This window comes from Suncus etruscus, chromosome X (assembly GCF_024139225.1).
Source record: "Suncus etruscus isolate mSunEtr1 chromosome X, mSunEtr1.pri.cur, whole genome shotgun sequence".
Lineage (NCBI taxonomy): Eukaryota > Metazoa > Chordata > Mammalia > Eulipotyphla > Soricidae > Suncus > Suncus etruscus.
This window is the reverse complement of record NC_064868.1, coordinates 118,513,211-118,585,299: the sequence shown is the minus strand read 5'-3', so window position 1 is coordinate 118,585,299 and position 72,089 is coordinate 118,513,211. Positions and strand designations below refer to the sequence as shown.

Sequence of the window (72,089 nt, the reverse complement as noted above, 5' to 3'; positions counted from 1 at the left end):
ATTTATTGTTCCAAACGAATTTCAAAAGTGCCTGATCCACTTCTTTGAAGAATGTCATGGGTATCTTTAGAGGGATCGCATTAAATCTGTATAATGCCTTAGGTAGTATTGCCATTTTGATTATGTTAATCCTGCCAATCCATGAGCAGTGTATGTGTTTCCATTTTCGCGTGTCCTCTCTTATTTCTTGGAGCAGAGTTTTATAGTTTTCTTTGTATAGATCCTTCACATTTTTAGTCAAGTTGATTCCAAGATATTTGAGTTTGTGTGGCACTATTGTGAATGGGGTTGTTTTCTTAATGTCCATTTCTTCCTTTTTACTATTGGTGTATTGATTTTTGTGTGTTAATTTTGTAGCCTGCCACCTTGCTATATGAGTCTATTGTTTCTAGAAGCTTTTTGGTAGAGTCTTTAGGCTTTTCTACGTAGAGTATCATGTCATCTGCAAACAGTGAGAGCTTGACTTCTTCCTCTCCTATCTGGATTCCCTTGATATCTTTTTCTTGCCTGATCACTATGCAGCAAGTACTTCCAGTGCTATGTTGAATAGGAGTGGTGAGAGAGGACAGCCTTGTCTTGTGCCAGAATTTAGAGAGAAGGCTTTTAGTTTTTTTCCATTGAGGATAATATTTGCCACTGGCTTGTGGTTGATGGCCTTAACTATATTGAGAAAGGTTCCTTCCATTCCCATCTTGCTGAGAGTTTTGATCAAGAATGGGTGTTGGACCTTATCAAATGCTTTCTCTGCATCTATTGATATGATCATGTGATTTTTATTTTCCTGTTGTTGATGTTGTGTATTATGTTGATAGATTTATGTATGTTAAACCATCCTTGCATTCTGGGATGAAACCTACTTGATCGTAGTAAATAATCTTCTTAATGAGGCATTGAATCCTATTTGCCAGGATTTTGTTGAGGATCTTTGCATCTGCATTCATCAGTGATATTGGTCTGTAATTTTCTTTTTTTGTAGTATCTCTGTCTGGTTATGGTATTAAGGTGATGTTGGCTTCATAAAAGCTATTTGGAAGTGTTTCCATTTTTTGAATTTCATGAAAGAGTCTCGCCAGGATTGAGTAGTTCCTCTTGGAAAGTTTGAAAGTATTCATTAGTGAATCTATCTGGGCCTGGGCTTTTGGTTTGGGGCAGACATTTGATTAACATTTTAATTTCATCAATAGTGATGGGGTGTTTAGATATGCTACATCCTCTTCCTTCAACCGTGGAAGATTATAAGAGTCCAAGAATTTATCATTTATTCCAGGTTCTCATTGTTAGTGGCATAGAGTTTCTCAAAGTATTTTCTGATTACCCTTTGAATCTCTGCCATATCAGTAGTGATCTCTCCTTTTTCATTCCTAATACAAGTTATCAAGTTTCTCTCTCTCTTTTTTTTGTTAGTTTTGCCAGTGGTCTATCAATCTTTTTTTTTTTTTTCAAAGAACCAACTTCTGCTTTCGTTGATCTTTCAGATTGTTTTTTGGGTTTCTACTTCGTTGATTTCTGCTCTCAGCTTTGTTATTTCCTTCTGTCTCCCTATTTTTGGGTCCTTTTGTTGAGCACTTTCTAGTTTTATTGCTGTGTCATAAAACTACTCAGGTGAGCTCCTTCTTCCTTCCATGTGTGCTTGCAAAGCTATAAATTTTCCTCTCAGTACTGCTGTTGCTGTGTCCCATAAATTCTGATTGTTTGTGTCTTTATTGTCATTTGTTTTTAGGAACCTTTTGATTTCCTCCTTGATTTTATCTTGGACCCACTGGTTATTGAATATGAGGCTGTTTAACTTCCAGGTGTTAAAGTTTTTCTTCTGTGTTCCTTTGGAATTCACAAATAATTTCAGACCCTTGTGGTCAGCGAAGGTAGCCTGCAAATTTTCTATCCCCTTGATATTATGGAGGTATGTTTTATGTGCCAGCATGTAGTCTATCCTGGAGAATGTCCCATGTACATTGGAGAAGAATGTGTATCCAGGTTTGTGGGGATGGAGTGTCCTATATATATCCACTAGGCCTCTTTCTTCCATTTCTCCTTTCAGGTCTAGTATATTCTTGTTGGGTTTCAGTCTGGTTGACCTATCCAGTGTTGACAAAGCCGTGTTGAGGTCCCCCACAATTATTGTTTTGTTATTGATATTATTTTTTAAGTTTGTCAACAATTGTATTAAATATTTTGCTGGCCCCTCATTTGGTGCATATATGTTTAGGAGAGTTATTTTTTCCTGTTCTACATACCCCTTGATTAATATAAAATGTCCATCTTTGTCCCTTACAACCTTCCTGAGTATAAAGTTTGTATTATCTGATATTAGTATGGCCACTCCAGCTTTTTTATGGGTGTTGTTTGCTTGGATAATTTTTCTCCAGCCTTTTATTTTTAGTCTATGTTTGTTCTAACTATTCAGGTTCATTTCTTGTAGGTAGCAGAAGGTTGGATTGAGTTTTTTTGATCCATTTAACCACTCTGTGTCTCTTAACTGGTGCATTTAGTCCATTGACGTTGAGAGAAAGAGTTGACATGGGATTTAATGCCATCTTTATATCGAAATTTGGTGTGTCTTTTGATTAGTCTTGTCTTAAATTAGGTCTTTAAGTTTTTCTCTTAAGACTGGTTTTTAGTCTGTAAATTTTCTGAGCTGTTTTTTGTCTGTGAAACCATGTATTCTTACGTCAAACCGGAAAGTGAGTTTTGCTGGGTATAGTATTCTAGGTGAAGCATTCATTTCTTTCAGTCTTGTCACAATATCCCACCACTGCTTTCTGGCCTTGAGTGTTTCTGGGGACAGGTCTGCTGTAAATCTCAAGGATGCTCCCTTGAATGTAATTTCCCTTTTTGATCTTGCTATTTTCAGAATTCTGTCTCTATCTGTGGGATTTGCCATTGTGAATAAGATGTGTCTTGGGGTATTTTTTCTGGGTCTCTTTTGGTTGGTATTCTTCGAGTATGCAGGATTTGATCACATATATTCTTTAGCTCTGGAAGTTTCTTTTTAATGATGTTCTTGACCGTTGATTCTTCCTGGAAATTTTCTTCCTGGGTCTCTGGGACTCCTGTGATTCTTAAGTTGTTTCTGTTGAGCTTATCATAGACTTCTATTTTCATCTGTTCTTATTCTGTAACTAATTATTCCACTGTCTGTTCTTTTGCTTTAAGTTTTTTTTCCAATCTCTCCCGCTTATGGAATTGTTACTTATCTTATCTTCCACACTGTGGGAGACTGCTCTTGCCTGCACAAAATGGGTGCTATCAACCTTAGCCTCTATCTCTGTGGATAGTTCCACTGAGCTGCATACGTGACTGTCGGCAGGTTCCTAGCCCATGAGCAAATAGGAAATCTTGCAACAACATAGCCCCTTGTACCAACCACAGGGCGATGAGGCCAGGGATAAGATAATATTTCCTTATATGTCTGATTCTGGTCGAGCTAAAGGTTGCTAGGATCAGTCATTGAGTCATGCCTCTGCCTTTTTTTTTTCCCACCTCCTTTGGGCTGTGCTTAACAAGGCACACTCTATCCTTTTTCCCTTTTTGGCCAAAATACCTGTAGTAAGCATATAATTGGTGAAAAGCTTGTTTGAATTGACCAATGCTTGTTTGCCCCATAAGTTTAATGTTTAGTACCTTTATTCATTTTTGGTTATGTGCCTATGCTTGGAATATAATTGGATAAGAGATGGTTTGAAATGACCAATAGTTTTTGAGACATACTTCCCCTTGTGTAAAAAATATATATAAGTGTTTGTCTGCTTAATAAATTGCCTTTGATCAGATAAAGACTTAGGCCTTCTTTCTAACCTTTACAGATTTTTCTCACAGATATTTCGGATCGGGTCGGCTTCAGTGAACCCACGAATAAGTTGCGGCATTCATCCTCTTCACCCTGTTTGCCGGGGTCCCCAGAAAGCCGCACCACACCACCAAGTTTATTTTCAGCTTCTGATACCCTGTCCCAGAGCTTATCCATTTTGTCATTCACTTCATTTACTGAGTTTTTCAGGCCTGTTAGTTGACATGTTATTTCAGTTTGGAGTTTTGTGATTTCTGTCTTCATATTTTCTTGGTTCTTATTAGTGTTGTGTTCAACTCGATCCATGGTTTCTTTGAGTTCTTTTAGCATCTTCCATATTGCTTGTCTAAAGTCCTTATCTGAGAGGTTGAGTAGTTGGTTGGTCATTATCTGGTCATCAGAATTGTCATCTTCATTCTCTATGTCTGATGCTGGCCTGCGTTGATTCCCCATTGTCACACTTGTGGGTTTTTCTACGTGTTGTGGCGGTATTCATTGGCTAAATGTGCAGGCAGCCACATTCCTCTGGCTAGCCGTTTCTGGATGGGTCGACTTGCCTCCAAGAGAGGGGAGTCCTCCGTGGATGAAGCCTCACACAGGATCAAGTCTTAGGCCCGAGCACGCAGCAAAGAAGACAGTCCAGAGAGAAATGCTGGGCTTCAGTGATCCAGCACAGTTCTTAGTGTGATTTTTTTCTTCTTGTTGTGATGGTGTTCTTTCCTTAGAAAGAGTGCACGGCCATGTAGCGAAGTGGATTTTCTCAGCCTGACGTCACAAACAGGGGACCTGGCTTCTTCAAAGTACTGCTTATAGCCGGTTTTCACATTATGGACCAGTTCCTTGGAGTTCCCACCCTAGAATGGGCCTCTTGGAGAGCGAGTTTTCTGGAGCCTCTTTTTGGCCCACTCCCAAGAGGTTCACTCGACAGGACAGTAGACAGACACACACAGGCAGCACTCACAATTTTTCACAGTCTGGCCCCACTGGCAACTTTTTCCTTTTCTATCTGGATGCTCTTAGTACCTTCATTTTCATAATGGTTATGTCAAATACTTCCTGTACTATATTAGATAGTAGTAGTGAAAGTGGTGAACTTGTCTTGTGTCTGATTTTAGAGAGAAGGGTTTTAGTCCCCCCCCCTTAAGTGTAATGTGTGCCATAGAGTTGTGGTGAATGACTTTGACTATAGTAAGTTAATTTCCTTAAATTCACATTTTCTTGAGATTTTAAAGTTATAAATAAGTTTTGTATCTTATAAAGTTATTTGTCTGGATCTATTGATATGAACATATTTCTATTTTTCCTTTTACTTATATGATGTATTATGTTGATTGATTTGTGTATATTAACTTTTTTGCATGCCTGGGATGACTCCTACTTGGTCATGGTGTATTCTTTTCAATCATTTTTGTATTGTCTTTTCTAGGAATTTTAAGAGTCATTACATCTGTATTCATCAAGTATATCAGCCTGTAATTATTTTTATTGTGGCATCTTTGTTTGCTTTTGGCATCAGGGTGATGCCTTCATTCAAACTATTTTCTAGTGTTTCTGTTTCTTCAATTTCCTGGAAGAGCCCGAAAAGGATCAACAATAGGTCCTTTTTAAAGGTTTTAAAGAATTAACTAGTGAATTCATTTGAGCCTGGGCTTCCTTTGGAGGGTGGGGAAGACTTTTGATTATCATTTGAATTTCCTAAATAGTAAAATGACTGTTCAGGTATTCCAACTCCTCTTGGTTCAAGTTTTGAAGGTTATTGGATCCCAAGAATTTATTCATTTCTTCTAGTTTCTTATTTCATGTCATAGAGGTTCTCAAGGTAATCATTGATGATCCTTTGAATTTCTATGGTGTCTTATGGGATTCACCCCTCTAAATACTTTCTTTAAATTGAATGATATTTGATCTGAGAGCTGTCCCAGGTTTTTATTTCTTCTATTGTATTATATGATTATTTTTTGATCCTTTTACTTTGAATCGTTATTTATGCTGTGAGTTTAAGTGTGTTTTCCTGCTGGCAGGAGATGGGTAGAATTTCTTTGATTCACCCACCTACTCTATATGTTTTATAGGGATTTTTTATCCTTGACATGGTGAGAAATTATATATAATTATACATATAGCTATATATATAGAAATGTGTCTTGTCATTTTGTGTGTTTGTCTGTGTGTAGTCAAACTGCTTTTTGCATTAGTCTATTTGCATTTTATAGGTGGTCTTTCAGTAATTCTTGCAGAATTGGTTGTTTCCAGCTCTTGTTTGTTTGACAAGATTTTTATCCTTCCCTCAAATCTTAATGATATCATTGCAGGGTAGTTAACTGTAAGCTGGAATGTTTTTATTATACAGTGCTTTGACTGTCATTTCACTCTTTCCTGACTTGTAAACTATCAAAAGGGATGTCTACTGCTATTCTTAATTTGTTTATCATATATTTGAGAGTTTTCCTCTCTCTTGCTTCTTCTTACTGTTTTAATCACTATGTCTCTTGGCATTGTGGGTTTTTTTTGACTATTTTGTTTGGTACTTTTTTGGACTTCTTCAATATGTGCCGGTGACTCTCCACAGATCAGGAAAGTTGGTGTTACTAATTTTTCTACCAGTTGTTCTTCCACATTTTCTCCTTATGGTATTCCTGATTCAAGGTTATTCCTCCTGCTATTTTTTATCATACATCTTACATTCTTTTCCATTCGTTTAAATCTCTTTTCTTCTCTTACTTTATTATTAGTGATGGCTAGTATTTTTCTTCACTTTCACTGTTACAGTCCTCCACATGTTGAATTCTGTTGCTGTGGCCTGCTATTGTATTTGCTAACTTCTTTAATTTAATTAATATGGACTCTTGAATACTCGACATCAGTTCATCATTGAGTTGTTTTAATTTTTCTTCCAGTGATTGCTATATTTCCATGGCCATTGTCCTTTTTCATGGCTTGATGCTTTATTTGATTTCGATGATTTGAAAGGTTTAGTGTTCCTAGCTACCAGAATAGGTAAATTCCTTTATTTCCCCATTGTTCTTAAATATTTGTGTATGCTATTTTTAAGCTTCAGATATACAATTATCTGATACCTGATATGTTTTGTTATTTTCAACAAGCTTTTATTTCTTATAATTTGCTACTCGAACGATTTTGTGCCCTTAAGATGTTATTCAGCTGTTATATGGAGGAAAGATATCAAAACCAACAACTTTTAGAGTTGGTATTCAAAGGTTGAAATTATCATATGGACAGAAAAATATCCACACAGTTTTGGGCTTGAAATACAGGCAGGAATAACGTTGTGCACAGGGAGAGATCATGCACAGTGCAAGGGAAACTAGTCATAAAGAGGGTCAGAGTCATTGATACAATTAAATTAGTAATCATTTATCACAAGTTTCTTAACCTCCTTGTATTTTAGTTTTTCAACAATCTCATTTTGATTTAATAATAATAGTAGCTGCAGTAGTAGTGACATCGGAATTATTCATAGTAAAAATAGTAGCCATAGTAGAAGTGGTATGTGTAGTACTTACCTTATGAATGTCATGTAAATATTAAAGACACAAATGCACATGAAATAGTTATATTAGTGCCCAACACAGGATAAACACTAGAAGGTTTTGTTATTTTCCTCTACTTGTCAAATAAAAACTGAACTTTATCTTTGCAACATAGACTCCTAGCACTGAGGTTGTACTTAATACTGTTATTAATACATTTTTGTATAAAATGATTTAGAAATCAAATTATACCCAATTAAAGTTGAATGGCTTCATATATGCACAGTCCATTTTATTACTCACTTATTTAGTCCTTTGTACGACTTCATATAGTGGTTACAAACTAAGGTTTTTGTGATATGGGTGATAGCTCAGAGGTATGAAACAATTGCTTGCATAAAGGTACCTTATATTTGATCCCCAACACTGCATGATCCCCCAAGCATTTCTGAGTATGGTACATTAAAAATAATGAAAATTCTAGAGCTTGATTTCATGTAAGAAGTTAAAGTTATTAAAAAAAAAAGAATAAATGAGGGAACTGGAAAACCTGTCTAGAGTACAGGTGGGGGGGTGGAATGGAAGGAGATTTGGGACATTGGTGGTGGGAATGTTGCACTGGAGATGGGGGGCATTCTTTACATGACTGAAACTTAATCACAATCATTTGTAATCAAGATGTTTAAATAAATAAAAATATTTAAAAAAAGAAGTTAAAGTTACTGAACTTTTAAATATTGAGTATCTTTCTTACTCATTATATATCATTTAAGTTAATTGAATTGTTTATTATTTGAAGCAAATAATTTTACTGAAAAGTTTACGGAAATGTTAGGGGCAGAGAAAAAAATAACTAAGTGTTCAGGAGAAGAAAACAGGCTTCTTCAGTGTGGAAAAAGCTGATGAAAGAGATATATACATGTTCAAGGGAGCATGGATTATTTCAGTTTGGAAAAGTCATTAATTTAATGATTTAATAGACACCTACAAAGTTCTAGAGAATATACTAGGCAATAGGGTTGTAGAGATGAATAAGACTTGGTCCCTGGTCTCAGAAAGCATATAAGTTGTTCATGAAAAATTATGAACAAATTATTGTGCACAGAGCCTGACAGAGGAAGGGAACACTTTAATATGGATAAGGCGTAGGTAGAAAAAAGAGAGAGGACAACTTTGGGAGAAAAGTATTTGGGAGAAAAGGAGAGGTTAGTAAGGTTAATAAAGAAGCCAATATACTGAGTTTTGCATCAGTGGGCTTAGGGCCCTATGATAATAATGCCAAATGGATAATGAGAAACATCTTCTGGCCACACACAGAAGTGCTTAAGGCTCTGAGCTCGGGAATTATTCCTGAGGGGCTCAGATGTAGTGCTGGGGACTGAACATGGATAAACTATGTGCAAGATAAGCACCTACATGCTGTATTACTACTACAGAACTTCACTATTCCTTTTGTGGCTCATTAGAAATGTATTTCACCACTGTTTACATCCATGTAGACTTGACTCCAACCCATTTATTCCTTCACAAAAATCTCTTTTAAATATTTATGTATTTATTTATGTACTGTGGTTACAAATTTGCTCATTACTGAGTGCCAGTCATACAATATACACCACCCTTCACCAGTGCACATTTCCTGCCACCAATGTACCCAGTTTCTCTTTCACCCTCAAACTCCCTGTCTGCCTCAGGGGCAGATATTTTATTCCTCTTTCACACATTCTCCAATTTGTTTTTCCTTTTTGGCATTATGGTTTGCACTATTGTGAATGAAGGGGTACCATGCATTTCACTTTATCCACTTTCAGCAGCCAATTCGTGTCCAGAGTGATCAGTTCCAGCTATTATAGTCACAATGCACCCTTCTCTACTTTACTCTTCACAAGATCTCTCTTTTTTTTTTTTTTTTTGGTTTTTGGGCCACACTCAGTGGTGCTCAGGGGTTACTCCTGGCTGTCTGCTCAGAAATAGCTCCTGGCAGGCACAGGGGACCATATGGGACACCGGGATTCGAACCAACCACCTTTGGTCCTGGATCGGCTGCTTGCAAGGCAAACACCCCTGTGCTATCTCTCCAGGCCCTTCACAAGATCTCTTAATAGCAGTTCACATTGTGCATTTTGGACCACCAAGCATGCATTTTTATGCCTGATCAACTGTACCAAATCCTAGTTTTGAAGCTTTCCTTCAGCAGATCTGCTATTACCCTTCCCAGCTAATCCTGAGAATCCCCACAGGCAGAAGAGAGAAGATTGCTTTTTGATGCTTGCCTCTGGTTCCCTACAGTGAATTTTCTGAAATGTCTGAAATGTTGCGTTTCTTTTCTTACCTCAAAATAAGGTGTAAAAGAAAGGGTGAAATGGCATCTTTTGTAAAAAAAAAATGTGAAGAAGGCTCTATTTTAACTCTCATATTTTTAGAGACCTCTCAGAGAAGTTAGGATGAGAGCTGTACTTAAATTATCAAGATCAAGAACACAGGATGTGAATAAGTGAAAACCGTTCAGTCTTCTTAGAAAATCATTAAAGTTGTTGAAGCTTGTCTATTTCCCCCCAAGTAGTTAATGAGAACAATAGAATTGAGATTTTCTGGTCTTCATTTAAAGCTGATTTTAGCTGCTTGTAAAAGGCCTTATTATTTGAGTAGAGATTTGTCTACCTAAATTTTAAGGTTGATTATGTATTTTGCTGGTTTTATAATTGCAGCATTATGTTAATGCTAAGAAGAGGCCTTCTAGGTCAAAGAGTAAGGACTTCTTTGAAAATCTCCAATAGATTACAGTGCAGAGTTAGGGGCAAATTTACATATACAGTCCAGACATTGGCATTTATATAGCCTTCATGAACTCAGTAGGTCTTGTAATTGGGCCTAAATACATAAATATGCCTATGAACTTCAAGTCCAAGAAAAATGCACCTACTTTCTCAAATTTGTACTTTTTACCTTTGAAAGAACATAATTTTGTCATTTGCTATTCAGTAGAAAGTCATATATGAAATCCCTGTCATTTAGTAAGTAAATACTCTGAAAAGTAGGGCCAAAATAGCACACAAATCATCTCTTATTTGTGAGAGCTCAAACGAAAATTGTCCCCATCCCTCTTGAGTCATGCATTAAAGCACTGTACCTCCTAGTTTCAAGATTCAGACAATTTAGGCAATGAATGAAGAAAGTTCTTTTTACTTCTCTTCTTATTTTGCCAGTGGGGGTGGTTTGAACCACACAAAGGGGTCCTCAGGGCCTATTCAGGCTTTTGCTCAACGATTATTCTTTTTGGTGCTCTGGGGACCATAGATTGTGCTGGGGATCCAACCTCGGTCAGCTTTGTTCAGCCAAGGCATGTAATTTATCCACTATAATATCTCTTTGACTCCTTTCTTCTTCTTCTACACTTTGTATGTGACTCACAGAATTTGATATAAACTTAACAGAGAGAATCCTAGTTTTGTCTTCTGTTTTTCATTTTTCTTTTATTTGTGTATATGGGAATTCTATTTTATAAAGATGCTCTGTTGAGTAAATTTCTATTTCAGCATACATATTCAATGCTGCTAACATTATTGGATGTATCCAGAGACGATGTGGTGAATAGGAGGAATTTTCACAAATTACTGAATGAATTTGGGTTGCTTTATTGTATTCTGAAGAATTATCTTGGGAGAGGTTGTCTTTTCACTTGAAGTTACTGTTTTGGAAAACAAACTCTATAGTCTCCCTCAGAGATTATGCTTTACTAAAAATATTGAGAGCTGTGATTTTCCTAACCAGGTTAATTTATTGCACTGAATTCTCTGGTATTCTAGATGCAAAGCTGTTTTGGCTTTAACAGTAGTCAGAATAAGCTAGAATCTGAAGAAATAGCAAATTAAGCAATAAAGGTTTATTTATTGTTCACATGAATTTTGATGTAGACTATTATCATAATGCTATTTAGAGTGTATGATCTTCGCAGGCATCATGGTAGAGAAGAAAGCAGTTGGATGGCCTCATCCTGAAAGTAATATATATCGCTTCTGTACACATCTCAGAGCTAGGAAATAATAATTTTTCCCCCGCACCCCTGGAAATAATAATTTTATCCCAATCTAACTGCAAGGGAGGTATGATGTGGAGGGAGTGGTATCTGCATGTTTGGTGCCTAGTAGTTTCTGCTACATTCCCTGGGTACTGCACAGGCCATTAACTTTCCACTCTACTTCCAGGGACTGTATAAAGGATGCTTGCTTTGTAATTCTATAACAGAATGGTCTGTAAACACAAAATTTTATGTTCAGTTTTATAGTTCCAGTTTCTTTTGGAGCAAAATTATGTTTTTATTTAGGAATTCTGAGTAAGGGAGAGACAGAGTAATGTGCTCAAGAGAGAACACAGGCTTCACCAAAGGTAAAGAGAATCTCAGCATACATCACAGCATGAAAGTATTAGTAGTACACATCTCAGAGAGGAGATGCAGGTGACATGTGCCTGGGAAATACATGTGTACAGTAGTGACCTTTCGGCCCAGGAAACAGTTCAAGTTTTCTCTGAGGAGACAGGTCAGGCAATGCTTATATATTTGTTACCTAAAATTCCATTCTTCCTTTACTACTCATCATAAAATACACACCCTCCTCTGCATATTGTCTAAAAGTCACATTAGCAACATAAGAATTGTCTGATCTTAATTATCTTATCAACATAAAAATTAATCCTAGGTAAAAATCTTTGAACTATTGTCCCAGGCTCTAGGGCTGATTGATAATGTTGGGGTGTTTGATAAGAAATTGAGATAGGGTCCACAGCAATATCACAATGGGAAGGTCACTTGCCTTGCATGAGATTAACCTAGGTTCAATCTCCAGCACCCCCAGAGCATTCACGAGTGACCTCTGAGAACAGAACCATAGGTTAGCTCTATGCACAGGCTGTTGTACACCTTCCCCAAAAGAAATCTTTAAGAGGGCTAGAATGATAATACAGCAGATAGGTTGTTTGCCTTGCTAGTGGCCTACGCGGGTTTGATCCGCAGCACTGTATATAGTTCCCAGAAGTTAACCCTAAGCACAGAGCCAGAAGTAAGCCTGAAGCATCACAGAAAGTGGTCCAAAAACCAAGCAAAGAACAAGAGAAAGCATAAGAATATATGCAAGTTAATAACTTGTATTGTGGCATGACTGTACCCTGTAAATGGAGAAATAAGCTGTTTGTGTTTTATCTGCAGAAGAAAAAGGTATGAATGCTTTTGTTCTTCAACATTGTGTAAGTTTTGCAAACCTTATGTTACCTCCAAGTTTCATAAATGCTTATTAATTTCAAACCTCATTAACTATGAATTGAACTAGCAGAAATAAAAAAATACACTTAACTTATCTTGGTAAAAATAATAAAAATACAAATTCAGTTCCAGACAAGGCATATATGTCAGAGACCAAATGAACCTACCATTAAAGTTTTGAAACTTAAGAAAAATGAAGAAGTGTGAGAGTTGTTCTTTCTGAGGATGATATCACAAAGTTGGAGAGAGTTCTCTTTGTGGTGTCAGTAATGGCAAACTGAGTGAGCATAATTCTCTAGTGTCCATAAATGTCACAAAGAGGATACTTACCTTCCCATCAAAGCCAAAATTCTGGATAATTAATGTAGTTCTTCTCCCAAGAGGAGAATGGCTAATTGGGCCATTTCCAGATTTCTCATTAGAAGTGAAGACCACCTTCTGAGATGTAACCTGAAGATTAAAAAATGGTTAGCTTCTCTTTATTTGACTGTGTTTAATTGGATTGTACCACAGGAATGCACTAGTATGGACACATGTATACACATGTATTTATGGATGTGGATGGGCAAATGTGAGTATATATATGTATGTATATATATGTATGTATGTATATATATCAGCCTTAGGTACTTTGGTGACTTTAATTCCTGTCCATACAGGAATGCCCATGCACTTTAATTCCATGTCTGTTAAGACTCTCTACTATCATGAGATCCATTCCATAGACCAGTACTTAGTTCTGTTACTCTTGTTCATTTGTTATTCTCTTACTACCGTATATCTGGTATATAAGATGACTTGTGAAATGAAAAAAAGTCAACCAAAAATTTGGGGTCATCTTATACGCCGAGTATATCCCAAAAATGTTTCAATACGCCCCTAAAAGAAAATCGTCTGCATATTGCCACGAAAGGAATATTCCAACTCCATCCTGTATCAATCACTGCGAGACTGCTCGGACCACCTCTCTAACTCAGCCAATCCAAGCAGGTTTTTTATGCATGCAAATTATACAATGTTCTGTACCCGAATCTACACTGTAAAAAGCCTGCTCAGATTGGCCAGCGTCAGAGAGGAAGTCTATACAGTAGAATCTGTGAACCTTTGCTTGTTGTGATTGGCTCACTGTGGTACATACAGTTGCAGCACAGGAGCATTCTCTGTAACCAAAGATGCTGTATCAGGACACATGCATAGTAACTGAATGGACTGTATTAGAGCACCTCTAGGAGCTAAAAGGTACCGTAATAGAACATTCTGTGTGTAGCTGAAGCTACAGTATTGTATAACTGCACATAAAAGATTACCAGAGTGGGTGTACTACAAATGGCTGAGAGAAAAAAACCCATCATGGATCCAGCAATAAGAAGGAAATTTGAAGCCAGTTTCAAACTGAAAGTTGTAAACTTTGCCAAGGAACACAATAACTGTGCTGTGGCAAGACAATATGGAGTAACAGAAAAGATGGTCCAAGACTGTAAAATTAGGGGATCGCCTTATACGCCCGGTCGTCTTATATGCCAGAAAATACGGTATTTTTCTTTAAATCCTAAATATGAGAGATTATTTTGTATCTGGCTCCTACTGACTGACTTCTTTTACCACAAAGCCATTCAGTTCCACCCATGTATTAGCAAATTGCATGATTTAGTTTATTTTTTATAGCTAAACTAATGGTTTCTTATAGCCAAATATATATTTATATATACTACTTTATTTGTCCTGTTATCAGTCCTTGGACACTTAGGTCCTTTCCATATTTTTGCTATTGTGAATAATGCTGCAATGAACATAACAGCATACATGTCTAGTGGTCTCAGAAGACCATTTGTGGTCCCAGATTTTGAACTCTGGTCATCCACATGCAAGGCCAACCCACTGTACTATCTCTTCAATCCACTCTTTAATCTATTTTTGTATTGACTTTTGTGCATGATGTGAGATAGGGGTTTGAATTTATTTTTTTCACCAGTTTTCTCAACACCATTTGTTGAAGAGCCTCCGCTTACTCCATTTCATGATGCCTCATATGTGGGATATAAAGAAGCAATTAAGGAAATAACAAATTACCAAAAGTAACAAAACATAAGAATTGATCTAGGGCATAGAGATGACCACAGGTAGAGAGACTTTGGGAGGGTATAGAGCAAGGTATTGATATAGAAGTTCTAGGATATCCAGGCACAAGGTAGAGGGAAATGAACTTACTGGTAGGAATTAGGTAAACATTGATGATATTGCAAAATTGAAAAGCACAATGACTAAAATAAAATTGTAAAAACTGAAGCAGTGATCATGTACATAATTTAAAAGTTCTAAAATTTTTATTTAAGGAACCATAATTTACAGTTATTGATATCTGGGTTTTTATACATACAATATTCCTTGACCACCAGTGTCAAGTCCCCTCCACCCAGTGTTCCCATGATCTCTTCCGCCCTCTCCCTTGATAGGTCCATTACAAAGTTTGGTGGTTCTAGTTCAGATCTCATGTTTACAGTGTTGTTGAGTCTGTGCTTTCTCTGAGTGTATTTGTATATACACCACTCTCCCACATCATCACCAGTATTCCCAAGACCCCTTACTCTTCTCCCAGTTGCATCTTTTTTATCCCTTCATAATGACATTATGGCATTATATTTTTTATTAAATGATTACTTACCACAAATTAGTGATATCAACCTGGTTTGTCATTTTTATTTCGTTTTGAAGCCACAGCGAACTGGTCTGCTCTCAGAAGTTACTTCTGGCATGCTCAGGGAGGGGGGGACATATGGGATGCAGAAGAAGAAACCTGTTGTACTATCACTTTGCCCCCAATTTTTCTTATTCTGCATTACTTTAAACAATGTCATCTTTTCCAGTTCCAACCAGGTTGAAGCAATTTGCATGATTTCACCATTCTTTGAAGCTGCACAATATTCTAATATATATATATATATATATATATATAAAATATCTTAATTTCTAAATTTCTTAATTTCTAAACTATAGAACACACTGTGATTATCATAGTTACATTGTAACACGTTTGTTGCTTCTCCCACGATTAAATTTATTAAGAGTATTACATTATGGCATAATAATAAGACCCCCAAAGCCCCCTTTATTTATCTCACATCTATCATGAGTACTTATTTTATTTTTGAAAGCATGTAAAATGATCAAAATTATAGACCTGACAGTATAATGGTGGTTACTAGGGGATGAGGTAAAGGAATAGGCATATGGGAAATTGTCCAATGGATCTAAAGTTGCAATTATACAATAAAATGAGTGACTCTCATTGGAGGGACCCACTGAAGCTTCTTTCCTGGATTTTATGAGACTGCTGCTTAGTAAGTGAAGTCTGAACATGGATAATCATCATGTTCTAACCTTGTACTGTAGCAACTTTGAGGCTTCCTATTGAAGTTATTGTAAATATACATCTATTATGCCTACAATTTCTTCAAAATTGACCTAGTCAACTGCCATTTTGTAGCTTCTTTTTTGGGGGGAGTGGGTCACACCCGGCGGTGCTCAGAAGTTACTCCTAACTCCACGCTCAGAAATTGCTCCTGGCAGCCTCGGGGGACCATATGGGATGCCGGGATTCGAACCACCATTCTTCTGCATGCAAGGCAAACACCCTACTTCCATACTATCTCTACAGCTCCATTTTGTAGCTTAATTGACATTAAAAACATCCAGTTGAGAAAATGATTTTCGATTATGAACAATATTCAAAGAATGACTTTAAATGGGTTCCTGTTCTGAACAAAAAATGTGAAAAAAGAACTGATATGAGGTGAAAGTATGCTATAGTTGAAAAGATAAAGTTTATTAACTATATCTTTATTGTATTTACTTGTTTCTTATAATATAATAATTTCTGGCTTTCTCAAAGCAAATATTAATCATTGAGTACTTCTATTTTATGCATTTTCTTTAAGATACTAATAATGATCAGACATAAAAATATTTTAAATCTAATTTTATAAAGAAATATATTATTCTGACCACGTTGAATACCACCTACTGGTATGATTAATTTTGTACTTAAAAGCACTGCCATTTTCTTAGAGATGACTTTCAGAGATCTTATGACTTAAAGCTCTCAGAAAGGGGCTTGGGATGTACCTCAGTAGCAGAACTCTTGCTTTGTATGCATGATACATTGAGTTGAATTCCTAATACTACAAACATTAAAAAAGCAAAAATAGAACTGTAAGGAAAGATGCCAACCAAGCCGTTTAGTACCTTGAGTCAATTTATTTCTACTTGTGCTAGGAATAGTAGTTAAAATGTCTTAACAAATTATCAGATAATTTGCTGACTGTATAGATATCTCTTCCTTATTTTGTTTATTAATAGAACTCATGCAATAGTCATTTCCTTTATTTTTATCAAAGTTTCCTGGAGTAAACATTTATAAAATTTACATTTAAGGAATGCTTGAAGAATAGCTCTTTAGCTATTCTTTGTAATTCATTGTCAAAATCAGGCTTCAAATTTGCAAATATCTGCTGAATAGAACCAGTAGTTGGGTGAAAAGCTAAATTATATCAAAATGAAAAGGTATTCTTGAGAATAAAGAGAAAAGGATGGATATTTCAGTAAAGCAATATCACTTTTTACCATTATACATGGTTTTTTATATATGCAAGTTCTAATTTTCATGTCAGTATTTAATAATGTTCCTATAATAAATTTTAAATCACAAAAATATTTGTGCTGTGTGTTCATGCACTTCTGTTTTTTCTTTCACTCTCTAAGCCTAAGAAATCTTTCTTGTGTGTCTTTTAAAATTTGTACCACACCCAGTAATGCTGGGTATGGAATCTGGAGTTTCTGTATAAAAATATATCTTCCAATCCAGTTACTAGTTCCATCCCTACTGTGAGATCAGATGAGATGATATGGTGTTGGAATTATACACATGAGAAACCATAGTTAATAATATTTTAAATCTTCCGTATTTTTTCAAAATTAAACTAAACTAAAATTTTAAAAAGAATGTGCTTCAATTGTTTGAATTATCTTCTGAACTTGAAAATCATGATTTAATTTTTTCATACTTCACAGTTCTAGGCACCACATAGATGGATTCTTTTATTGGAGGTTAGAACAGATTGTCCAAGGCACTCTGGCCCCTGCTCGTCAGCACTTTGTTTTCTGAAAGAAGTATGTGGCCTAACTTCATATTTCTTTTCAATTATTCTCCCTGATATTTGTCTCTAAAGGTTTTTTTGTTTGTTTTTGGGCCACATGTTACTCCTAGCTCCAGACTCAGTAATCATTCCTGGCACACTTGGGGGACCAGATGGGATACCATGGATTGAACCCAGGTCGGCTACATGTATGGTAAATGCCCTATCTGCTGTGCTATTGCTCTGGCTCCTCAAAGTTGTTTTTTTTTAATGGGGCTTAATTGGCATGCTTAGGGTTTACTCCAGACTCTGTGCTCTGGTAGATTCAGGATCATATTGGATTCCAGGGATAGAATCTGGCTTAGTCACATACAAGGAAAATGTTTTACTTGCTCTACTATCTCTCCAGGCCCTCTCAAAGTTCTTTGAGTAGCAAGTTGGCATGAGAATGGGAGGCTGACTAAAATTTTTTTTATTAATTTATGTTTTTTGATCTATATTACTTTTATTGGTGACTTCCATGCACATAATCCCAAACTACACTGATCATCAGCATATACACCTCCCTATCCCAAGGACACCAGAAACACCCCCCACTTTGAAACCCTACTCTATTTTGTGGATGGTTGGACCTATTTTCTTACTTTTCTGTATATCTTTAAGTTCCATGCATAAGACAAACTTTTATATTTATCCATTTCTGGCTGAATTTACTAAACATGCTATCCTCTAGTTATATTCATGTTGCTGCAAATGACATGAATTTGTTATTCCTTAGAGATGCATAGTTCAGGAGACTAGCTCTGGGTGAAAAGGTCTAAAGCAGGGGTACTACAAGGGTTATATTAATCATGTGAAAGAGTAGTATGGGTATAGATCCAAAGCACAAACTCAACAAAACTGAAAAATTTACACCTAAACTGCAACCACAGAACTTTGTAATATTCCTGTAAGGTGGCAGGTAGGGGTGTGAGGGTGAACTTTGGGGGATGATGAATTATGGGAACACTGGTGATGGGAATTAACACTGGTTGTGGGATTAATATATTTAAATACTATATGCCTAAAACTCAACTATCAGTACCTTTGTAAACAAGGGTTTCTTGATGGATTTTTAAAAAAAGAAAACAAGACAGACATAAGAGAAAAAGCATGGTGTCAGAAGGATTGACTGAGAGCTCTGACTCTATTCCAAGTATAGTATTTATTGTTTAGAACTAGTAAACACTAAAAAAGGGCAAACATTAATATTCATTTGTTTATCTATGTTAGTCTATACATCTTAATGGGTCTGGAGCAGCTAATGCAGGCATCTCTTCTTCTGGAACAGGAATATCTTCTATGGAACAGGAAGCAGAGATAGGAGTTAATATAGTACACCCACTGGAAAGTAAGGGTCCATAAATAAACTGTTCAACTCCTTTCCTTAGACTAATTATCTGACTTTTTACTAAGCCCATTTATTTCACAATGTCTGCAAATCAGATCACATAGTATTCTATTGTGTATATCCTTCTTGATACCTTTATTCATAGTTTGGCAGTTGTTCACATATCCTGGCTATTGTACTAAGTACAGTGATCAAAGTAGATGTGCACATATATTTTTGAATTACTGTTTTTGTATTATCACATATGTTTCTGTGATACAGCTTCTTGGAAATATTTCAAGAAGTAATATGGCTGAATTGTGTAGGAATTATATTATTATTTTTTTAGAGATCTCTACAGTGATTTCCATAGAGGTTGAACTAGAGGACATTACCACCCAAAATAGAGGTAGGCTCCATTCTTATTACAATCCACCAAAAATCTCTGTTTATAGACTTTGAAATGTGTGTGAGATGGTGTGGGGTGATATTTAATATTGTTATGATTTGCATTTACCTAATCATAAGTGACAATGAGTACTTTTTTGTATGCCTGTTAACCATCAGTATATCTTCATTGGGAAAGTGTCTGTTCATTTCCTCAGTAGTAATGAGAAATTTAAGCATAGCAATTCTCTCCAAAAGACCCTCATAGCAGCTTCTATTGTTGTCTGGAGATTTGTCACAGGACTAGAGGAGGAAATAATTGCAAACTCTCTTAAATGCATAGAGAACCCCAAAGCCATAACAAAGTTTATTTTCTAGACTTTTCCTGTTGGCCTTGTTTATAATCCAGCTCAAATAGAGTTTTGTAATCAGGCTCACTAGTTGGACATAATAGGGGTAACAGGAAGATGTATGATATCAAGATTGACATAGGGGGTGAGCAATGGCGAAGAAGCTCAAACTGAAAGAAGTGCCTACCAATGGACAAGTATGCTGGAAAGAAACAAAAGCAAGATAGCCTAATGTCATAAAGTATGTTTCATATGATTGTCCTAATTTAGTTGAAAAAAGATTTGAGGTGGCAAAGAAAATTGGGAAGCATGTCATATTTACCTAAATTTTTTTCTTCAAAAATTCTTTTTGCTATTTATTCAAAAGAACATATGCACAACATTAGTCTTGCTGCACTTAATACAGTAGCTAAGATATAGAATTAACCTAGGTATCCAAACACAGAAGAATGACTTTGAAGTGTGGTATATATACGCAATGGAATCTTATGCAGATGCAAGGACTGATGAAATCAAGTAACTTGCTGCAACCTGATTGTAACTAAAAACTATCACAGTGAGTGAATACAATAATCCAGAATAAGAAAGACAACCACAGGGTGCTTTCATTTATCTGTAGTATATAGCATAGCTGGATGAGGAAATGTAGTAAAGAGGGGGTGCCTAGATCACCTTTAACCACAATGCTTAGGGAGAAGGACAGAGAAGGAAAAGTATCAACCAGGTAGGAAGAAGATGGGAAATGGAAGCAATGAGGGAATATTATATTGAAATATTATATAGCTCTAGGTATATAAAGCTCAACTATCAATACTTTTGTAAATTATTGTTCTTTAAATAAAATAATGAAATGCTGTTTAAAAATCTTGGGTGTTTAAAAGAAAAGATTTTTTAGATCGATATTTTTAATTCCTTTATATGCACTTGAATTGGAATAAAGAGGGGATACCTATAATGGCAACATAAAGCTTTACTTTGTAATAAAGACTGGAAGATCTGCGAGAGATGGAAACAGTCAACTGGTGAAGGTATTTCAGAAAATGAGTTAGAATAATTTTGAACTCATTAATTCTCAGCCTGTTCGGAGAGGTGTCATAATTCAGACTTCAGCAGAAGTTCCTTCAATTGCCTAGGGGTTGAGTTTCTGAACAAAAAGAGAATTTAATCCTCAGAGAAGTCTCTGCCAAGTTGTGGCTTCTGCTAAGAAAGCTAAGGTTCACTCACTGTGTTTAGGAACAGCCCAATTTATTTTCATCACAACCTCTGAGTCAGAATTCTAGGGCAGGGCATGGTAGCTAGTAAGTATATTCTCTACTGGAAGCTGGTTCTTTCCACATGGTCATAAGTATTTGGATCAGCTGCTATGAATTGGCAGGCCTGAGGTGGGAGGGAATACAGATTGTGCCAGAACTTTCTGCTGCTGTCCTATGTGGCTGTAGTTACCTCCCTTCTGTTTCTGGCTTTGCATCTCTGCCATAAGAAAGGTCTGTTTTGTTTTGTTCTAGCCTCTCTTGATGCTCCAGCCCATGCCACAGAGTATTATTGTCTTGGCTCAAAGCAAGGAAGAAATGAGGCTGCAGAGCCCATAAAAGTCAGAAACATGTCCCACTTAGCCTTTGTAATTGTAGTGCTTTGGTGCTGTCTCTTCCTGCCTTACCCTATTCTGTCCCTTAACATGTTTCATCGAGGAATTGTTGCTAATTTGATAACTTACGGCACTCACCTTTTCGAGCTCTGATTTATTTTTGCTTTGGGACCACACACAAAAGAGATTGCTGCTGTTGGTGCTCAGATCACCATGCAGTGCTGATGATAGAATTTGGTCCTCCAGCATACAAGCCAGGTGCTCAGTTTTTGGAGCGATCTCCCATAAACCAATGGATGATTGTTTTTTAGGGAAGAAATTTTGAGCTACACTGGCAGGGCTCAAGGCTAACTCCTGGATCTGTACCCAGCGATTTCTCCTGGCAGACTTGGGGATCCATATGGGATGCCTGAGGGTGAACCAGGGTTGGCTGTGTGCAAATCAAATACCCAAATCACTATACTATTGCCCCACATCAGATGCTTTTTAAAATATGTATTGAACCACCATGAAATATAAAGTTGTTGATGATTGAGAGTTTCAGTTGTACAGCGTTTGAGCATCCATCCCTTCACCAGTGTCCACTTCCCTTCACCAATATTCTAGGGTTCCATCACCCAGTCCAGCCTGCCTCAATGGCAGGCACTGTCCTTTTTTCCTTTAAGACACTGAGTTTTTAAATAATGCTACTGAAGGGGCCAGAGTAGTGGCACAAGTGGTAAGGCATCTGCCTTGCTCACGCTAACCTAGGACGGACCTCAGTTAGTTACACCTGCTTCCCATATGGTCTCCCAAGCCAGGAGAGATTTCTGAACATCACCTGGTGTGGCTCAAAATAATGCTAGTGAAATGGAATCAGGGATACACTTTACCTCCTTTCAACACCCAGCATTGTCCAGAGCAATCATTTCCAGATAATTCTTATGGTGGTAAAACACTGGAAAGCAGGGTTCTGGTCCTGAATCAACTGTGGACTGTTATGTGATCTTGTACTAATGTTGATTCATCTGCTGTAATGAGAGGTGGTCAGAGTTACATTAAAGCATTGTTTCACAAAGTGAGTGATACTGTCCCTCCAGGGGTGTTAGACCAATCTATGAAGGTCATAATAGCATAGTGTGCAATTGGGTGAGGGGTACTTTCTGTTTCTCCCTTAAAGAAGGTACTTTTTGGGGATAGACATATAGTGCTACTTGTAATGTGCTTTCATTGTATGTTGTTGACACAGCTTCAATCCCTGGAGGACTATAGGGTCCTCTGAACCCACCAGGAGTGATCTCTGGTGCAGAAGTTAGCCCTGAATAATCACTGGGTATGCCCCCCAAAAAACAATAAGATATATTTTAGGGGAGGAAAGTTCCACATTGTTTTTTGTAAAGGGAGATGGTAGACCAATAAGTTTGGGGACTTCTCTACTAAATCAATCTTAAGGTCCAAGAACTAAATCTTCTACTCTCTTTCCTGTCGATAAAACTAGAGATACTTGGACTCATTTCTGAGAATGATTCAATTCTTATCAATACTCTCATTTCCCTTTACCTAAATGTCTGGTTGGATTAGTGTTAATCTATTTCTTTTAAAAGTTTCCTTAGAAATACGGCAACTGTGTTAGAAATGTATCAATTCTATGATATTTGGTTTTAAAACAAGCATGAATGCAGAGTTAACAGGGCTCTAATCCCATGTAGAACTTTGATTACTGAGTGACAGAAAGATCAGTCAAGATAACAGTGAAGTGAGATTTGGAACTTGATTACAAAACTTCAGTTTATTCTCTTGCAAGCACTTCAAATGCAGAAGAGACATATTGACCAATCATCTCTTGTCTTCAGGGAGGCAATTCGGGAGTGTGGGGATGACTTAAGGCCCACATGGGGCCCTCCAGGTTGGACCACCTCAACTTTGGAGAGCAGCTGAGAATCAAATGAAGCCCTGGTCACACACCCCACTTGATAGACAGTAACATTTCCATAAGATTTCAACATACTTTTTTTTTACCAGTGTACAAATTATCAGCATACTTAAGAAGAAAAAGATTTATTAACATATAACTACTGGGTCCAGAGCGATAACACAGGGTTAGGGTGTTTGCCTTGCATGTGGCCTACCAGAGACAGACCTGGTTTCAATCCCCGGCACCCCATGTGGTCCTCTGAGCCTACCAGGTGAGATTTCTGAGTGCAGAGCTAGGAGTAACCCCTTAGCACCACCAGTTGTGGCTACAAGTTACTCAAACAAAACAAAACAAAAAACACTACTGCCTATAGAAAGCTGGGGAGTGCTGAAAAGTGTGTGACAGCATATTTGGACAAGGATACAGGTCCACTGTATTATTCCCACTGTTGTTTATAATGCCCAATCTTGGGCACTGTGGGGTAGAGATACTAAGAGGACTCCTTTCTACAAAGAAATCCTATCTGTTCTTGCCTTGGGAATTTCATCAGGCTTTCTCCAATTTACATGTCTGATTCTCTTTATTCAAAATTCTACACAAACATCAAATTCCACCTATTTATTCTATTAATTTTAGTAAATTGTATTGATAATTATTCCACCCTCTTTTTATTGTTGAGAGCTTTCTTTATTCTAATTCACCTATAAAACTTTTATTTTTTAATAAATATTTTAATGGAGTCACCATTAGATACAATTACAAAGTTGTTCATGGTTGAGTTTCAGTTATATAATGTCCAACACCCATCACTTCAACAGTGCACATTTTCTGCCACCAATGTCAACAGTTTCCATCCCATCATTCTGCTGTCCTCTCTCCTGCCTACCTATATGACAGGAATTTCTTTTCTCTCTCTATCCCTCTTTCTCTCAATTTCTTCTTTTTTGTCTTTTTAGACAGTGGTTTGCAATATTGTTGATGAAGGGGTATCATGTATATCACTTTATATCCTGTAATCACCTCGTTCTTTATTTTTTAAATAAATTATTTAAACACTGTGATTACAACATTGTCCATTCTAAAATTTCAGTCATAGAATGTACACCACCTTTACCAGTACACTTTACCCAGTACCAATGTCCTTGGTTCTCCTTCCATTCACCCCACATTATGTCTCTGATGCAGGCATTTTGCTCCTCTCTCTCTCTGACTCTGTCTCTTTTACCTTATTGACATTGTAGTTTGCAATATTGTTAATTAAAGGGTTTCATGCATGTCACTTTCAGCACCAAGTTTTTTTTTTTATTCATAGTGATAAGTTCCAACTATCACTGTAATAGAGGACTTTCTCTACTCTATACTCACTGCTCTTTGTGTCAAGCTTCCTACCATGGATTGGTCCTCCTGTCCCTAACCACTATTGTCTCTGTATGTTATTATCATCCTATATTTTATTCTTTTCATATCCCACACATGAGTGTGACTATCCCTCTCCCTCTGACTCATTTAAATCAACATAATAATCTCCATGTCCATCTATGTAGAAGCAAACTTCATGACTTCATTTTTCTTAACAACTTCATGGTATTCCACAGAGAGTTGTACCACTATTTCTTTAGCCTCTAATCTGTTGTCTGGGTTGTTTCTAAAGTCTGGCTATTGTAAATAGTACTAAGATGGACATAGGTATGCACAGGACATTTCTGTATTGTGTTTTTGTGTTCGTAGGATATCTCCTTAGGACTGGTATGGCCGGATCACTGGGAGCTCAATTTCCAGCTTTTGAGAAATATTCATATTGTTTTCCAGAAAGACTGAACTAGATAGCATTCTTACCAGCAGTGAATGAAAGTCCCTTTCTCCCTGTATCTATGCCAACACTAGTTTATATTGTTCTATGATGTGTACCAGTCTATTTGGTATGAGATGGTATCTCATTGTTGTTTTGATTTGTATCTCCATGATGATTAGTGATGTGGAGTATTTTTCATATGCCTTTGGACCATCATCTTTATTTTTTTCTTTGAGGAAATGTCTTTTCATTTCTTCCCCATTTTGGATGAGGTTAGATCACTTTATTTTTGGTAAGTTCTTCCAGTGTCTTATATATCTCAGATATTAATACCATATCAGATGAGTATTGGGAGAACAGTTTCTCCCAATCTGTCGAAATTTTTGTATCCTGATCAGAATTACCTTTGAGTTGTAGAATCTTCGTAGTTTAATGTATTCCCATTTATTTATCTTTGCTTCTACTTGCTTAGTGAGTGATCTTTCATTTTAGCTTCAATGCCTACATTTTCCTATATGTATCTTATAGTTTCAGGTATGATATCAATATTTTTAATCCATTTTGACTTGACTTTTATGAAAATCATTAAAAAGAAGTCTGAATTCATTTTTGGCATATAGAAGACCAGTGGTCCCAACATTACTTTAATTAACTAACTTTATTTTTTCTTTGCTCCTTTATCAAAAACTAATTGATTGTATACCTCAGGTTTGTCTCAGGACATTCAAGTTCATTCCATTGATCTGAGTCTGTCATTAGTTCCAGTACCATGCTGTTTTTACTAAATTACATTTTGAGGTTGTGGAAAGTGATGCCATTTTATTTTGCCCAAAGATTGCTTTAGCTATTTATGGGGTTTATTTTTTACATATGAATTTCACAATTGTTTGGTGCATTTCTTTGAAATATGTCATGGATATCATTATAGGGATTTTATTGAATATGTACAAATATTTGGGGTGTATTGTCATTTTAATGATATAAATTCTCCCAATCCATGAACAAGGGGTGTGTTTCCATTTCATTGTGTCATTTTATTTCTTGAATTAGTGTTTTGTAGTTTTCTTTGTATAGGTGTTTTACCATTTTAATTGATTCTGTGAGACACTTGATTTTCTGAGGCACTGTTGTGAATGAGATTTTTTTAAATATCTTTCTTATCTTTCATTATTAGAAAAACTATAGATTATAGAAAAACTACAGATTTTTTTCCATATTAATCTTGTGACTTGCCTCTTTACAATAAAAACCTAATGTTTCTAGAAGGTTTTTCTAGTCTTTAGGGTTTTGTTTTTTGGTTGTTTTTTTTGTTTTGTTTTGTTTTTCGGGCCACACCCATTTGATGATCGGGGGTTACTCCTGGCTAAGCGTTCAGAAATTGCCCCTGGCTTGTGGGGACCATATGGGACGCTGGGGGATGGAACCGCGGTCCTTCCTTGGCTAGCGCTTGCAAGGCAGACACCTTACCTCTAGCGCCACCTCACCGGTCCCGTCTTTAGGGTTTTTTAAATAAAGTGTCATCTCATGTGCAAATTATGAGAGTTTGATGTCTTATTTTCCCATGTGGATGCTCTTGATATCTTTGTTTGTTTGTTTGTTTTTGTTTGTTTTTGTTTTTTGGGCCACACCCAGTAACGCTCAGGAGTTACTCCTGGCTATGCGCTCAGAAGTTGCTCCTGGCTTGGGGGACCATATGGGACACCAGGGGATCGAACAGCGGTCCGTCCAAGGCTAGCGCAGGCAAGGCAGGCACCTTAGCTTTAGAGCCACCGCCCGGCCCCGATATCTTTTTTATTGTCAAATTAATATGGCAAAAGTGTTATAACTATCTTGATTAAAAGTGATGAGAGTAGGCAACTTTATCTTGTGACAGATCTTAGAGGAAAGGCTTTTAGCTTTTCCCCATTGAGTATGTTTGCTGTAAATGTGTGATAGCTGGCATATATTTTAGTAAGAAAGGTTCCTTCAATTCCAGACTTGTTTACTATTTTTTTTATCACAAATGGGTGCTGGATCTTGTCAAATGTTTTCTCTTTATCTATTGATATGATCTTATAATTTTTATTTTAACTTTTATGGTTATGTTGATTATGTTAATTGATTTGTGTATGCTAAACCATCCTTGAATCCCCTTGGTTAAATTTTCTTGTTATACTATATGATAGTTTTTTTTTTTTGTCAGTTGTTGGATTTCATTTACTAGTATTTTGTTGAGGATCTTTGCATCTATGTACATCAAGAATACCTGCCTGTAGTTCTCTGTTTTTATGGTGTTTCTGTCTGCTTTTGTTATCTAGGTCATGTTTTCCTTATAGTAATAGTTTTGGATTGTTTCTCTTTCTTCAACTTCCGGAGAGATCTTTAAAGGGATAGGCAGTATGTTCTATTTAAAGGTCTGAAAGAATTAACTAGTAAATTTTTCTGGGCCCAGCCTATATTTGGGGGAAGACTTTTGCTTATTATTTCAATTTCTTTGATAGTGATAAGTCTGTTTTGTTATTCCAAATCATCTTGAATCAAACTTGAGCAAAAATGGGAGTCCAAGAATTTGTCCCTTTCTTAGTGGTTCTCTCATTTTGTGGCATATTTTCAAAATAAACTCTGATTATTGTTTGAATTTCTGTAGTGTCTGTTGTGTCATCTATAATTACATTTCTGATTTTGTTTATTAGGATTCTATTCCTTTGTATTACTAGAGTTTTATTGGTCTTGTTTATTTTTCAATGAATCAACTCTTGCTTTCATTGATCTTTTGGATGTTTTTTTTGTTTCTAATTTATTCATTTCTGCTCTAAGTTTATTTTTTTTTCTAGCTCCTGCCTGCTTTTAGGTCATTTTGCTGGCCATTTTTTAATTACTTAAGTTGTGTATTTAAGGTATTTATGTAGGCCATTTCTTTCTTTCCAATGAATGCCTACAGAGCTATAAATTTTCCTCTTAATACCACTTTTTCTATTTCCCCCAAATTTTCATAATTTCATAATTTTCAAATGTTTACATTCTTTGTTTTCACTAATCTTTTATTTTCTTCTCTGACACCCTGGTTGTTTAGCATTGAGCCATTTATTTTCCAAATGTTAAAATTATTTCTCCATTTCTGTTTGCAATTCAGATCTATTTTCAGTACATCTTGGTCAGAAAAGATAAATGACAATTTCTATTCTCTTGATTTTATGGAAATATGTTTCATGGCCTAGCATGTGGTCTATCTTGGAGAATGTCCCATATACATTAGAGTAGAATGTGTATTTACCTTTTGGGGGATGAAAAGTCATATCACACATACATACAAGCACATATACACACATATATGCTCTTCCTTCAAAGACAGTATATTCTTTTATTCCCCTCCCAACAGTATATCCTTATTGAATTTTGTCGTACAAAATTGATCTATCAAGAGGTGACATCAGTTTTGTAGTCTCCAACTAACATTGTGTTGCTATTGATGTCTTTCTTCAAATCTAGTAGCAGCTGAATTATGACTTTAACTGGCCTAAGTTAGGTGAATATATATATTTAGAAGTGTAATTTATTTATGATGTACATATGTCTTGATTACTCAAAAATTATCCTTTCTGTTTTTTATAACCTTTTAAGCCTAAGTCTATATTGTCTGATATTATTATGGCCACCCCAGCCCAGGTAATTGTTTACTTGAAGAATTATCTTTCAGACTTTGACTTTGAGTCTGTGTTTGTTCTGGCTATTCAAATGTAGATCTTGCAGGAAGCAAAATGTTGGATTTAATTTTCTTACCCATTTTACTAGCCTGTGTATCTAAAGAGTTTGCTTCTCTCTCTCCCTCAGTTCATTTCCCCTTTTAGATACTGTGGTTTGCATTACTTTTACTGAGGAGCATTATGCCTATCACTATATTTATTTTCCACACCCAGTTCTTTTACAAAATGATCATTTTCAATTATCATTGTCATAGTGGAAACTTCTCTAACTACATTTTCTTGCTATTTGTGGAAAGCATTGTACTATGGACTAGTCTTCCTGGCCCTAATCCCTATTGATTTTGATATTATGAACATACAATAGTTTTTAATATCCTACAAAATAGTAAGATAATTTTTTTTGTTCTTCTCCCTCTGATCCATTTTATTCAATATAAAACTCTTCATGTCCATCCAGGTATAAGCAATTTCTTAAAAACTGGGTAATATTCTGTGTAGATGTACCACCTTTTTATCCACTCATCTGTTCTCAGGCACTTTGGTTGTTTTCTGATTCTGGTTTAATGTACATAAATCAATCAACATAATACACAATATCAGCAAAAGGAATGATAAAAACCAGATGATAATATCAATAGTTGCATAAAAAGCATTAGATAATGTCCAACCCACATTTATTATTAAAAACTCAACAAGGTGGGAATGGGAAGAAATTTTCTCAATATAGTCAAATGCTGGGGGCCCTTGTAACAAGCAGAGAACTTTGCTAAAATCAGGTCCTTTTAACAAGCAGAGAACTTTGCTAAAAGCAGGGAGCCCTGAGAAGTAAGTGTAACCATTTAAGGCTTACATAGAGACAATGAAAGCATAGAACTTTATCCTTGGGAAACTGAGTCTAACTTCTGTGAAGTTCGTGCTATCTGTACATTCCCGTTTGAGTCCCATTATCAGAACACTCTGACCTGCTGGAGATGGGCCCCATTATCTGTACATTGTGACCAACTGGTCATGTTATCTAGGTATTTTTGTCTGTTAAATGTATCTATGCCATATCTGCATGCGTATGTGCGGAATTGTGCCCACAAAAAGTATTTAAGCTAAGACCTGTGCTTCAATAAAGGCAAATGGAATTGGAACCCTTCTCTCAGCCCTTTCTGTCCCTGTGTCTGTTATTTGTTCTGTGTGTGTCTTTGTCAGTCTGTCTCTGTGTCCATTATTTGTTCCGTGTGCACGTTCACCCTCCCAGAAGAGTAACCCACATTTTGTCTGGTGTCCCCCGCAGGTTGGGGCACCTACAGCCAAGGTCATCTACCACAAGACAATGACAAATATTATTTTCAATGGAGAAAAACTAAAATCCTTTTGTCTAAAATATGGTCCAAGACAAGGCTGCCCACTCTCACCACTTCTATTCAATATAGTGCTGGAAGTTCATGCCATAGAAATCAAGCAAGAAAAAGATATAAATGGCATCCAGATAGGAAAGAAACTATATAGACTAAAAACCAGCCTTAAAAGAAAAACTGAAAGGTCTTTTTTTTAAAACAAGACAGACCAATAAACACAAGAAACTGCTACACAAAGATGACATCAAATTACATGACAAAAATCTCTCTCAATGTCAATGGACTAAATGCACCAGTTAAGAGACACAGAGTGGCAAAATGGATCAAAAAAACTGAATCCAACATTCTTCTGCCTACAAGAAACACATCTAAATAGTCAGAAAAAACATAGACTCAAAATAAAAGGTTGGAGGAAAATCATCCAACAAACAAAACCCTTAAAAAAGCTAGAGTTTAGGGGCCGGGCAGTGGCGCTAGAGATAAGGTGCCTACCTTGCCTGCGCTAGCCTTGGGCGGACCAGGGTTTGATCCCCCGGCATCCCATATGGTCCCCCAAGCCAGGAGCAATTTCTGAGCGCATAGCCAGGAGTAACCCCTGAGCGTCACTGGGTGTGGCCCAAAAACAAAAAACAAAACAAAACAAAAAAAGCTAGAGTTGCCAAATTAATATCAGATAACACAAATGTTAGATTCAGAAAAGTTATAAGGGACAAAGATGGTCATTTTGTACTAATCAAAGGATATGTACATCAGGAAGAAATCACTCTTCTAAACATATATAAACCCAATGAAAGACCAGCAAAATATTTAATACAATTGTTGAAAAATCTGAAAAAAATATGATTAGCAATACAATAATAGTAGGAGACATCAACACTAGCCTGTCACTTCTTGATAGGTCAACCAGGCTGAAACCCAACAATAACATACTAGCTCTTAAAAAAGACATGGAAGAAAGTGAACTAATATATATTATATATATTATATATACATATACATATACATATATAATATATATGGCACTCCAACCCCAGAAACCTGGATACACATTCTTCTCCAATGCACATGGGTCATTCCACAGGATAAACCACATGCTAGCCCATGAAACATATCTCCATAAAGTCAAGAGGATAGAAATTGTACAGACTATCTTATCAGATCACAAGACACTAAAATTAGAAGTGAACTATAAAGGGTCACAGCAGAAAAACTTTAACACTTGGAAATTAAACAACACAGTACTGAACAACCAGTGGGTCAGAGATGAAATCAAAGAGGAAATAGCAACATTTATGGAAACCAATGTCAATGAAGACACAAACTATCGGCAAAAGCCATACTGAGAGAAAAATTCATAGCTTTACAAGCATACAATGAAAGGAAGGAGCCTATATAAAAAGCTTAATGATACTGCTTTTAGAACTAGAAAGATCTACAAAAGCAAAAGTTGGTTCTTTGAAAACATAAACAAGATTGATAAACCACTAACACAACACAAAAAAAAAACGAAGAGAAAAACAATAAATTGGATTAGAAATGAAAAGGGGGAGATCACTACTGATACTGCAGATTCAAAATGTAATCAGAGACTACTTTGAGAAACTATGCAAAAAAAATGAGAACCTGAAAGAAATTGATAAATTCTTGGATTCCTACAATCTTGCACAGTTAAACCAGGATGATCTAGCATATCTTAATACCCATCACTACTGAGGGAATTAAAAGAGCTTCCCCAAAACAAGAGCCCAGGTCCAGATGGTCTAAGTTCAATTTTTTGCAAGTGGCTACCCAGTTGTGCCAACACCACTTGTTGAAGAGGCTTTCTTTGTTCCATTTAGGATTTTTTGCTCCTTTATCAAAAACTAGGTGATTGTATGTCTGGGGAACATTCTCTGAACATTCAAGCTTATTCCACTGATCTGAGGGCCTGTCCTTATTCCAATACCATGCTGCTTTGATAACTATTGCTTTGTAGTAAAGTTTAAAGTTGGGGAAAGTAATTACTCCCATATTCTTTTTCCCAATGATTGCTTTAGCTATTCGAGGGTGTTTATTGTTCCAAATAAATTTAAAAAGTGCCTGATCCACTTCTTTGAAGAATGTCATGGGTATATTTAGGGGGATCGCATTAAATTTGTACAATGCTTTGGGGAGTATTGCCATTTTAATGATGTTAATCCTGCCAACCCATGAGCAGGGTATGTGCTTCCATTTCCGCGTGTCCTCTCTTATTTCTTGGAGCAGAGTTTTATAGTTTTCTTTGTATAGGTCCTTCACATTTTTAGTCAAGTTGATTCCAAGATATTTGAGTTTGTGTGGCACTATAGTGAATGGGGTTGTTTTCTTAATGTCCATTTCTTCCTTATTACTATTGGTGTATAGAAAGGTCATTGATTTTTGTGTGTTAATTTTTTAGCCTGCCACCTTGCTATATGAGTCTATTGTTTCTAGAAGCTTTTTGGTAGAGTCTTTGGGGTTTTCTAAGTAGAGTATCATGTCATCTGGAAACAGTGAGAGCTTGACTTCTTCCTTTCCTATCTGGATTCACTTGACCCATCAGATAAGGGGCTAATCTCTAAAATATACAAGGCACTGACAGAACTTTACAAGAAAAAAACATCTAATCCCATCAAAAAATGGGGAGAAGAAATGGACAGACACTTTGACAAAGAAGAAATACATATGGCCAAAAGGCACATGAAAAAATGCTCCACATCACTAATCATCAGGGAGATGCAAATCAAAACAACTATGAGGTACCACCTCACACCCCAGAGTTTGGCACACATCACAAAGAATGAGAACAAGCAGTGTTGGCGGGGATGTGGAGAGAAAGCAACTCTTATCCACTGCTGGTGGAAATGCCGTCTAGTTCAACCTTTATGGAAAGCAATGTGGAGATTCCTCCAAAAACTGGAAATCGAGCTCCCATACGACCCAGCTATACCACTCCTAGGAATATACCCTAGGAACACAAAAATACAATACAAGAATCCCTTCCTTACACCTATATTCATTGCAGCACTATTTACCATACAAGACTCTGGAAACAGCCAAGATACCCTTCAACAGATGAATGGCTAAAGAAACTGTGGTACATATACACAATGGGATATTATGCAGCTGTCAGGAGAGATGAAGTCATGAAATTTTCCTATACATGGATGTACATGGAATCTATTATGCTGAGTGAAATAAGTCAGAGAGAGGGAGAAAAATGCGGAATGGTCTCACTCATCTATGGGTTTTAAGAAAAGTGAAAGACATTTTTACAATAATAATTTTCAGGCACAAAAGAGAAAAAAACTGGAAGTTACAGCTCACCTCATGAAGCTCACCACAAACAGGGATGAGTTTAGTTAGAGAAATAACTACGTTTTGAACTATCCTAATAATGAGAATGTATGAGGGAAATAGAAAGCCTGTCTAGAGTACAGGCAGGGGTTGGGTGGGGAGGAGGGAGATTTTGGACATTGGTGATGAAAATGTTACACTGGTGATGGGTGGTGTTCTTTACATGAATGAAACCCAAATACAATCATGTATGTAATAAAGTTGGTTAAATAAAAAAAATTCTTCCAAAAAACCCCCCAAAAACCAAATATATTATTATAAAAAGAACTCTGATATATTTAGATACATTGGTGGCAGGAAATGCTCACTGGGGGAAGCAATGGATATTGAACATTTTATGACTCACATTCAATCATGAACAACTTAGTAACTGTATCTCATATTGTTTATAGAATTATTAAAATTCATTTCAAAGTTATAAAAGAAAAACCAACTAAAAACCAGAAGCCTACAATGATGTTTTATATGTCAATGTAAAATGTGGTAGTTTCTATCAGAGCTACGAAAATTCCCACTCCATAGATAAACTGACATCCAATGGAAGTGTCCAGGTATGAAGATTTGGCCAAGTGTTTTAAGGCCAGAAATACTGTTTCTTATATTCAGATTCTCCATGTACAAGTATAGATTAGGATTTTCATGAGAACTCTACATCTTACAATTTAGAATGGTAATAGTTTTGGTCTGATTTTCTTCTGCAAAGGTAGAATGCTGAGGAAGGAAATGTTGTATGGGTTATGATAATGGATTTATTCCATTATATAGCTAGCATTCTGTTTTGAACCCTATTGTATAGTTTTCTATCACTTCCTCTCTCCATGTCATGGAAAGAGACCTCAGAATAAAACCCTTTTGTAGGCTTTGGAAAATCTACTTCAACCTTAGGAAGAGCAAATTAGTCTTTGAAAGACTTATGAAGGGAGTTTGTACTATTATTAACTCAGAGGCTTAGGAATTAAAACTAACCCCCCATTTGATTCCCAGGACCCATGCTGCCTATATTTAGCCATGCTGTGTTAAGCTTTGTCTACCTTGTCTGAAAGCCAAAGTAGGCAAACAATTTTCTCATAAACATTACTGGGCTTGGCAGCTCAGGCCAGTGAATTAGTTCACTATTGGTTTTTAAATGGTTTTGATCCTCAGTACCCCATATGGTCCTATGAGCCCTGTCAGAAATGATCCATAGCCAGGAGTAAGCCTCGAGCACTGCCTCATATGTTCCCAAACAAACAAAAATTAATACAGTGTATCCTCCATCAACAAATCTTGCTTAAGTATTAATAAGGATAGGATCTTTGCATTTCCAGATTTGGTGAGGGGACAGGATGACGAATTGCAGGCATTGAATAGAAAAGGTGATGTTGCTGAAGAGGTGAATGCTGGAAAGGACAGTGATGAAAATCATTATATTGATGGGTACCTTCAAGCTGCCCCAAGTTTCCTAAGTGAAGAGAATTAGACTGAGGGAAGGGAGGCGAGGAGTGAGGACAGCACTTCAAAAAGCTTGTGGAGCCTGTCTTATTTGAGAGAGTTGCACTTGCATAAATACTGCTTAGAAAGCTTTTCAGGATAAGGAAAGTAATCTTTGTCTATGGTCCCCAATATGGCAGCCACCACCCATATGCAATTTTTGAGGACTTGAAAGGTGGCATTAATGAAGAATTAAATTTCATTTTAAAGAATTAAACTTATCTCACACATGTGTCAAATATCTAGCCCATTGGACATAGTTAAAATTATAGGTGTTAGTGGGGACAGTCTATCATGGTTGTATGAAGCAGTGGTTTTAACTAACCATTTGTGACCAGACCAATGTTGCTTCACAGAAATTTCCTGCTGGTCCCCAATATGTATTGGCCAGTTGTAGACCAGTAATGCGGTTATAGGCCAGTATGCAGGTATAAAAGGGTGAAAAATAACTTATTAAAAGCACAGGATCTGCAACCAGGCTGCCCTCGTATAAATTCTGCTGTGCCGTTTAGTAACTCTGTAACCTTGGTTGGGTTATCTAACCTCTAACATCATTTCCCCTTTTGCCCGGAGATTAAAAAAAAAAACAAGTATATTGGATAGTTCTTGGAAAGACTAAAGGAGATAATTCATTTCAAACTCTAACAAATTGGCACCTATGGTGCTTTCAGTAAACAGTTACTGTTCAGATGTTTTTTTATATTAAAATGTTGATGTCTAGTCCTATCTTATGTTTTTGTACTTTGACCACCAATATATCAGTCTACCTTACTGGTGCCTTAGAGGTGTGAGCATAATGACATTTTCTTTTATTGACTCCTTTGAGCTCCACAGCAAAGGATCCGTTATTTGATTTTTCAACCTTATTGTATCTGAGCTCTGTACTAAATGAGATTATAAAATGAAAGAAAAAATGAAACAGTCAAGGTCAGAATAATAGCCTAAAAAATTGCTGACCCCCTTTCCTAATTTCCCGTTCATTGGAGAAGTATTTAATGAATCTTTACTGACATAGTGATGATTATGACCACAGATGCTAAAGATAGAATACCTGGGTTTGTATCCATTACTTTACTAGCTTGGGTAACTTATTTAGTGTCTCTAGTGCTATGATTTCTATGTCATTTTTTTGCCAAATGGAGATAAAAATAGTACCTCATTTATTGGATTGCTTTTAAGATTAAGTGAATCAATACATGTAAAGCACTTAAGAGATTATTTAACACCAATAAGTACTTAATAAATATTGATTGTCAGGATTATTAAAATATATATTGGTTGGGGCCGGAGAGATAGCACGGAGGTAGGGTGTTTGCCTTGCATGCAGAAGGATGGTGGTTCAAATCCTGACATCCCATATGGTCCCCCGTGCCTGCCAGGAGCGATTTCTGAGCATAGAGCCAGGACTAACCCCTGAGTGCTGCCAGGTGTGACCCAAATATATATATATATATATACATAAATATATATATAAATATATATATACTGGCTATTCCGCTATATGCTGAAAAAAAGATATTATATGCTGGAAAATACTATCTCTATATTCTTTAAGTTTATGGAATATAGATAAAAAGAAATATGAATGTATAATTCAAACAAGATACCATATACAATAAAAATAAACTTATGCACAATATATTGGGGGAAGAGAAAGTTACATTCCTCCAATGAGCATATTCATGACAGAATAGCTTTTCATGTAGTGACAATTTCACCCATCCTCAGGATCTGTTTAGTACAGAATTCTAGTAGACAAGTCTTTTTCTAGAGGCCACATAAGAAAAAAATTTATGGGGATTGTTGGTCTTGATACCTCGACCCCCCATATGCATCAGTAATACCTTTTGTTGTTTTTCCTTTTAGCATAGGCACATTAAAATGGGAAAATTACATATGCAGACAAGTTCTTATCTAATAGAGATGGAAACACATTTTAAATTGCAGTGGGACCTTACACCCTGAACTCCTGGCATAGTGAATTGATTAGACTTCAGCTGATCGGACATTGACCATTCACCCCTGAACTATGGACACCATCTGCAGAAACAAACATGGCTTCTTGCACCAGGAATTAGAACTCTTAACAAGGAATGCTCCACTACCGTCATGGTACCAACTTACTCCAAAGATGGTACTTATGACACCATGACAACCTAGGAACAGCAACATTCTGCTTTTAGGGCAGGATTCTCTGCAATGCTACCTAATGGTGAGGTGAAACCAGAAGACACCATACACCACGCATAGAAACCAGGATCTCTAACTACAGAAACTTGACAGCAACAACTGTGACGGTGATGAACTGTTTCTGGGACCACAGAGGATGTCGAAGGGCTAGGTCAACCTAGTAGGTTTGTAGCATGGAGTTGGTCTTATGCCAAAACACTTCAGGGGTGAGGTTTCCCTGTTTTTAGGCCACAGGTTTCTCCTTCCAATTTCTTCCATATTTTGTTGTGCCTATGCAAACAACAACTGCCACACACACATTTTTCTTTTCTTCTAGTCTATCTACTACCTGAAAAAAGCGTACTAAAGCCTCTGCTATTGTATTAACGACTTTATTGTTGATACAATATAATTTGTCATGAAAATAACTGCTAATAAACTTTCCTTTTCTTTTTTCAATTCTTTCTTTTTTAATTTTAGATCTCCTATTTTCTTTATATTTTTTGATAAATTTGCTTCCTGTCACCCTGAAATAAATGTATTATGATTAGTTTTGTCAATTATGATGCATTTTTTTCAATAAATTTATTTTTAAAAAAGAGACCCAACTTGGTTTATCTGAAGGGAAATTTTGAAATTTTTAATAGAACTAGAGCACTGATGGTGATGGGGTATATTGAAAGTATATGTTTTTAGATAACCTCCTTCTAGAGATATATTCCAGAGAGTAAGAGCCAGTTGATAACATGTTGTACCTGGGCTGTAAGAATATGGGAATAGGTAGATAATACTGTATAGATGAAGAGGAAGTATGTTCTTAAAGACCTTATGAGTCAGATTTAAGAGATCATGCTTAAACATTGGGACTCCTTTGAGAGTTTAACCTTTAAGAGGTTTTAAGCATGGAAGTACAATGATCCAGATATTCAAGGAGGACTCCACTAACATGTCTAGGACTGGAGGTAGAGAAATAAATTAGGACTCATATTATAGTAATTATAATACAGGCAAAAGCAAGGGATGATGAAGCTGATTAATAAAGTTAACTGTCTGGGAATGGAAAGGTAAGGAATGGTCAGGAATGTTAAGAGATCCAATATACTAATGAACAATGAATATAAGACTAACCCTAACCCTAACCCTAAGGAAGACCATAAAATAATTTTGGTTATGTTTGGTATTTATCAGACACTTGGATTTGTGGTAGAGAAAGAGGTGAGGACTAGTGATACAAATGTGGGCAAAATTAGAATTCTATATTAGGCTCCCTCATCTTTTTAATATCTAATTTCTTAGATTATCTATTATCAGGGCTTTTAATACTGCCTTGATTCTAATTAATTTAAGTTTATAAACTTTTGGCTCTATCTTGATTCTTTCCCTAGGGTTAGATTTCTTTGTTCTTTGGGGGTCCATACTTGACAGTGCTCAGGAATTATTCTCAGGGATCATTCTGGTGGGGCTCAGGGAACCACATGGAGTTCAGGATTGAATGCAGGCCAGCACATCCTCTACCTACTGCACAATAATTCTTGCCCTTGGGTTAGATTTTTATGATAATTTACCTAGTATTTAGAGTCATATTACTAATACAAGTCCATCTGTTACTTGAAGGGTACTATTTCCACATTTAATTCTTGCATAATTTATCTAGCCAGTAATGAAATGATGATGATAAAATTTCCTACTACTAGTATATTGCTGAATATACCTTTCTTTAGGCTTCTGAGCTATTACTTTATGTATTTTGATGGTCATTCTTTGAGGAATGTATATTAATAAAATATAAACCATGATTCCCTGATCATTGTATATTGTGCATTCTGTCTCTTATTATTTAGTTTGAGACTTAATATGTAAAATATATTGAACAGCAACTGAAAATAAAGCAAAACAGTTAGTACTTTTATGAGTAAAATAATAAAACCATTTTTTAAACACTTCACTTTTTTCATTTTTGGGGCCACACCCAGGGGTGCTAATGGGTTACTCCTGTATGTGCTCTCAGAAATTGTTCCTGGCAGGCTCAGGAGATTATATGAGATGCCGGGGATCAAACTTGAGTTCGTCCCAGGTTGATCGTATGCAATGCAAACACCCTACCACTGTGCTATCCCTCAGGTCCCAACACTTCATATATTTTTTAAATTTTATTTAATTTAAAGAAAATATATCACACAGTTGACACAATTGATCAAAATACATTTGTTTCAAGAAGAACAAAAGCAAAGTTATTTTAAAAAATAGAAAAAAAATAATGAGATGGAAGAAAAAGAAAAGGTTCAGTAGCAAGTATATATTTGAAAATCATTGAATGACCAATAAATTCATTAAAAGCCCAGCAGAAGGTTTAATAAGTTCTTCTTCTTCTTCTTCTTCTTCTTCTTCTTCTTCTTCTTCTTCTTCTTCTTCTTCTTCTTCTTCTTCTTCTTCTTCTTCTTCTTCTTCTTCTTCTTCTTCTTCTTCTTCTTCTTCTTCTTCTTCTTCTCCTCCTCCTCCTCCTCCTCCTCCTCCTCCTCCTTCTCCTTCTCCTCCTCCTCTCCACCTCTTCCTCTCTCTTTTAAGGATAAAAGTTAAAGAAGTATAGTAAGAATCATGTTAGAGTGGCAATTGTTCGCATAGGCCCAGGAAAATAATTTTTACAAGAGAAATGGAAATCTCACTTCTACTATCTATCAAATAGATATTAAAGCACATATTAGAAAGATCTTTACCAGGATTTTTATGAGACACTATTCCTAATAATGAAAAACAAAGATCATATTGTAGAACTTCTATAAATACCAATTCTTAAAATGCATCAATATTTTTGAATTATACAATAAATATAAACTTCTTTTTCAGTCAAATGATACTCAAAGCAGAAGAAACGTATTTTGGTGAAGCATCTCACAGAATATTCTCTCACCATAACTTATTTGAATTTATAAATATGTGTATATTTAAAGATATATAAAACCTTTTCAGTTGTACTCTCATGGTAGTATGAATTGTTATGCAATACAGATTTTATCATCTAAATTTAATTTTGTTGTCTTTTGATGTTGAAATTTAAAACTGGCAAATATTCCTATTTTATTAAGATGTGTACATTTTGAAATGTAATTTAAATTTTTTAGAATCAAAAATTTCCCAATCTTTCGTAATGTTATATAGAAGGGTATAAAAACAAGACAGCTTTTCCCCCCCCAAAACTCTTATTTCTCAAATGAAGAATTTCTAATGCTTAAAATCATATGTATTGCACCCAGATTTTATTGCAAAATACTAATATTACCAGCATACTTAAAATTGTTTCATAGCAGAACATTTACTAAATTATTTATTTTAGGAATTTTTTTAAACAAAATTAAGACAGAAGGAGAGTACAACCGGTAAAATATTTGTCCTGCATGTTGACAACCTGCGTTTGATCCCCAGCATACCATATTTTTATTTTAAGTGTAAATGATTGCTGGGTGTGACTATAAAACAAGCAAAATATTATTTTAACAATATCAACTTAATGTAGCTGCCAACCATGTTTTGAATATTAAATAATATTGAATATTAAAAACAATTTTAGGTGCGGGAGAAGTGGACAAGAGGTAAGGTGTCTGCTTTGCCCACGCTAGCCTAGGACGGACTGCGATTTCATCCCCCAGTGTCCCATATGGTCCCCCAAGCCAGGAGCAATTTCTGAGCACATAGCCAGGAGTAACCCCTGAGAATCACTGGGTGTGGCCCCAAAATAAATATATATATAAATTTATTGTATTTAAACACTGTGATGACAAAGTTGTTCATGACTGAATTTCATCTTACAATGTACACCACCCTTCACTCATGAATATTTCCCACCAACAATGTCCCTAGTTTCCCTCCCACCCACCCCTGCAGTCTACCTCTGGAGAAGGCGTGTACTCCTCTCTCTCTTTTATTATTTTTCCTTTCAGACACCTGTTTGTGTCTGTGAATATAATTTTATTTCCACTCAACAATTAGTTATTGTCCAGAATGGTAAGTTCCAACTATCATTGTCACAGCAGACCCTTTCTTACCCTAACTGCACTGCTCCAATTTGTGGCAAACTTTCTATCATAGACTGGTCCTTCTAACCCTCATATATATTGTCCCTGGATATTATTAACAAACTATCTGTTTTTCTTAAATCCCACAAATGAGTGAGATTATTCTATAACCCTCTCACTTTTTTATTTTGGTTTTTGGGTCACACTGGCAGTGCTCAGGGGTTACTCCTGGCTCTGTGCTCAGAAATCGCTCTTGGCAGGCTTGGGGGACCATATGGGATGCCGGGATTTGAACCACTGTCCTTTTACAAGCAAGGCAAATGCCTTACCTCCATGCTATCTCTTTGGCCCCAAACCCTCTCACTTTGACTCAGCATAATTCTCACCATATCCATCCATGTATAAGCAAATTTCATGAATTCATTTGTCCTAAAAGCTATAGTATTCCAGTGTGCAGGTAGATGTACCAGAGTTTCTTTAGCCACTCAACTGTTCTCAGGCACCTGGATTGTTTCTGGTTATTGTATGTGCTGAGATGAACATAGGTATACAAAGGACTTTTCTGTACTGTGTTTTTGTGTTCCTATGATATAGCTCCAGGAGTGGTATTGTTGGGTCATATGGGAGCTTAATATCTAGTTTTTTTGAGGAATATCCATTTTTTTTTCCAAAAAGACTAGAGTAGTCGACATTTCCATAACAGTAAATGATAGTCTCTTTCTCCCTGCATCCACTCCAGCACTGTTTGGTCTTGTTATTTGTGTCATTCTCTGTAGTGTGGTATGTATCAATGTTTTAATTTGCATCTCCCTGATGATGTGGAGCATTTTTTATTTGTCTTTTGGCATCAATATTTCTTCTTTAAGGAAATGTTGATTTCTTCTTCCCTATTTTGAATGGGGTTAAATGTTATTTTCTTGCTGACTTCTACCAGTTCCTTATGTATGGTAGATATTAACATACTAACATCCTATCCGATGGATATTGGGTGAATTTTTTCTTGGAATAGTTACAGTTTTTTTCAGGTGAAGAGCTTCTCAATTTAATGTAGTCCTATTTGTTTATCTTTGCTTTAACTGGCTTGGCCAATGGTGTTTCTCTATTGAAGTTGCCAGTGTTATAGTGTGCTCTCCCTATGTTTTATTCTGTGTACCTATTGGATCAGGTCTGATATCAATGTCTTTCATCCATTTTGATTTGACCTTTGTGCAAGATGTTAGAGGTCTGAGTTAGCTTTTTTTGCATTAAGCTGAGCAGTTTCCCAATACCGCTATTGAAGAGGCTTTCCTTGTTCCCCTTATTTTTATTATTCCTTTATAAAGATTAACTAAACAAAATCTGCAGGTCTGCCTCAGAATATTCAAGTTTATACCACTGATATGAGAGTTGGCCTTGGTCTTTATTCCAGTATCATGCTGTTTTAATGTCTACTGTTTTACAGTACAGTTTAAGATTGGAAAGTGATTCCTCATTTATTATTTTTTCAAGGATTGCTTTAACTATTTGAGGACATTTATTGTTCCATACAAATTTTAAGAGTATTTGATCCACTTCTTTGAAAAGTGTTAAGGGTATTATAATTTACTGCCAGGGATTGCATTACATTTGTATGATGATTTGGGAAGTATTATCTTTTTTTTTGTTCTTTGTTTTGATTTTTAAGCCACACCCAGTGATGCTCAGCAGTTACTCCTGGCTCTGCACTCAGAAATCGCTCCTGGCTTGGGAAACCATATGGGACACTGGGAGATCGAACCACAGTCTCTTCTAGGCTATAGCGTGCAAGGCAGACGCCTTACTGCTTGCTCCACTGCTCTGGCCTCAGTATTGTAATTTTAATAATGTTAATATGACAAATCTATTAGAAAGGTGTATGTTTCCATTTTCTTATTTCTTCTTCATTTTTTAAAATACTATATTTAAGCACCATGATTACGAGCATTTTGTATTAGGGTTTTAGTCATAAGAAGGACACCATCCTTCACCAGTGCTCCTTGTGTCTCCTCCTCCTCCTCCTCCTCCTCCTCCTCCTTCTTCTTCTTCTTCTTCGTCTTCCTGTGGTTTTTGGGGTGAGCTCAGAAAATGCACTTATTAGTCACGGGGTACCATATGAGATACTGGGGATCGAACCTGGGTCCTTGCGTGCAAGGCAAATGCCCTACAAATGTGCTATCACTATGGCCCTCTTGTATCTTCTTTTCTTTCTTGAAGTAGTGTATTGTAGTTTTCTTTATATAGTTCTTTTACCTCTTTAGTTAAGTTGACTCCATGGTACTTCATTTTCTGAGGCACAATTATGAATGGAAATGTTTTTTGTAGTATCTTTTTCTTCTCTTTTATTATTTATTTATATATAGAAAAGCCATGATTTTTTGCACATTTGTAGCCTACCACTTTACTATACAAATTTGTTTTTCCTAGAAGATTATTTTTGAAGTCTTTAGGATGTTGTAAATATAGTATAGGAAGAGCATAACTTCTTCCTTTCCTTTTTGGATGAAATTTATATCTTTTTCTTGCCTGATTGTTATGGTATGTACTTCCTGCATGATATTGAATAAAAATGTTCTGTCAGATTTTAAAGGAAAGTTTTTTAGTTTTTCCCCATTGTGATTAATGTTTGCATGGGCTTATATTGAGGAAAGTTCCATCAATTCTCCTTTTTTATTTTTATTTTCAGTTTTTGGGCCACACCTGGTGACGCTCAGGGCTTACTCCTGGCTATGCACTTAGAAATCGCTTGTCTAAAACCATACCACCCTGAACGTGCCCGATCACGTCTGATCTCGGAAGCTAAGCAGGGTCGGGTCTGGTCAGTACTTGGATGGGAGAAATCATTCTTGGCTTGGGGGACCACATGGAACACCGGAGGATCGAACCTCAGTCCATTCTAGGCTAGCGCATGCAAGGCAGATGCCTTACTGCTTGCGCCACTGCTCCGGCCCGATTCCTCTCTTGTTGAGAGATTTTATCCTGAATGAGTGTTGAACATTGTCTATTTTTTTCTCTGCATCTATTGATATTATCATACAATTTTTGTTTTTATATGGTGTATTATATTGATTGACTTGACTATATAAAACCTTACATGTCTGTAATGAATTATTTATTTAAACAGTGATTACAAGCATGTTTGTAGTTGGATTTTAATTATATAAATAAAAAAATTACCCCCCTTCACCAGTGCAACCTTCTCAACACCAGTGCCCTCCATCTCCCTCCTCCCCCATCCCTTGCCTGTATTCTAGACAGGCATTCTGTTTCTCTCACTCACTACCATTGTCATAATACTTGTCAGTGTAGTTATTTCTCTAACTGAACTCACCACTCTTTGTGGTAAGCTTCATATCATCGGCCGGACCTTCCAACTCTCATTTTATGTCTCTGGGTATTATTACAATACTGTCTTTTATTTTTCTTAAATCCCACAGATGAGTGAGACTATTCTGTGTCTATCTCTCTCCCTGTGACTTATTTCACAACATAATAGTTTCCATGTCCATTCATGTATAGGAAAATTTCATGGATTCATTTTTTTCTGATGGCTACACAGTATTTCATTGTGAATATGTAGCACAGTTTTTTTAGCCACTCATCTGTTGTCAGGCATCTGGTTTGTTTCCAGATTCTCGCTATTGTACATAATGCTGCAATAAATATAGGTGTGCAGAAGGCCTTTTTGTGTTGTATTTTGTGTTCCTAGGGCATATCCCTAGGAGTGGCATAAATATTCTTAAAGTAATTTTATTCTACTTTGTATTTCTGTAGTAATATTCCTCTTTTACTATATGATTGTGCTTATTAGTTTCTCTTTCTTTCTGAATCGTGCTAATAGTTTATTATTGTTTCTTTCTTTGAAATAACCAACTTTTTCTTTTACTGATCTTTTGGATTAGTTTCTCAGCGTCCAGTTTATTCATCTCTGCTCACCTGCCTTCTTTCGACTCATTTTTTCCCTAATTTCTTAAGCTGATCCATTAAATTATTTTTGTAGGCCTTTTTTCCTTCCTGATAAATGCTTCCTAAACTATGCATTGTTCTTAACATTGCTTTTACTGTGTTCCACAAATTCTGATAATTAACTCTTTGTTCTCATTTGTTTTCGTGAATTTTTTGATTACCTTCTTGATTTAATCTCTGAGAAACTAACTATTCAGTAATGAGCTGTTTAATTTCCAGGTATTAAAATTATTTATCCATGTCTGTTTGTATTCACTTCTATTCTCTAGTGCATGACGACTGGGAAAGATAATTGATACAATTTCTATATTCTTTATTTTATGAAGGTAAATTTTATGGCCCAGTATGTGGTACGATTTGGAGAATGTGCCATGTGCATTGGAGAAAATTGTATACTTATACTAAGCCACTATCTTTCATTTCTTCCTTCAAAGCCAATATATACTTCTTAGTTTTTAGCCTGATTGAGGTATCAAGGGTGACAGAGAAGTATTAAAGTTTCCCACTACTATTGTGTTGCTATAGATGTCTTTCTTTCTTTCTTTTTTCTTTTTCTTTTTTCTTTTTGGTTTTTGGGCCACACCCGGAGACGCTGAGGGTTACTCCTGGCTGTCTGCTCAGAAATAGCTCCTGGCAGGCACGGAGGACCATATGGGACACCGGGATTCGAACCAACCACCTTAGGTCCTGGATCGGCTGGTTGCAAGGCCAATGCCGCTGTGCTATTTCGCCGGGCCCTAGATGTCTTTCTTTAAGTCTATTAACAGTTGTGTTAAATGTTGTATTGGCCTAGCAATTGATGAAATATGCTTAGGAGTGTGATTTCTTCCTTATATACATATCCCTTAGTTATTAAGAAACTATCCTCTCTGTCACTTATAACCTTTATAAGCCTTAATTCTATGTCTTTTGATATTAATATGACCACCCCAGCTTTTGGGGTGGGACCAAACACAGTCGCACTCAGGGGTTGCTCTTGGCTCTGTGCTCAGAAATCACTCCTGGAAGACTCAAGGGACCATATGGGATGCCAGGGGTTGAACTCGGTCCATCCTGGGTCATCTACGTGCAAGGCAAATGCTCTCCTACTGTTGGACTATCATTCCTGACCCCACCAACCCAGCCTTTTTAAGGGAGTTGTTGGCTTGAAGGATGTATTCCAACCTTTGACTTTGAGTCTGTGTTCAATCTGAATATTCAAATATATTTCTTGGTGGAAGAAAATGTAGGATTCTATTTTCTGATCCTTTCTATATTCTGTCTCTTAACTGGTGCATTTAATCTGTTGATTTTGATATTATTATTATGGGATTTTGTGCTAGCTTTTTGTAGAAGTTTTGTGTGTTATTTTTGGCCCACACCTGGCAATGCTCAGGGGATATTCATGGCTCTGCACTAGAAATCACTCCTGGCAGTCTCCAGGGTTCACATGGGATTCCGGGGATCAACTCTGGGTAATTTACAAGGTAGATGCCCTACTTGCTGTGCTATTGCTCTATCTTCTTCTGTGCTTCTTTTAAGGTTGGATTTGAGTTTTTAGAATTCCTGAGTTTTTTTTTTTAATCTGTGATGCAGTGTATCCTTTCTTCAAACCTCAATGAAACTCTAGCTGGATGAAGTAATAGTGAGCAGTTGTTTCTTTCACTGATTTTATTTTTTACTATATCCTGCCACTGCCTTTAGACCTTCAAAACTGCCATGTATCCCAGAGACCACGTCCAAGGATGAGGCCAATTGACAACCCCTCCTGGACTATCCAGAGTCTGGAATTTATGTTGTGGGATGTGGGTTGTCACCTCCTGGGCTTTACCAGGGCCTGCACAAGGTGGTCCTCCAGAGGTCATGGTGCATGTGAGAGGCAGTCAGGAGACAGCGTCTGGGAACAACCAGCCTATAAGGCCAAAGTATATCTACAATATACAGCTGATTAAACACATTTACCTAACTTCTTTTTAACATCAAAAATAAAAACATTTTTAAATACTCAGGCTTCAGCTCCAAGTAGCATTCATTCCATAAGATGCACAGACATTTCTCCCCATCTTTTGAAGGGAAAAAAGTGCGTCTAATAGTATGAAAAACACAGTATTTTTTGTAGGATTTTTTTTTAGTCTTTTACTTGAATATATATTTAGCCTGACTATTCATACTTATCTTTTATTAAGCAGAAAAGTTTCTTTTGTTGGGTTCAGGCCATTGAAATTAGGTGAAATTATTGAAATGAAAAAAATAATTGACATTATATTATATGAATTTTGAGATGAAGCTTGTCTTAGTTTCTATGATCATCTTTACTTTTCTTCTCCTTTCGTTAGATATATAAATTTTATGCAATGATCTGGTTCCTGATTGTCTCTTCTTGGTTGTATGTGTTAAGTATGATTGTCTTGAGATTACTATGCAATTTACCTCTGAATTTTTGAGTATTTCTTATTAAGTTCAAAATCAGTGAGTCTCATGAGCATTATGAGGATGCTTATCTCTCTCCTTTCTCCCACTTTATATTTTTAGTATCTCACTACTCTCTGGTAGGGATTCTTTGCCTTTAAAGGAGAACATGTACTGCTTCTAGCAAAGCTGGTTTAGTGGCCATTAACTTTTTTAGTTGCTTTTTGTATATAAAACTTTGTTTCAGTTATTCAAATATGAATGATAACCCAGCTGAATATGGTGCTTTTGTTGACTTGCTTATTTCATCCAACTTGTTTGCTGTGCTAACCATTCTCTTCTGGCCCACAGAGTCTTATTTAATAGATCTACTCTGTCTTATGAGGACTCCTTTAAATACTTCTTCTTTGATCTGCCTGCTCTTAGGATTATATCTTCAACATTGGCTTTTGTCATTTTAACTACAATGTGTCTTGGAGTTCTCTTTAAGTTTATTTTATTTGGAACTCTTCGTGCTTCTCAGATGTGAATATGTGAGTAAATATTCAGATTGGAAAAATTTTCAGCTATAATTCCTTCAGTCAATAGTTCTTTTGCATTTACCCTTTCTTTCAGGTATAAGTTGGAGGTTGTTCCTCCTAAAATTATTTTATAAATTCTCTGATATTTTCTCTATTTTTTATCATTTTCCTTTTTCCATTCTTTATTGATGGATTCTTGTCTTATCTTCCAGCACACAAATTTATACTTCAGATTTTGCCTCTTTCTGGCTAAGTACATCCTAATTATTTATTTTTCATTTAAAATTATAACAGCATAATTTACAAAGCTGTTCATAATACAGCCATTGAGGATTTACTGAGTTGGTTAGTACTAGTTGAGCCTCTGTGTTATTGTTTTCACTCATTCAGGTTGGTGTTTTTCTACTCAATTTTTCTATTAAGGTTGTTGTGCTCCTACTGGGCTGTCAGTACCATGATGTGTAGAGTTGTTGCATGGCCACGAATGTGGCTGTGTGCTACAGGAGATATAGATCTGTAATGATTTGTTGGCTTGGTGGCTTGATGAGGTTCAGTTGTGAAAATATTGGGTCTCTTTTGGCAGGGAGGGGAAGTTGTTCACATTCTAAGAAGGCCCTAGTGATCTCAGCCTTGAGACGGGTCTACCTTGAATGATTCAGCTTCTTGAAGTTCTTTATGAGTTTATTTGTGGAGCTGGGCCATTTCTATCATCCAATGAACATTGTGCAGTTTAGTTAAGTGAGATGATTGCAGTTTTCTCATATCATTTCTCTTTTCTCTTACTCTATCGGATGTCTGTTGTAGCATTTTCTTTTGTTCTTTAAATAAACAGTCTTATGATAACTTTAAAATCATCACCCCACACTTTCGTGCTCACCTATAAATTTTACGGATCTCATCTGATTCTTCTTTGTGTCTTCTTTTCTCTGAGGGCTAAGGGTGAGGGTCTGATTTTGTGCAGGCTTGTGTAACAATTGGCTCATGTTCACCAATTTCATGTAGAGCCTGTAGTATTTTGTGTTTTATCTGGCTGCTACTGAAATTTAACGGTGTAAATCAGTTCTCCAAATTTCTTTTACAGTACCAAGAGCCTCACCTTGGCTCAGTTGCTTCAGTCCTTGATTTTGAGAAACTGGCATATGAGTACAAGGCTTCTTAATTTCTTTATTTTTAATTTTTTCTAATTTTTATTATAACATTGTGATTTACCAGGCATTAAATAATCAAACACCAATCTTGCAGTGAGTATAACCTCCCTTCACCAGACTCCCACCCACCATCATACCTTACCTCCATGCAAGCAAACAGAATTCATATTATTTGGTGTGACATAAAGGCAAATGGAATTATCAAAACACAGGTAAATTTGAAATGGTTCTTATATCTCTTTATTGTAATACTAAACTTACTAAGAATTTACTGAGCTGTGGTTGGAGCTAGCTGAGCCTTCTGCCTGCAAGAGGGTAGCTTTTAATCTTTTTACTTTGCTTCACTTGGCACCACTGGTGGCTTTCTTCCTTCCTCCTAAGTCTGGAGTGTTGGGAAGTAACAACCCTGTTTCGTGTTTCTGATTCATTCCCACTACTGCAAGTGCTAACCGGGTATTCTGCCAGATCTTGGTCTAGCCTTTAGACCTTGTGCAAGTAGAGATTATAAGACTGGGGGTGAATTTATGATCTATTGTATCCCTCCCCACACCAATATTCCATTTCTCGCCTCTGCCTGTGCTCAGTCTGTATTGCCCCTCCCCAACCTTGGAGGCTCCTGATATAAAATAACAGGGCCGGGCGGTGGCGCTCGAGGTAAGGTGCCTGCCTTACCTGCGCTAGCCTAGGAGACGGACCGCGGTTCGATCCCCCGGCGTCCCATATGGTCCCCCAAGCCAGGAGCGACTTCTGAGCGCATAGCCAGGAGTAACCCCTGAGCGTCACCGGGTGTGGCCCAAAAACAAAAAAAAAAAAAAAAAAAAAAAAAAAAAAAAAAAAAAATAACTTGCCTTCTTTCTTTTCTTTCTTTCTTTCTTTCTTTCTTTCTTTCTTTCTTTCTTTCTTTCTTTCTTTCTTTCTTTCTTCTTTCTTTCTTTCTTCCTTCCTTCCTTTCTTTCTTTCTTTCTTTTCTCTCTTTCTCTCACTTTCTTTCTTTCTCTCTCTCTTTCTTTCTTTCTTTCTCTCTTTATTTCTTTCTTTCTTCTTTCTTTCTTTCTTCCTTCCTTCTCTTTTCTTCCTTCCTTCCTTCCTTCCTTCCTTCCTTCTTTCTTTCTTTCTTTCTTTCTTTCTTTCTTTCTTTCTTTCTTTCTTTCTTTCTTTCTTTCTTTCTTTCTTTCTTTCTTTCTTTCTTTCTTCTCCCTCTTTTCCTCCATTCCTACCTTCCTCATTTCCTTCATTATTCCCTTCCTCCTTTATCCTTTCCTCCTCCCCTCCCTCCCTCCCTCCCTCCCTCTCTCCCTTCCTTCCTTCCTTCCTTCCTCTCCTTCCTCTCCTTCCCTTCTTCCTTCCTTCCTTCCTTCCTTCCTTCCTTCCTTCCTTCCTTCCTTCCTTCCTTCCTTCCTTCCTTCCTTCCTTCCTTCCTTCCTTCCTTCCTTCCTTCCTTCCTTCCTTCCTTCTTCCTCACCATTGTTTGCCCCACACACTTCCTCTAGAGGCCTCTCTCAGAATTGCATTTTGCAACTCACAGGATATTTTTACCTTATTGGCTCTGCCTTTCTTTGTTTTCAGTTTTTTCAGATATGAGAGTTTTACTTTATTTTTGTTTTACCACATCCTTTTTCATTTTTTAAATGCATAGTGTTGGGTTTTTTTTTTGGAGGGGGCAGAAATTGATTAGGGCTGAATATATATGAGGCATTGTGATAAAAAACAAAATTACATCCCTGCTCCTGATTTAGCAAATTTGTCTTGTTTCTTTCAAGTAGGTCCTCAATAAGTATTTTTGGAATGGATAAGTAAGGGTATGGAGGTAGGTTGTTGAATCTATGGGAAATGAATCATCCTAGGATCCTTTTAAAGAGAGCCTAATGATTAAAATGATATTTTAAGGGATGCGCAAGGGAAGTAATGCACACAAAAGAAATTTGAAGGGAAATTCAGAATAGTAGTAGGAGAAACATAGTGTGATATTGCAGAAGGCAATCCCACTTCCATTTCAGAAGTCACTAATGCTAAGAGATGGGTGGGTATCCTTTCAAGTTGTCATCTACATATTTACATGCATTCACAAATGTTTATATTAGATGTATATTTGCTATGGTTTTGGTTTTCATAGATATGAGCTCATAATATATGATTATTTTATTTCAGACTTAAACAAAACAGCTTTTTGAGTTATAATTCATAAACACACAATTCACACTTAAGCATACAAATAAATCATATATTGAAAAAATGTGGGCCACAACCATGGGCAAAGTTTAGAACTTTAAAATTGCTTTAAAAAAACTCTATATTGCATACATATCACTCCTATAGCCATAATCAAAGCAGTTACTAATTTCATACTTTTTCCTTTTTGGGGGGCACACTGGGTGGTGCTCAGTGGTGACTTCTGCCCTATGCTCAGAAATCACTCCTGACAGGCTCCGTTGACCATACGGGTGATAGAACCTGAGTCTGTCCAGGGTGGGCTGCATGCAAGGCGAATGCCCTACCACTGTGCTATCGCTCTGGCCCTAATTTCTTTTATATCTCTCCAGACTTGTCTATCTTACACTTTCATATAAATGGAAACACACAGTTGTACATTTTAATTTATTTAATTTTTCATATTTTGTTTAATATAAATGCCATTTATTTATATAAGTGAATAATACTTTATGTATTCATTCATATAAATATTTTATTTATTTATATATTAAATGGGAGAATATATTGGTATTTATTTCATTTATACAGTGTTTTCAAGTTGTTACATATTTACAATTTTTTCAATTTATTTTTATATTTACATATATCAAAACTTTATTCATTTTTAGATCAATAATATTACACTATGTATAGACCATGCTTTATCAGTCATAAGTAGACATTGCATTGTTTCCAGTTTCAATGTATTATTAATAATCTAGGAACATTTGATTACAAGTATTTTGTGTCTTTTAGTAGGTACCTAGTAATGGAATTTCCAAATCTTTTGTGACTCTATTTCTAAAATTTTGAAGAATACACAAAATTTTTATAAAGTGGTTTAACCTTCTCTCAGTCTCACAAATGGCCTATGAAGATTCCTGTTTATACCATCTTGACTAATATTTGTTAGTAACTTTTTATATAGTTACTATGATGAGTATGATATAACTCATCTTTTTATTTAATTTTAATTTTTCCATATTGACATATTTCTTGCCTAGTTAACTACAATATAATGTTCCAAAGACCTTACTGTTTAAGATGATCCTGACTATGCCACTGTGTTTATTTTTATTTTCTTTCCAGGAATTTAGCTACTTGGAATAAGAGCAATGGTAGAAAGTTGCACTGACCAGATTTAGAAAGTGTTTGGCAGTAATGGCAGATAAAATAGAAGTGATGGTAATGATGAGAGAAACCGGAAATGACTTATTGTAGATAATGCCAGTATGTTGGATCCTGGGAAAAAGTAGTGCTTTCTGATTCAAACTATCTATGAGCTACTTCAGGTATAAAGCTTAATTTATTTTAGGTGGGAATAGGATGCTTAATAGGGGAAAGCAGGGTGTGAGCTCTGTGTGTTTAGGGATTTGGGGAAAGCAGAATATGAGGGGATTAGGAGATAGCATGGTGTGGATTCTATGTTTAGATACATCTTCCGTTTTCTGTTTGCTAAACACAAAAAATTGAAATGGACTTGATAGACCATGCTCTCTATATGTGCTACTTTTCTCCACAAAAAGCAGGATTTCAGAATCAGTTATACCAGTGCTGCCAACAGCATGCAGATTCTGTATACCCAGAACAGAGCTGATTGCAAAATGATAACAGTGGCTGTTATTTTGCATAGGTGCAGTAAGAGCTGGGATGATAATTTTTAACCTAGATCTGGATTAGAGCAAGGTGGCTATTCCTAGAAAAAAAATTGGTCATATTTTTTAACTGCAAGCTTCAGCGCAGTCTATTAGTTTGCCTAGCCCTAGAGAGTCCTTATAGATTTGGGAGACGTCAAAGGATCCCTTTCCCCCATTATCTTCTAGTTATTGGCTATTGTTTTAAAACTTCATACTTGAACTCTTGGGCTATCTCATGCCCCATGTCATTGACAGTGTGGCACAAAACCTGCTTCATTTCCATTTGAGGGACCCATCTTTCTGGGTGTTGGGATGGAAGGCCAATCTCCGAACAACTGAAGCTTAAGTCATGTCAGTATGACAAATGTTCATGGCTCTGTAAGACCCACCTTTAATATTTGGATTTTAGAGTTTCTAGGTAGATGGCAACTCCTTTACCATCTTTCAGTAAGCTATCCCATTTTTACTGGATCTATGCAAAAAAAGGGTATTGCCACGAAGTATTAAATATCTCAAAAGACCCAAGGGAGGGGAACTTTGGACAGTGACTTGGTGTAGGGAGGGTCCTATAGGACAGTGAATGGAGTAGGCCCATAGGGGGTGTATTATTGGGAAACCAGGGGAATATGGCCTGGTTGTTGTATCTATCACTCACTTGGCAGGCTTTGTAGTATAGTAGCATTATAATTTGCATGCAATTAAGTCACTTTTCATCAAATGACTTGTTAACACAGTTGCTTCTAACCAGATCTTAATGTTTTATTTCTATTAAAAATTAAAGGCAAGAAGTAGTTTGCAACTTGTAAACTAGAATTACAGAGTTATAAAATCAGACAACAGGCATTGATCCTGATGTACTATTTTTCACACTATTTTAAGTTAAATAATTGTTATTTACAAAGACATCACTAGTTGGCTTTTAGATGCATTCTTTTTTTAAATATGGAACACTTTGCAAATTTGCGTGTCATCCTTGCGCAGGGCCATGCTAATCTTCTCTGTATTGTTCCAATTTTAGTATATTTGCCGCCAAATCGAGCATTTAGATGCATTCTTTAATCAGTTTTTCACCATTGGGTAGTTTACTGGAATATTGGCCCACAAACTCATAAACATGCAAACAGTTCTTGCCCAGGAACCTTTGTAATATTCAATCAGTAGCCTCACACAAATGAATAAATACAGATGCCTTTATGATTTCCATATTGCCTTTATGAGTGCTTCACCACGACTCTTACTAAGGCTTAATCATGAATAAAATTTCTACCATTAGAAGCACCCATATAGACTAATATTCTAGAATATTTATTTCTCTAAAAACTGCAAGTGTGTCACATTTGAGGGCATCTCATTATGAGGCTAGGTCCTGAAGAATTATAATCATATTGTTTACATTCAAATATTTATTCAAATATTATATAACAAAAACATTACTCTAATTTTAAATATTAAATATTCTCAGTTAAAGATTAAAAGTTGTGCTCACTTTGGCAGCTCATATACTAAAATTGGAATAATACAGAGAAGATTAGCATGGCCCCTGCGCAAGGATGACAAACAGATTCATGAAGCGGTCCATATTTTAAAAAAAGACTAAAAGTTATGCTGTTATGCTTGAGCTTACAAACTAAGTTTTGATGATTTGTAATAATTTTTTAAAAAACATAGTAATTAAAATATTTTTATTTGAAGGAATGTAAGATAAAGTGCTAAAGAAAGGATGGTGGAGAAGATAAAATTTGCAAACCTCCCTGGTCTGAAGGACAACTAATCCAGGAAACCCAAAGATTTCTAAACAAAATAAGGTAACACGAAGATACACTGTAATTAAAATGCAAGAATCAAAGAGAGATGCAAACTATTGAAGGGAGAACTAGAGATGCAAAACTTCAAGTACAGTGAACTATAAATTCAAATAAAATTGACCCCTGATTTTTCATTTGAAACTCAACAAGGAAGAAAGAAGCAAAATGAGATTTTCAAAGTATTGAATGAAAGAAACTTCCCATCAGAGTTCTTTTCCTGGAAAGACTCTCATTCCGATTTGAGGGAGGAATAAAATTATGTTTGAATGAACAACAGCTGGAGGCATTCTTAAAATCCTACACAGTATTAAAAGGTGCATGGATGAAATATATAAACCATATTAAGTAGGAAATGGACATAAATCCTTGTAGAAATACACATCAAACTCATTCACATCACTCAGTGTCAAAGGACTGAACACTTTCATCAAAAGGCATATAATGGCTGGTTGTGAGAAAACAAAATTCTTAATTCTATTGCTTACAATAGACAGCTGAAAGTACACAATGAATATGTGGTTATAGTGAAAGGATAGAAAACAGGTGTACTAGTTAATGGTAGACTAAAGGCGATAAGTCAGCTATATTTATATCAAATCAAACAGTCAAAATAAAGTAGAGATAGAAGTTACTATCAAATGGTTAAGGATTCATCCGAATAAAAGTCAATGCTCATTAATATAGATGTATCAAATGAAGGGTCAGTAAGATTTATGAGGCAAAAATAAAAAGAACTAAAAGGCATATTGATGGCAACACAATAGTAGTGGGAGACTTAAGTACCCCGTGCTTGTCGTTGGATAGAATATGTAGACAGGAAATCAGTGGCAAAACCACACACCTAAACAAAGAATTGGAAGAAGTAGAATGAATCTGTATATATAGGACCTTCCACCTTCAAAATACTGAATACATATTCTTCTCTAGTGAACATAGAATATTTTCCAAGATAGACCATACAGTGGGGTTCAATGCAACTTCCCATAAATTTACAGAAATATAAATCATATCAATTATCTTTTTAAATCAGAAGGGCATAAATATAGAAAGGAACAATAAAAAGAAAGTGAAGAAAAATGCAAACACTTGGAAACTTAACAAAACACTGCTAAATGACTACTGGATCAAAGAGAATATTAAAAAAAAGGAAAAAACTTTCTCAAACCAACTAAGAATGTAGGCACAAAATAACAGAACCTATGGAACACAATCAAATGAGTACAAAAGGAGTTTGTAGCAACAGCTGAAGTCAATGACATAATCATGCAGCTGAAGGAACTAGTAAAAATATAGACTCCAAAGTCAGTAGAAAAAGGAAATTATAAAAATTCAAACAAAAGTTAATGGTATAGAAATCAAGAGAACAAAACACGTGGTCAATAAAACCAGCAGCTGGTTCATAGAAGAAATAAACAACGTAGACAAATCATTAGCTAAAATAATGAAAAAAAAATGCCAAACGAATACAATCAGGAATGAAAAAAGAAAAATTATAACAGATACTTCAGAAATACAAAAGATCATAAGAACTCATTAAGAACAACTCTATGCAACCACATTGGAGAACCTAGATAAAATGGATGAATTATTAAAAACATTTTATCTTCTAATACTGAATTAGAAGGAAATAAAAAACTGGAATAGACCAATTTCAAGCAAGGACAGTGAAAGTAATTAGACAAGTCTCAAAAATAACAAAAGTCCATGTTCATTAGTGAGTTCTACTAAACCTCCAAAGATGTATTACCTAGGATCTGCAAACTCTTTCAGGACATCGTATTATTAGAAACTCTTCTGAACAGTTTCTATGAAACAAGCATAACCATGACACTCAGACAGACAGACATATTACTAAAAAAGAAAATTAGAATATTCCTGATGGGTTTTTGATATAAAATTCCTCAACAAAATCTTAGTGAATTGAATACAAGAACATATCAAAAGGATTATTATACATCATGATCCAGTAGTATTGATCACCGGGGCCAAGTATAATTCAATATATGCAAACAAATTAATGTGATTCACCACAGTAAAGAAAGAGAACATATGTTACACGATCATGTCAGAGATGAGAAACTCTGATAAAATCCAACATATATTTATGATAAAAATCTTCAACAAATTGAGAACTTTCCTCAAGATTGGGCATTTACAACAAATCCACAGTAAATATAATAATCAATGATAAAAAAAACAGAAGCCTTTCCCAATCCTTTACCCCAATTTCGGGGCAGTCAAGGATCTTCTCTTTCACAGCTACTATCCAAAATTCAGAATTGTCTTATACAACTGTCACAGCTAATGGCCAAAATAATTAGATTAAAGGGACCTGAAAATGGAAAAGAAATTAAACCATCAGTATGTATACATAACATGTACTATGCACAGAACATTCTAAAAACCACCAATAAAATATTTTAGAAACAATATATCAATACAAGAATAAATTGCAAAAATATGCTCAATGAATAAGCACTGTAGTAAGAGTCTATGACATGCAGTTGCCTATTCCAATGGTATCTGTGGACATGAATGTTAAATCACGTTAGCAGGTAAATCAAATGGAAAATGAATAAATTAGAATATTTGTCAAAACATCATAATGAGCACTGTATTTGGAGTCTAATATAATAGAACAGAATACTGTAATGCAAAACTAAGGTGAACAACCTGTATCTCCACTAACCACTGTGAACAAAAATATTAAAGATTTATTATAGAAATATTAAAATTAATACATTAAAACATTCTTATAGTGAGCACTGTTGTAAGAGCCCATGGCTTCCAAATGCATTCTAAAAATTTATGGGCTTGGGGCACATCCAGCAATGTTCATGGGCTACTCCTTACTCTGCACTCAGAAATCCCTCCTGGCAATGATCATGGGACCATATGGAATGCTGAGGATTGAACTCACACCAGCCATGTAGAAGACAAGTGCCTTTCCCACTGTGCTATCGCTCTGGCCCCACTTACAACATTTGTGGGGAGTTTTGTTTATTTTTTACATTTCTTCAATTTATGTGGATTTAAGATGGTTTTCATTTTGTTTGTACACATGATGATATATCAATGGGATACAATATTTTAGAAAAGAATACCTCATGGAACTCTTTATAGACAGACATTACTTCACTGGAATCACAGGAAAAAAATTTTTTTAATCATTTAACATAATTGGTGTTTTCTTCCTTTTTCTTCCTCTCTCCCTCCTTCCTTCTTTCCTTTCTTCCTCTTTTCTCTTTCTTTCTTTCTTTCTTTTTCTTTCTTTCTTTTTTTCTTTCTTTCTTTCTTTCTTTTCTTTCTTTCTTTCTTTCTTTCTTTTTTTTTTTTTCTTTCTTCTTTTCTTTCTTTCTTTTTTTCTTTCTTTTTCTTCTTTTTCTTTCTTTCTTTTTTTCTTTTCTTTTTCTTTCTTTCTTTTTTTTCTTTTTCTTTCTTCTTTCTTTCTTCTTTTCTTTCTTTCTTTTTCTTTCTTTCTTTCTTTCTTTCTTTTTCTATTAATTTCATTCTTTCTTTCTTTCCCTTCTTTCTTCCTTCCTGCCTTATTTCTTTCTTTCTTTCTTTTTCTATTTCTTTCTTTACTTTCTTATTTCTTTCTTCCATTCTTCTTTTCTTTCTTTCTTTTTCTTTTTTTCTCTCCTCTCTTTCTTTTTATTTTTTATATAAATTTTTATATAAGCACCATGATTACAAGCATTTTTGTAGTTGGGTTTCAGTCATAAACAGAATAACCCCCTTCACCAGTGCAACATTCCCACCACCAATGCCTCTTCAAAAAAAATCTGGAAATTGAACTCCCATGTGATCCAGTTATTCCACTCCTAGGTATACAAAACTCCTAGGAACACAAAAGTACAACACAAAACTACAATAAAATTTGTATAAAAAAATAAAACCCAATGAACCGTCAAAGCCATCCAGGAAAGAGAAATTAGGAGATATTAAATTCTCTCATTTAAACTATACTAATTTATTTAGTTTAGGCCAGAGGGATACTACAGTAAATAAGGCGCTTGCTTTGCATGTGACTGGCCTGTGTTTGAGTCCTGGCTTCCCATATGGTTTCACAAACCTCAACAGGAGTGATCACTGAGCCAAGAGTAAGCCCTGAACACAGACAGTTATGGACCCCCAAGTAAAAATGCTATAATAAAACTATGATAAATTTATAGCAATTCAAACCATGAGGTACTGGCATACACTAACAGAGAAATGAATCAGAACTGAGACTCCAATTTTAGTGAATTGAATACAAGAACATATCAAAAGGATTATTATACATCATGATCAAGTAGTATTGATCTCCGGGGCACAAGTATAATTCAAGTACAAGTACAGCTAATCTATAATAAAAGAATTAGGTTCATGAAGTGGGGAAAGAAATGTCTCTTCTAAAGATGGGTTGCGAAATCGTGGTAACCTCTTATAAAAATTAAACTTAATCAGAATCTCACACCATACATAAATATTAATTCAAAATGTATCAAATACCTAGATCACACCACACACTATAAGATATAAACTGAAGTAAAGAGACAGAACATCAAAGAGATAACCAGAAGATCAAAGAAATGACCTGATCCAACAAGCCAAGATAATAAAAACAAAATAAACAAATGGAAATAGATGAAGTTAAAATGTTTCTGCATGGCAAAAGAAACTCAGGCTAAAACAAAAGGGCATCTGATTGACTGGAAGAAGATATTTGCACATAATCCTTCAGATGATAAAGGGATAAGATCCAACATCTCTAAAGCCCACACAGAGATGAGCAACAGAAATCTTACTACTCATATTAAAATGGAAGAGATGAATAAACACCTCCACATAGAAGACATACAGATGGCCAGTTAGCATATGAAAAAGTGCTCATTATTACTTAGTATAAGAAAAACAAATAAAAACAATGACATTTCACACTACAATGAGAATAGCATATATGAATATTATGAAAGCAAAAATGTTGATAGAAGTTTAATGAAAATGGAACCCTCGTTCATTGTTAATGCAAATGTCACCTGATATAGCCGCTCTCAAAATAATGTGGATGTTTCTCAAAAAAGCAGTACATAAAAAGTTCCCATACCTATCCCATTTCTTGATATCTACCTCCAAAACAGAAAAACATAATTAAAATGATATCTGCATGCCTATATTAGTTGCAGTTTTAATACTATCGCCAAGATATGGAGTCATATTTCCAACAACTGATGACTAGATAAAGAAGTGATTGTACAGGGAGACAATGGAATACTATGCAGTCACAAAAGATGAAGTCATGTAGCTTGCTACAACTTGCATGAAATTGGAGGATATTATTATAAGTTTAAACAAGACAAAAGCAGAATGACAAATGCAGTATGATCTCAATAATCTGTGGCATATATAGAAAAAGCTGAGAGTGTGGACAATATTCATGGATAATAAACTGTAGATACTGTAATACATACCTGATCCTACTATTCTTAAGGGACAGGTGGTGGGGAATCTCTGGGATGATTGGAAGTGAATTGGAAGTATAGTTGGAGTTCTGGAGAATATAAATGGTGCTAAGGGAAGTAACACGATGCACTTGAACCATAACTGTTAATCTACAAATAGTAGGGGCTCATATGAGTAGAAGAAAAGGAGCTCGGGCTGGAGGCCACATAAGAATGGGGGTGGTCCATTCTATTGCCTTTCTTTCCCTCAAACAAAACCACATAACTCTATTTATCTAGGTTAACCTCTCAAATAGAGGGAGAAACAAGGGAGGGCACCAGGACCAAACAGATGTATGATCACTGATAGTAAGCTAGACAAAGAGGGGACCACCTACTTTGGCAGCCTGGGGGTGATGGTGGGGGATATGGGTTGCAGAAAGGGAATGGGGAAGGGGGGAGGACAAATTTGGTGGTGGGTACTCCCCTGATTCAATGTTAATATGTACCTAAAATACTAATGTGAAAGATATATAAGCCACTACGATCAAAAAAAAAACAAAGAATGGGGGTGGTCTGTAGTACAGGCCTGTGTGGGGTGGGGAGGAAGGACACTTGGGATATTGGTTATGAGAATGTTGCACTGGTGAAGGATTTTTTGTATGTATGTATTTATGTATGTATGTATGTATATATATATATATATATCAAAAAGGAAAAGAAAAGATAAGGCCTCCCAATGCTTATCACAGGCTGTGTTCTTTACACTGACTGTATAGAAAGAGGAGGTACAGTAACTACACCCCATATACACCTCAACTCAGGCCCTTTGCCTATATTGTGAATGGGGGGACAAAAAAGGAATGGGGATGGTGGATTATGAGTTCCAAGGTGACAGTGATACTTTATATCTTATAAACCATTATATAAACTTGATTGTTACTGTGCTCCTATTACCTAAACTAAAATATAATTAAGAATTATAATAACTTCCTATATTTTTGTTTTTCCCCTTTTGTTTACAACATCATTATTTTACATGTGATTAATTACATTATACATTTTCAGAGGTCAATCTTAACACGTCTATATGTGTATAAAAACTCACCAGAGGGGTGGGACAAATGCACCAGATCTATCAAAATAGTTTTAGTGCTGTCCCACTACCAATCATATCCCTCTAACCATTCCTTTAACCTAACCTTCTTCCTATTTTCCTGATAAGCATCATAGTTTACACTGAGTCTAGGAAATGGTTTTGTTGTTTTATTTTTATGCCAGTTTGTTGGCTTTCATGATTTCTATTTCACAAATCACATATGAATAAAAGTATTTGGTCTTTCACTTCCTTATTTTTTCCACTGCAGAATTATCTCAAGTTCTATCGATTTGTTACTAACTGGAACAATTACATCTTCTTTTTAAACATTTTAGTTTATTTAGATACAGATATTTACAAATCTTTTAATAATAAGGTTTCTGACATACAAGTTTCCAATTCCAGTCCCACCACCAGTGTCTGCATTTCTCTACCAATCACCCCAGGTTCCCTCCCACTACCAATCTGTCTCCTTGACAGACTTTTTACATTTTAATTATTGTATTTTGGGTCTCATGCTTATAATTTTATCTTTTTAATGGAAGAGTAAAATTACATTGAGTATATGTCACAGCTTCTTTTTACAGTCATCGGGCAAAAGTTAATTTCATATTTTAGCTACTGTGAATAATGTTCTTTGAAGGGTATAAACATCTCTTGAATCATATTTTTCAGATTCTTTGGAATATGAAAGAATTGTATTGCTAGATTATTAGGAGATTCCAGCTTTATTTTTTAAATGAAAGCCAATAATCTTTTTATAGACTTTTTATAGGTTTTTATAGATTTCCACTGACAAAAACAAAAGTTTCTTTTTTCCTCATCTTTGCAAAAACTTGTATACAATATATTAATATATTCCATTTTAAAATATTTTACTTGGTTACTATGATTTATAAATATGTCAATAGTTTTAGAAATATAATATTCCAAAATCAATCCTACCACCAGTGTCAATTTCCCTCCACCAATATCTCCAAGTTCTTTATCACTCCCAGCATGTATCCTTAATAGGAACATTTTATTTTATTACTTATTAAATCGCCATGAGATACCATTAAAATTTGTCAATAGTTGGGTTTCTGTCACACAATGTTCTAACACTAGTCCTTTCATCAGTGTTCATTTTCCACCACTAATTTTTCCAGTTTTTTTCCACCACTATTTTTCCCAGTTTTCCTCCCATTCCTCCCAACCCCAGCCTGCCTATATGTCTATGCTGTAAATATACACAAATCAGTTTGGGTGGGGTTCCACTGGTTTCATGATACAAATTGGCTAGCTAGAGGTCATGTATGCTTATTTCTTATTTAGTTTACAAAATAAACACAGTTGGGCCAGAGAGATAGCATGGAGGTAAGGCATTTGCCTTTCATGCAGAAGGTCATCGGTTCGAATCCTGGTGTCCCATATGGTCCCTCGTGCTTGCCAGGAGCAATTTCTGAGCATGGAGCCAGGAATAACCCCTGAGCATTGCCGGGTGTGACCCAAAAACCACACAAAAAATAAATAAACACAGTTACAAAATGAACAGTTTATATATAGTTTCTTTGTACTTGAGTAGGCACTTTTCAATCCATGGTATATTTAGCATTTAGTGCATGGGTATTTAGTGCATCAGAGGGATGTGTGAAATAGATAAAGAATAATACAAGCATAATTTATCGTCTTGCTTTTGAAAAGATTCAAACTATCTGACAGTCCTTTGTTAAATAAGCAAAGCAGCAGATGGATGCAGCCACAGTACATTCTGAGAGGTTTCGGTAAAGGCGTACGTACTATACACAGGCATGTTTGATCTGTGACCCAGGAAGTGGCATACCTGAGCATGAAGATACTATAAAACCTTTGCAAAGCAATTGTTGCAGAGAGTGCTTTGAGAGAAAGTGTAGAAATGGCACAAGATGTTAGAAAGATGTTTGATACTCAAATGAAAGGAGAAAGAAATGTGTCTTTAAGGCTGGCACTGTAGGAAAGGTTACTTACTTATTCACTTTACTTACAACAAGGGAACAACCGCTCCAACAATTGTTGTTCATTTAATTTTTCATATAATTGCTCCTTCTCTTTGCTCAGTCCCCTGTTCGACTGCGTGCTAATCATCTCATGTGGGGATACTGAAAAATCTGGCAGTCAAACAAGTCCCCATCTTTCAAAATTGTCACCTTTATGTACCTAACCTGGTACAAGAAACAGAAAGGCAGAATACCCACCTCCATATCCTAGTAAGTGGGACTAACTTAGTTTCATAGATTGAAGCAGAAATGAAGAACTTGCTGCCAGAGAGATTGCATGCAATCAACAGTAGTTTGATCCCCAGTATCCATATTGTCCCTAGAGACCCTCCAGAAAGATCCCTTGGTACAGAGCCATGAGTAAACCTTAAGCATCTTATGCGTTGGGTGTGGTCCAGAAATTTATTTTTTTAAAAAGAAGAAATGGAAAGCTTGACTAGTTCTATAAATCAAAGACTTTGCCTGTGGTGCGTAGTGCCGAAGATTTGAGATTTAAACTATGTATACACATGGTTTAAGGGATCTGGTAAATTTTGTTAGAACAGCTAAATGACAGCCTGGGGGTTAAAAGAGGGGTTCATGCTGGAAACAGGGGTGAAGGGAGGACAATATTGGTTGTGGGAATGTCCCTGATTCTTTATCACTATGTACCTAAAATATTACTGTGAAAGATTTGTAATCCACTTTCATTAAAATAATAAAATAACAGCTAACTGAACTATGAAAGGTAGCTAGACTTCATTGTCTCATAAATGAGTAAGGATTTTTTTGTGGCTACTGTTTCTAACTCTTATCTGTGGTCTCCTTTGCATAAATGAAAGCTAGTTGGTCACAAAAGAGTGATAGGGTATAGTTGACATAGAATATCCTCATGCTTAACTGTAGGAAATAAATGGAAATTATAGCACAATTATTATTAATTGTGTCAGTCTAAAAGTATTTCTCAACTTCAGAATACAAGCGTCAACTCTTTCTCATGTTAACACTAGTAAATTATTCCCAGCTAGTAGCATTGAAGGACATGATCAGGGCAAGCTGTCCCTAGTATAATTTGCTCCAAAGAGCCCTTGAGGGTTTGGTAAGGCTATTTTATGAGTTGAGAATAATAAGTACTCTCTTTTACATATATTAAATTATTTTAATGCTTAGGGAAATTATGTAAAAAGTTATGAGGAAGGAAAATACTAAATTCTTGCTAGTAGAGTTGTGAAATAAATCTTCATTTGACCACACAAATAAGTTTTAATTTTTTATGTTTGGGCCATTTAGATTTCAGGAAGATACAGTCTTATGGTTCTCCAGCTGAGTACTGTCATTAATATCAAGAGCAATTAGAGATATGACTCAATGGTAATATTAAAATATCTGACATGTGTGAGGCCCTCTGTTCATGTGTTCAAGCCAAGGCACTGCAAAACAAAAGAAAGAAAAAAGAAAGAGAAAAAGAGAAAGAAAGAAAAGCAAGTGGTCAGTTACATTTTCCACTCTACTTCTTTTACTTGTGCTATTATGTGGTTATTTAAATTTTATATTTTCTAGTTATCTCACGATTGAAAAGAATATGGACACTTTCATTCTCTTAAATTAATTTTGGAGAGCAGTAATATAGTTATAAGAAAATCACAGATAAACTAGAATTTTTTTTATCAGAGTGTATTGCAATTAAAGGAGCCATATAAACAGCTTAGGCCATGTCCTTCACTTTTAAAAATGAAAGAGAAAAGACAGAGAGAGGAAATTTGGCAAATTCCATGACTCCCACTTAGTACATTTCCCAAAATATAAATATATGACTATTGATACATTCTTTAGTGATTATGTTATGATACTGTTACTGATTAGCATTTGGAACAGATAAACAATTAAGTTATAAATAAAAATCTAGAGAAATACAAAGTAGAACTAAAATAACCATTCATCTTGAATTGTCAGATTTGATGTCTCATATTTATCTGAACTGTTAAGTGTTGGTATTGTCACATATTTTGTTCCTGTTTCTCTTCTATGAAGAATAGCACTATGCATTGATAGAAGACAACAGTGCATCCATATAGACCAGGGATTTTGTTCAAGAGGGTATTTTTTGTTATTGTTATTTTGGAGATTTCTCTATTTTCTCTTTGGTTCATCCTGGGGATATTTTAATCACTTCTTTTTTTAAATTACCTTGCTTGTTATTGGCCTTTTAAAGTTTTCTACTATCTCATTCAGTTTTGGGATGCTATGGCATTCTAAGAATTCATCAATTTCTTATAGATTCTCTAGCTTAACACCAAAAGTTGTTTGTAGTAACCTCATACAACCTTTTCTATTTCTAAGTAATCTGTTGGAATTTGTCACCAATATCTTTGATTTGATTTTTTTGGATACGTTTTCTTTTATCACCTATGATCTAACTAAAGGATAAATTGTGTTATTTAGTCTTTCAAGAACTTAAACAAAGATATTATATATAAAAATGAACCATTCCTGGTCTCATTTCTTAAATTCAATATTATTGATTACTACATTAGTTCTTATAGTTCCATTCTACTTTTAGGTACTAATTTCTTGCTCATTTTCAGTGTTTTAAGAAGCATATAAGATGTTTATTAAAGCTTTTTCTTCTCTCCCAATATAGGTCTGTATTGCTATGAATTTTCCTCTTAGTACAACCTTTGTGTGTGTGTACCAAAGTTTCTGATAGTTTGTTTCTTTATTCATATTTCAAGGAATATTTTAGTTCTTTGATTTCCAGTTACTAGTAGCAACTGGATAAAACTGGCTTGGGGGCCATATGAGCGCTGGGGATCGAACTGAAGTCCGTCCTTGGTCAACCGCATGCAAGGCAAATGCCCTACTGCTGTGCTAGCACTTCAGCCACAATGCTTATATATTTTTATTTATTTAATAAAATAATTTATTGATTCAATAAGTTTATTAATATATTAATTTGAAAGATTTTATCGGTTTAATAAAATTTATTAAACATATTAATTTATAAATTTAATGTCATAATTAATTTATTAGTTTATTAATAGTTCTTAATTATTTTATTAATTTAGTTAATCTGGTTTTTATTAATTTATTGATTAATGGTTTGTTAATAATAAAATTTGTGATTTTATTGATTTAAATATATAATATGATTATAATTAATTTATTGATCATAATTTTAATACATAAAATTTATTTAATTTATTAATTTTTTATTGATTTATTAATTAATTTAAGATTAATCTAATTATTCTATTTATTAATTTATTTAAAGAAATGCTTAGGATGTTTAACAAGCTAAAAGAAACAATAAAACATACTGCCAATAAATCAGAAGGTGATATGAGAGCAAAAATGAGAAAAATAATAATAGATGTCAGAACTGAAAACCTGGTGGTATTATAAGAGAAAAATTAACCAGAAGAATTTACCAGAAAATAATAACTGAAAATAGAAATGAATTACAAACAGAAATATAGGGATAGATTTAACACTTGGAAATTAAACAGCTAAATACTTTAAAACCAGTAGGTTAGATATGAACTCAAAAGATTCCTGGAGGGTCCAGAGTGGTGGTGCAGCAGTAGGGCGTTTGCCTTGCACGTGGCTGACCTAGGACTGACCTCAGATCAATCCCTGAGAGTCCCATATAGTTCCCCAAGCCAGGAGTGATTTCTGACCCCAGAAACAGGAGTAACCCCTGAGCGTCACTGGATGTGGCTCAAAACCAAAAAACAAACAAACAAACAAACAAAGATTATTTCTGGAGAAAAATCAGAATGAGGATCTAGCCACCAGAACTTGTGGGCACAGTAAAAACAGTGTTAAGAGGAATGCTCATAGCTTTGTAAGCATTCAAATAAAGGACCCACATAACAACTTGACTTCATAACTTAAGCATCTGGAAAATGTCCTCCCCAGAAAACAAAAATTCCTTAACAAAACTACAAATAGAATTCAACAATGCATCAAAAATTATGCACATAAAAATTAAAAAGCACTTGGTAACAACCTCCCTAAAATTCTCTATGCTCTAAACCTAATGATAAAAACCATGGGACTGCCCCAATGTTGTGACCCTAAATCATGATTCCTAGTATCAAATAAATGTTTACTTGATTATATAAAATAAGCATACACTGAAACCATGTAGTATTCACCCCAGGTATGCAATCAACATAATACATCATATCAAGTAAATAGAAAATAAATATAATATAATAATATCAATAAATGCAGACATAGTATTTGGGCAAGTGATCATATCTGCCATTCTACCAGCATCATAGACTCACTCTGTTCACAAAAAAAAGATGTTAACCAAGCCCTAAAAATTTGGGGGTACATTGGCTACACAGCTGAAAGCTGGCAATCTCTGGAAGAGAGAGCAAGCCAAGTCACTGTAGCGCCAAAGCCATGCCTGCTGCATTCATTTGCCACTTTATCAATGGCTCAGCTTCACCACTTTTCTATGACTCTGCAGAGACATCAATTTGACCAAAACACCAGATATACCGTTCTTTGGGCTGACATCAACAAGACTTTTATGGAGTCAGTGTGGCCACTCTACCCGTGCCTTCTTGTAATTCTTGAAGCCCTGGCAGCTGAAAACAAAGTCCACAAAAGCCACAGTATGAGCTTGGAATTTCTGGACCATGCGACCACAAACACTGCATCCAAGTAGGAACACAGCAATTTAGAAACCTTTGTGTATCTGAAACCACCTAATGTTCATAAAATATAAATAATAGACAGATCTGCTAGTAACAAGAGCTTACTTGCCCTACTGATAAAGACAATAATCACATTTTGAGACAAAATAATTTTCACAAATTTTCCTGTTGCTGAAGAGTGGATCATGAAGATGTGGTTCATATTCACAATAGAATACTACATAGTGGTAAGAAATGATACCATCATGCAATTTGCTTCAACATAGATGGAACTAGAAAATATTATGCTAAGTGAATTAAGTCAGAAGAAGAATAAAGAATGATATCACTTATATGCGGTATTTAGAATAATTCCAAGAAACACAATGGTCTATGGTAGATACTCTGAACACCGTAGGTGCCGAAGTATAGCGAGGAGTAGGAAACAAATCAAGTGGAAGAGAAAGACAAAGCCTTTACTCTCTTTTATAATACAAAGAAACCAACAGCAATGGAAACAACTGTTTAGATTGAGCAGGTATTCAATCAACCTCTCACTACATTTATCCACAGAAGCAGGTGCAGAATGCAATTGGAAGCCAGAGACTCCTGCTGCAGTGCTCACTATCAGTATGTTTTAGTGCCCTAATTTTATTATGTATAAAAATAACTCTTCAACTGCTTTGTCCACAGAAGTTCTTGGAGATATATGTTGTCACCCTAATTTTCACATTTCATTACTCTATCAAATTAGACTCCAAATACTGTGCTCATTATGACATTGTCTTGGAAAAATACTCCAATTGATTCATTTTCTTTTGATTACATCTGCTAGTATGATCTAATGCTTATGTCCAAAGAGACCACTGTAATAGGCAACTTGTTACAGACATTTGTTACAGGCCCCATCCTTTGAGTATGTTTTTACAAGTTGCTATCTTTTTTTCTTATTTTCTCTCTTTTCTTTCAATTCAAACTGTGTACTATTTTATCATAATACCCATGCTGTCAATTTCCTGAAAGGTAAGGAACCTGGACACACAAAATAGATGATACTACATGGGGTAGACTCCTCTTATAGTGCTCACTAGCATATTGCTTAATACTCTAAATGTGAAAATTATGTCTATCCTAAAATGATCCATGCATAATCTAACTCCAAAAGCTCTATTGAGCAAGTTTTACCCCCACTATTGATAAAGTGCCCAGAAATTAGAAAATCTTTCCCCTGTGATGTGCCAACGCTATTTTTTAAACCACTCTGACCTGTCCCATAAGGGTCAGTCCTACAACTACAATCTACAAATAGATCTCCAATATATGCCTTTTTAGCATTTAGTTCCTCAGATCTTAAGGATCATTTTCATTGTCCATTGTCTATTTCCTTACTTTGTTTCTCTGTATTTCTCCTATGGATGAGACTGTGATTTGACCTTCTGATTTATTTCACTTACCATGGCACTCTCTAATTCAATGCATATTGTAGCAACTGGGTGACTTCATTTTTCGTTTTTTGTTTTGTTTGATTTTTTTGGGTTTGTTTTGGGGGGGTCACACTCAGCAGCGCTCAGGGGTTACTCCTGGCTCTACACTCAGAAATTGCTCCTGGCAGGCTTGGGTGACCATATTGATGCCGGGATTTGAACCACCGTCCTTCTGCATGCAAGGTAAATGCCCCATCTCCATGCTATCTCCTCGGGCCTGACTTCAGAGTTCTTATAGCTGAGTAGTATTCACTTGCATATACACAAACATACACAGCATCAATATCCACCCAGGGACTATATTTAAGGCTGGAATGTTACCAAAGTATCAGAGGATATGAATTGTATGCAAAAGACACCATGTTTGACCCCTGACCTGAATGAAACTCCCCTAGAGCACCATAGAGGAATAACTCTGGTGAGCCTCAGGCACTGATTGGAGTAGTTCTTCCATCAAAACATAATGCTGCTATAAATATAATCCATTTCATTGTGAGTTAATGTATTATTGTTCTTGGAAAATAGCTAGGTTATATAGAAGGTCAACTATATTTTTTAGAAGTTGCCATACCACTCTTCATAAAAGTTGAAGCAATGACCCCACCATCATGTGAGTTAAGCTCTCCTTTTTTCTAATTTTTATTTTAACAGCAAGATATTCCAAATTCTTCAGGATGCAGCTCTTTAAGTCAAAAAAATTCCAAGTACCAATCCCATCACCAGTGGGACCTTCCTTTCACGTGTTTCCCCAATCTCCTGCCAACTACCATTGTGCCGGACTCCATCCAGGCACAAACAAATTTATTTGATATTGCTTGGTACAACAAAAAGGCAAATGGAATTATCTAAACTTAGATAAACATGTGTTAGTTCATATTGACTGTTAATCTCCACAGCGTTACTAAAGTCAGTGTCCAACATTTTGCTGGGTGGTAGTTGGTGCTGCTTAACACTTGAGTGTTAATATTCAGGCCTACTGAGCTTGGTAGATTATTATGTAACATTCCCATAATCTTTTTGTGATACTACTGGGCTGATATTAACCACTATAACATATTGAGGTGTGCAGGATTTATAGATCTAAAACAAAGCTGGTGGCTTGGCATTTTTACAAGGTTAAATCATGGAGCTGGGCTGTTTCTGTTAGAGTGTACAGGGGGGTGGCATTAGGCTGCTGTAGTTCATTCAGAAAGGGGCATCCCAGCCAACCATCTCTACCTTTCTGCCAATGTCACAGAGGTATTAGCCAGAACTGGATTACCTGGGAAATATCAGCAATCTTTATTTTCTTTTAGAGTATGCTGGAGGATCTGGGCTGTTTTTCTACAGGGAAGATGCTACTGTGGGAGGAAGCTTCTGGGTGAGTAAGGGGTGTGGAAGGCATTATGCCCAATCCTCTTCCAAAGGGGAAAAGCAGAATTTTTTAGCTCTGTAGTTGAATCTCTCCTGAGAGGATCTATCTAGGTGCTCATATTATTAGATGTCAGTCACAGAGCCGACCCATTTCTGTTGGAGGGTGTAAGGAGTAGCATTTGGTTGGTGTAGTTTATACAGAAAAGTAGTTGTTTTTGTTCTTTTTGTTTTGGTTTTGTTTGGGGGGCACACCTGGTGTCACTCAGGGGTTACTCCTGGCTATGTGTTCAGAAATCGCTCCTAGCTCTGCGCTCAGAAATCGCTCCTGGCTAGGTGGACATTATGGGACACCAGGGATCGAACCAGGTTCGTCCTGGATCTGCTGCGTGCAAGTTAAATGCCCTACTGATGTGCTATCACTCTGGCCCCTGTTTCTGTTCTTTTTGATAGTTGTTTCTGCTTTTTTCTCATAGGTGAAAAGTTGTTTCCCACCATTGTTTTGATCTATAGAGTTTTATTTTCTTTGTGAATCAAGACTAAGATTCTCCTTACTAATTCTTGATATTGGCTTCATGGATCTTTTATATTGTGATAGGCGTCAATAAATTTATGTCAGTCCTAATGCTTAAATTTTAGTTAACAAATGTAATATTGACACATATATTTAAAGTTGAGTATATCCAGGGGCCTTCAGAGACAGGCTTGATTCCTGTTGAGATTGCCACTCTAGCAGGGCAGACACTCACACCCACCTAACAGAGCCTTTGAAAGGCCCCAAATTAAGCAGGGCAGAGGAAGATGAGCACCTGTTAAAGCAAACATCTGGCATGTTTCAATGGAGCCCACATTCTGTGCTTCCCTTGGTCAAGTCAGTCACATTTATCTGCCCCCATCATGTAGATCACGTTCCTTCCTCTGGTCATATAGGCCATGTCCATAGATATGATAGCTTCAAGTACACCTGACCACCTTCATTTCCTTTGTTCAATTTTCCTTTGCAAGGCTAAATTCTGCTTTCCTATTGGCTATGCAACAGTTTAAATAACCCTTCCCCCTTTGTAATAATCTAGTCATCTCACTGAAGTCACTACCAAAGGGTTTAATTAGACCCCACATCTCACCATCTCACATGTGAAGTTAGGTTTCAGATTTGATCTTAAACTCATCTGAAAGCATACCAGAACAGTTGAGTTTCAGATTTACAGTGTCCCAACACCAATCTTACCACTAGAGTAGACTTTTCTTTACTCATGTACCCAAGGTTCTGCCACACCCATTAGCCTGACTCCTTGGCAAGCACATTTTAAAGTTTGGTTGTTCAATGAGGTACCATTTCATGCTACAGAAACTGGCACACATCAC

At 35.8% G+C, this 72,089-nt stretch overlaps 3 non-coding genes across 3 annotated transcripts; 2 read left to right on the top strand and 1 right to left on the bottom strand.

Moving 5' to 3' along the window:
- Window positions 1-53,856: 53,856 nt before the first annotated feature.
- Window positions 53,857-53,962, bottom strand: LOC126000293 (U6 spliceosomal RNA). Its single transcript, XR_007492645.1, has one exon. It is a non-coding gene; the product is annotated as a U6 spliceosomal RNA (small nuclear RNA).
- A 436-nt stretch (window positions 53,963-54,398) lies between these two features.
- On the top strand, window positions 54,399-54,505 carry LOC126000210 (U6 spliceosomal RNA). Its single transcript, XR_007492569.1, has one exon. It is a non-coding gene; the product is annotated as a U6 spliceosomal RNA (small nuclear RNA).
- A 6,373-nt stretch (window positions 54,506-60,878) lies between these two features.
- Window positions 60,879-61,006, top strand: LOC125999812 (small nucleolar RNA SNORA51). The gene has a single exon (XR_007492281.1). It is a non-coding gene; the product is annotated as a small nucleolar RNA SNORA51 (small nucleolar RNA).
- Window positions 61,007-72,089: the final 11,083 nt, after the last annotated feature.